At 42.5% G+C, this 72,089-nt stretch overlaps 1 protein-coding gene across 1 annotated transcript; it reads right to left on the bottom strand.

The window, feature by feature from the left end:
- Positions 1-17,766: 17,766 nt before the first annotated feature.
- On the bottom strand, positions 17,767-48,722 carry LOC126263341 (zinc finger protein 865). Its single transcript, XM_049960430.1, has 4 exons — positions 48,714-48,722; positions 20,883-21,274; positions 19,944-20,816; positions 17,767-19,268 (listed from the first exon to the last, which is right to left on the bottom strand). Exons 1-4 carry the CDS (start codon positions 48,720-48,722, stop codon positions 17,813-17,815), a joined length of 2,730 nt encoding a protein of 909 aa, XP_049816387.1. The 3' UTR covers positions 17,767-17,812.
- Between the last annotated feature and the right edge of the window lie 23,367 nt (positions 48,723-72,089).

Genomic DNA, 72,089 nt, shown 5'->3' with positions numbered 1-72,089 from the left:
CTCAGTGCCAGAAAAGACTCACTCCATCCCCTTGTTTCTCCCCCAGTAACAAATTTTTAACAGATATGATAATTTTCTATTGGACCAAAATATACATTGCTTACACACAAATTACATACAATTAAATTACGTAAGGTAACACAATAAATTCATATGGTTTATTATATTTCATTTGTACCAAAACATTAAAGAAATATATGGGTTGAAATTGAATGAACAATTGTAATCTTAGTTATATATTTAGTCAGACATTCAACTAGTGCAATAAGTAGCTTTGTTATCGTGATATACATATCTTCCTGATACCTTATCTGATACCTAATCAGGTATCAGATAGATTATATAATGGTAAGACTGAGATTTAGGATCCAGGTTTTAAATTGTAAGACATTTCCAGGGGCAGATGTAGACTCTGACCACAATCTATTGGTTATGAACTGTAGATTAAAACTGAAGAAACTGCAAAAGGGTGGGAATTTAAAGAGGTGGGACCTGGACAAACTGACTAAATCAGAGGTTGCACAGAGTTTCAGGGAGAGTATAAGGGAACAATTGACAGGAATGGGGGAAAGAAATATAGTAGAAGAAGAATGGGTAGCGTTGAGGGATGAAATAGTGAAGGCAGCAGAGGATCAAGTAGGTAAAAAGACGAGGGCTAGTAGAAATCCTTGAGTAACAGAGGAAATATTGAATTTGGTTGATTAAAGAAGAAAATACAAAAATGCAGTAAATGAAGCAGGCAAAAAGGAATGCAAACGTCTCAAAAATGAGATCGACAGTAAGTGCAAAATGGCTAAGCACGGATGGCTAGAGGACAAATTTAAGGATGTAGAGGCTTATCTCACTAGGGGTAAGGTAGATACTGCTTACAGGAAAATCAAAGAGACCTTTGGAGAAAAGAGAACCATCTGTATGAATATCAAGAGCTCAGATGGAAACCTAGTTCTAAGCAAAGAAGGGAAAGCAGAAAGGTGGAAGGAGTATCGAGAGCGTCTATACAAGGGCGATGTACTTGAGGATAATATTATGGAAATGGAAGAGCATGTAGATGAAGATGAAATGGGAGATATGATACTGCATGAAGAGTTTGACAGAGCACTGAAAGACCTGAGTCGAAACAAGGCCCTGGGAGTAGACAACATTCCATTAGAACTACTGACAGCCTTGGAAGAGCCAGTCCTGACAGAACACTACCATCTGCTGAGCAAGATGTATGAGACAGGCGAAATACCCTCAGACTTCAAGAAGAGTGAAATTATTGCAGTCCCAAAGAAAGCAGGTGTTGACAGATCTGAAAATTACCGAACTATCAGTGTAATAAGTCACAGCTGCAAAATACTAACGCGAATTCTTCACAGACGATTGGAAAAACTGGTAGTACCCGACATTGGGAAGATCAATTTGGATTCCGTAGAAATAATGGAACATGTGAGGTAAGACTGACCCTATGACTTGTCTTAGAAAATAGATTAAGGAAAGGCAAACCTACCTTTCTAGCATTTGTAGACGTACAGAAAGCTTTTGAGAATCTTGACTGTAATACTCTCTTTCAAATTTTGAAAGTGGCAGGGGTCAAATACAGGAAGCGAAAGGCTGTTTACAATTTGTACAGAAACCAGATGGCAGTTATAAGATTCGAAGAGCATAAAGGGGAAGCAGTGGTTGGGAACGGAGTGAGACAGGATTGTAGCCTCTCTGCGATGCTATTCAATCTGTATATTGAGCAAGCTGTAAGGGAAACAGGTAGGAATTAAAATTCATGGAGAAGAAATAAAAACGTTGAGGTTCGCCGATGACATTGTAATTCTGTCAGAGACAACAAAGGTCTTGGAAGAGTAGTTGAACAGAATGGACAGTGTCTTGAAAAGGGGATATAAGATGAACATCAACAAAAGCAAAACGAGGAGAATGGAATGTAGTCGAACTAATTCGGGTGATGCTGCGGGAATTAGATTAGGAAATGAGAGGCTTAAAGTAGTAAATGAGTTTTGCTATTTGGGAAGCACAATAATTGATGTTGGTCAAAGTAGAGAGGATATAAAATGTAGACTGCCAATGGCACGGAAAGCGTTTCTGAAGAAGAGAAATTTGTTAACATCGAGTTTAGATTCAAGTGTCAGGAAGTCGTTTCTGAAAGTATTTGTATGGAGTGTAGCCATGTATGGAAGTGAAGCATTGATGATAAATAGTTTGGACAAGCAGAGAATAGAAGCTTTCGAAATGTGGTGCTACAGAAAAATGCTGAATATTAGATGGGTTGATCACATAACTAATGGGGAGGTATTGAATAGAATTGGGGAGAAGATGAGTTTGTGACACAACTTGACTAGAAGAAGGAATCGGTTGGTAGGACATGTTCTGAGGCATCAAGCGATCAGCAATTTAGTATTGGAGGGCAGCGTGGAGGGTAAAAATCGTAGAGGGAGACCAAGAGATGAGTACACTAAGCAGATTCAGAAGGATGTAGGTTGCAGTAGGTACTGGGAGATGAAGAAGCTTGCACAGGATAGAGTAGCATGGAGAACTGCATCAAACCAGTCTCAGGACTGAAAACCCCAACAACAACATCTCTTCCTGTTCTGGTACCAGTCAAAACAAATTGACACATGTAAGTTTTGGCTACATGCAAAGTTGGCAATTGTCTACATAGTTTCAAATATTATCTAAAACTTGGTGCTATTATATACACAAGAGGCATAGCAGTTACATGAGAGCAGAAAAGGAAGCAGAGATGAGAGTGAAGCTCTGGGAAGACTGAGTTAACAAGAGAAAATTGAAGGATTTTTCAAAACTGCATTACAACTATAAACATTTCAGTTTAGAAGGGAATAGAAGCTTTTGAAATGTGGTACTACAGAATTATGTTGAAGATTAAAAGGATAGATTGGATAATTAATTTGTCAGTTTCGTGGTGGGGGCAAGTCTAGAGGCTAAAAATTTTACAGGGGGATAATGGCATGAGCACAGTGAGCAGCTTCAAACAGAAGAATGTTGCAGTGGTTATTTGGAGACGTATGTGGTTGCACAGGGTAGACTGGCATATAGAGTGCTGCATCAGAACAAAGACCAGTCTTTAGACCTAAAAAACAGCTCTTTCGTCAGGCCAAAGCACTATTTTCATTAATTAAACACTCAATGATGAAAATATGACAAATAAGAGAGTGAATAATACAGTGGTATCTCAAAGGTCTCTGTGTTGTCCACGATTGGAGACAGATCTGAAAAAAAACACACAATGCAAAACAGACCACTTTTTTCCAAAGTGTCTACTACTTCAGATTCACTATTAAACTATGCAGGGCTATAATTATCATGAGATTTATAACATCATGTGTCACATAATGTCTCTCACCTTGTTAGCTCACCTTGAAATGCAACAGAATCAAACTGAGTGCTATGTCCTTCCATTGGAATTGAAGTAACGTACATACGATTCTGCGGAGATCTGGGGTGCAAATTTCTCGAACTCCGCTATCGGGTGGAGAAATGTAGAGTGCCCCTGAATAGGTCAGGCGTGCACTACACGCAGGAAGCGGCTACAAGGGTAGCGGAGTACGTGTGGTGTGCACATGTGGGTTTTTTAGGTTAGAGGATTCCCTCCCTAGGCCCGACAAGACGCCTCCTGAGACGTGGCAAGGTAGGAGTAGGCAAAATGCAACAGGGAAAAACAATATTAATGTGCTAATAGTAAACTGCAGGAGCGTCTATAGAATGGTCCCAGAACTGCTCTCATTAATAAACGGTCACAATGCCCACATAGTACCAGGGACAGAAAGTTGGCTGAAACCAGATGTAAACAGTAATGAAATCCTAAACTCAGATTGGAATGTATACCGCAGAGACAGGCTGGACAGTGAAGGGGGAGGCGTGTTTATAGCGATAAGAAGTTCAATAGTATCGATGGAAATTGACTGAGATCCGAAATGTGAAATGATTTGGGTGAAGGTACCGGTTAAAGCAGGCTCAGACATGGTCATTGGATGTCTCTATAGACCCCCTGGCTCAGCAGCTGTTGTGGCTGAGCACCTGAAGGATAATTTGGAAAATATTTCAAGTAGATTTCCCCACCATGTTATACTTGTGGGTGGAGATTTTAATTTGCCGGATATAGACTGGGAGATTCAAACGTTCATAACGGGTGGCAGGGACAAAGAATCCAGCGAAATTTTTTTAAGTGCTTTATCTGAAAACTACCTTGAGCAGTTAAACAGAGAACCGACTCGTGGCGATAACATATTAGACCTTCTGGTGACAAATAGACCCGAACTATTTGAAACAGTTAACGCAGAACAGGGAATTAGTGATCATAAAGCGGTTACTGCATCGATGATTTCAGCCGTAAATAGAAATATTAAAAAAGGTAGGAAGATTTTTCTGTTCATCAAAAGTGACAAAAAGCAGATTACAGAGTACCTGACGGCTCAACACAAAAATTTTGTCTCAAGTACAGATAGTGTTGAGGATCAGTGGACAAAGTTCAAAACCATCGTACAATATGCGTTAGATGAGTATGTGCCAAGCAAGATTGTAAGAGATGGAAAAGAGCCACCGTGGTACAACAACCGAGCTAGAAAACTGCTGCAGAAGCAAAGGGAACTTCACAGCAAACATAAACATAGCCAAAGCCTTGCAAACAAATAAAAATTACGCGAAGCGAAATGTAGTGTGAGGAGGGCTATGCGAGAGGCGTTCAATGAATTCGACAGTAAAGTTCTATGTACTGACTTGGCAGAAAATCCTAAGAAATTTTGGTCTTATGCCAAGGCGGTAGGTGGATCAAAACAAAATGTCCAGACACTCTATGACCAAAATGGTACTGAAACAGAGGATGACAGACTAAAGGCCGAAATACTAAATGTCTTTTTCCAAAGATGTTTCACAGAGGAACACTGCACTGTAGTTCCTTCTCTGGATTGTCGCACAGATGACAAAATGGTAGATATCGAAATAGACGACAGAGGGATAGAGAAACAATTAAAATCGCTCAAAAGAGGAAAGGCCGCTGGACCTGATGGGATACCAGTTCGATTTTACACAGAGTACGCGAAGGAACTTGCCCCCCTTCTTGCAGCGGTGTACCGTAGGTCTCTAGAAGAGCGTAGCGTTAGAAAAGATTGGAAAAGGGCACAGGTCATCCCCGTTTTCAAGAAGGGACGTCGAACAGATGTGCAGAACTATAGACCTATATCTCTAACGTCGATCAGTTGTAGAATTTTGGAACACGTATTATGTTCGAGTATAATGACTTTTCTGGAGACTAGAAATCTACTCCGTAGGAATCAGCATGGGTTTCGAAAAAGACGGTCGTGTGAAACCCAGCTCGCGCTATTCGTCCACAAGACTCAGTGGGTCATAGACACACGTTCCCAGGTAGATGCCGTGTTTCTTGACTTCTGCAAGGCGTTCGATACAGTTCCCCACAGTCGTTTAATGAACAAAGTAAGAGCATATGGACTATCAGACCAATTGTGTGATTGGATTGAAGACTTCCTAGATAACAGAACGCAGCATGTCATTCTCAATGGAGAGAAGTCTTCCGAAGTAAGACTGATTTCAGGTGTGCCGCAGGGGAGTGTCGTAGGGACCGTTGCTATTCGCAATATACATAAATGACCTTGTGGATGACATCAGAAGTTCACTGAGGCTTTTTGCGGATGATGTTGTGGTATGTCGAGAGGTTTTAACAATGGAAAATTGTACTGAAATGCAGGAGGATCTGCAGCGAATTGATACATGGCGCAGGGAATGGCAATTGAATCTCAATGTAGACAAGTGTAATGTGCTGCGAATACATAGAAAGAAAGGTCCCTTATGATTTAGCTACAATATAGCAGATCAGCAACTGGAAGCAGTTAATGCCATAAATTATCTAGGAGTACGCATTAGGAGTGATTTAAAATGGAATGATCATATAAAGTTGATCGTCGGTAAAGCAGATGCCAGACTGAGATTCATTGGAAGAATCCTAAGGAAATGCAATCCGAAAACAAAGGAAGTAGGTTACAGTACGCTTGTTCACCCGCTGCTTGAATACTACTCAGCAGTGTGGGATCCGTACCAGATAGGGTTGATAGAAGAGATAGAGAAGATCCAACGGAGAGCAGTGCGCTTCGTTACAGGATCATCTAGTAATCGCGAAAGTGTTACGGAGATGATAGATAAACTCCAGTGGAAGACTCTGCAGGAGAGACGCTCAGTAGCTCGGTACGGGCTTTTGTTGACGTTTCGAGAAATTACCTTCACCGAAGAGTCAAGCAGTATATTGGTCCCTCCTACGTATATCTCGCGAAGAGACCATGAGGATAAAATCAGAGAGATTAGAGCCCACACAGAGGCATACCGACAATCCTTCTTTCCATGAACAATACGAGACTGGAATAGAAGGGAGAACCGATAGAGGTACTCAAGGTACCCTCCGCCACACACCGTCAGGTGGCTTGCGGTGTATGGATGTAGATGTAGATGTAGATGTAGATACTGTACTCTCTCTTATGTGAGACTCTATATGCAAGCCAACTTCAGCCTCAACTGCCTTTGGTAAGCATAATATTTCACTGTTTGTTTTTTGTGCAACATGCTTCTGCTTCAACTGTTTCTATGAGCTATGTGTAGTTGCTTAGTCATTTAACATTTGCAGTGCTTTGTCTCAAGTTTTTTTCTGAAATTTAGAAACACATACTATATGTCTTACTGATCAAACGTCTTATATTTCTTCTTTTATTTGAGTGCAAAGCACAGCAATGTGTTTCATGTAAATGTAGCTTTCAATGGTAGCAAAATGTTTCTCATCCAGTTTTTCACTACGTGAGATGGTATTTCCACAAGTTTTTGAAGCTCAGCACAATGTCCATTACTGCCAAAATGTACTTAAGGATGTATTTCTAACATTTGAGACGCTTCCCACTCATATTTATAACTGATTCTTCTTAAGGCAATAACAAAAACTGTAGGAAAGAGAGAGATTGGCATGTAGAAATATTATATTCACTTTGCATTGCCGAATTAAATGAATGGGAGATCTATTCCAGATAACAATGATGCATAAAATGACATCATACTAATTCTACTCACAGTTATACAGTACTTACTTCATTCCACAAATAGCTATTTCTCATTTTATACTGTGATCCTACCACAGATCTTTATATAGTTGTTACAGGTGAACTAGTCTTAAGGCAATTTAAACTATTAACATTTGTTCATTACTTCGTAATTAATAAATAGATTCTCTCCCTTTTATAAATGATGAATAATTCCATGAATTCTCCAACATAACTATGAATGTAGTAATAAGTAGTTCCTAGTTATAAAAGCTATTATGACAAAAAAAATTCCTCACAAAAGTAATTTACATGTCTTGAGCCACTGTTCCAAATGAATGAGAGGAGCACGTTTTCTGTGATTTACAAATATTGTTACAGTATTTTGTTTGGTAATGCTGTTCACTGTGTATACGTATATGAATCTTTATACTTAATAAGCACATTTTTTGATATTATCAAACAGTATCTAGTGATCATGATCCATATATACATGTAACTTACACATGTACGTAAAATAACAAATTTCTAGGATTTTCATTTAACAAATGACATAAAAACGAAGTCTGATCTTCAAATAATAGTTATTAAATGTCAAAGGCAGGCCATTAACAAACACCGTAGCTCAAAAATAATGATTGTTTCTATCTGAGACTGACACCCCAGATTCTTGCAATCATGAACTGACAGTAGTGAACTATGTTTCTATGAATAACCTTATTTATACATATATTAGTTACAATATGGAATAAAGTAAAAAATTGTCAACAAAGATGGCAAGCAGCACTACAGTTCGGTTCAAAATGGCTACTGAGTGAGACACACAAGTATATCTTGTGCTCCAAATGTAGTTATTTAAATTTATGTTGTTGCACACACTTGGTCAGTGTCTATTCCTATAACAAAGTGAAATTTAGTGAACGTACAGTACATTTTTCTTAAAAGAAACTTAAGTTATTTGGAATTAATACACTCTTGACTCAGAAAAAATTTTGCTATTTACAAACATCACAATTTACAAATAAGAAAACTAATAAAGCAGAAGAAGGTAGATCTTATGATGAGTCCATAGAGGTTCCACTACCTAGGATCTAACTAAAATATGTGTAAGTGAGCCATTTCGAAGAATGTGATTACAGTTGCAACCATCTGAAATTACATACTCTAACAATAACACTCCCCATATAAATATTGATGATTAATGTTTTCTTAGCATGTGAGAATGTAATAACTTTGTACTAATTTTAAGCAAGTTATTTTTGTGAGAAAATTTATCTTGCTATGAATAATTTTTGTGTATTAAAGATGATAGAAGAAGTGATGACTGCAGAAAATGTATACACACAAATTGTATGGTGGAAGCTGGATAATCTGTCACTTATACCTCATACATGAAATGAAAAAGTTCTAAATAGTGATGCAAGGTGTAGCTTTGATCCTTGGAAAAATGGTGAAAGTTAGTATAAATAACAATGAAAGTATTCTCCTGAATCATCATTGTGATCAGTCTCTTGTTAGCCAAATGTGGTATGATTGTGGTGTAATTGTGGCGTAATTATGACATATTCAGAGTCAAGTCGTGTAAATGACACTGTCATGGAAATTCTGTTTGAGTGCGTGTCTTATAAGTATTTTAGTTGACACTGCAATTGGAAATTTTCTGACATACACTGCAATTGGAAAATTTCCAATACATGCTGCAATTGGAAGAGATCAGGAAAACTTTGATTTTATACAGACAGTGTGGCCTAGGAAATAATCTGCTATAGTTTAGGCTATGATCATTTGATATAAATCAGGATTATAGTGGATTAATCATTCAGGCTTTGATTAATAGTCATGCAAACGACACATGAAACTTGAAATATGCCCTTGCAATAGGGAATATAACAAATTGAATGAATGTTGGTAAACTGTTTTGTACAAATACAGTCCCTTCTACTTTATATTACTGAGATGCATTGCTGTTCTATTATATAAAACAATAAATGAACTATGTAGGATGGCTATCCAAAACCAATCTAGGATTTCAACTAACTGAATCGGTCATTTTAGAATCTCCACAAATTTATACTATTCAGGAAACATAAGAGTTATTTTTAAAAGAAAGTTTACCATATATCAAAAGTTGTTTCATCTTTTTAAGGAGTGAAGTTAGGTGAGTATTTTATCATGCAATATAATCTCCAGTTCCCAGCAGACCCAGCCAAAACAGTGATCAAAGTGATTGGAGTTATGTTATTTCTACTATTAACTCAAATGCTTTTGAAACATACTATTGCAATCTACTTAAAAATAATACTTTCAAAAGCTATGAAACATATAAAAACTGATTTATACAGAAAACTTACACAGTTTCATGACATTAGTGATATATTGCCTTCAACATTAAAATTAATTTGAAGCATCTAACAATTAAAAAAAATATTCAAAAAATAATCTTATAATTTTATGACTTCTTAATACAAATGCAACACTGAAAACAAGTACTTCAAATTATCAGTGATTGTCCAAAATATCAAGATAAAATTACTGATATTGTTCAGGAACATAATGCAAGATCTTCTTCAGGTCAGCATGTTGAGATTCAGTGACTGACAGCTGTTTGTTGTATGCCCTTCTTTACAATAAACACACATTTCGCTTCCCACTACCTTGCAGGATGAATGTATGTTCCACTATTGTGTTGACGAATAGTGATGCAACTACTGCCCCTGGACGACAAGATAAGTACTTGAAATGCCTAAATATTTATGTCAGGAATAAAGCACACTTGTCTCTTGAAAGATATTCGTTTTTCAGAGAATTTACTATCTTCTTATATGGAGCAAGTCACCAATCCTTGAACTTAATTACAACTTCAATGCCTACGATAGTGACCATGAACATCCCAGAGAGTTTTGACTTTACTAATCTCACATGCTTCTTTTGAAAGATAAATTCGATCATACTTTGACAAAAGCCTCTTCACAACACCAGAATCACAGTCATTTGGGAGAACAGAATGCCTTCCCTGGTGCAAGAAGCACTGTAATTTATCAAAACACTGTTTCTACAAGAGCCATTAAAAACCTTGTTATGGCATGATTTCTGCTCTGACTCCCACAGCTGTCACTAAAGATGTGCAGGTCCTTCACATCCTTTGGTATGCAATTATCCATGTAATGCAGAAGAAAAGAAGATCCTCCATTTGGCCCTTTGTTACCCTGGGTTTCATCATACAGGTAAAAATGACCTTGTCCTGATTTTACATTATGAATTTAAAAAACGTTGAGAGTTAATTGTCGAAGATGAAACAACTCCTGCACTGGAATATTAGGCAGTGAAATATTCTGCATGTAGTCAAATGTTATAACAGTCAGACCCTTCCTTTCTTTGCACAGATTCGTTGAAACGCGAAAATTGCAAATTTTTTTAGCTTTTCTTTTGCAGATCATTAACTCTGCTTCAGCAACCTTCTTTGACTTCTCATTAAGGGATGGGGACTTCAGTTTCTGTTCCAGAACTTTGCATATACAGCTGGTATCTATTGAGACCTCCCAAAACTGAGTTGAAAATGGTCTTTGAAGCATTTAGCATACTATTAATCTGTAATGTCTATGTCGTGGTGTTTTTCCTTAAACATCTGAAACTTGGTTTTCACATTTAATTTTGAACCAAGATAATTTTTCACCTTGAAGGAAAAATGCGTCTATTTCCTTGGAAAAGACTCAATATGTTGATAAATGAGCATCTTAATTCTGGTTGACTTTGAATTTGTTGTAGCTGTTTTTCCTCTTAAATCAACTGCAGACTTACCAGCTGTCAACAATTCTCTTAGATGACTGAGTCTACTGTCAGCCTTAAGACCATGGGAAGCTATAAATGCCTTCTGGCAGCCCTTCTTCCTTTCATCATTGAGTATGATAAATATGTAAAGTACTTAAATCTGTGACTACACTTAATGGAGAGCACAGCTTTAGACGGAGAAGATGTTTGTACATTGTTACTGATGATCAGACCTTTTAAGTATATATCCTGTTCGTCTTTGCTTTTGAAACTGTTAAATCTATCTAACAATGATGTCTGGTCAAATATATCAACATTAGCAAAACATACTTCCTTAGAATTGCATTTCTCACCTGTTTTTTTTTCCAGAGTTGTTTTCCCTGCATAGTTCATGTACTCACTTCCTTGAGCACATGCTCTTTTAGTTAGGTTTCTCTTGCATTCAGCTTCATTCCTCACACCCTCTTTCTTTTTATGTTTCCTATTATCAGAGAACTTTAAAATATAACTGGTATCAACCTGCACCTGGTTATCATATAAGATAACCAACACCAAGAATGTACCATCTAAAAGATAACCAACTCTTAAATAACGACAAATATTATTAGGGTAAACAGGTCAAACAGTGCTGTCAACGGACTCAACCGTGCTGCCACATTAAGATTAGAATCACCAGAACTCCAGAAGTTATTTTATTTCTAAAGCTATCACAAACTCATGTGTGTTGTATGTGTGTTTATTGCTGACAAAGACCTTAATGGCCAAAAGCTACAATTGTGTGAATCTTTTTGTTGTCCCTAAAGCGACTCAGCATCTCTGCTATATGGTGAGTAGCAGCTTTCCTTCTCAGTTATTGTTAGATAGAAATTATTTCATTTCTATAGGGAACACTGTGGCTACCCTGCCATGGACATAAATAATTCATTTTTCATAAAATGTGAAGTTCTGTTGTTTCTAAAATGCCCTACTGAATTATAGATACATACAATACAGAGTAAAAATATATCTTCATATTTTATGATACTGAACATTCTACTTAATTTAGTCTATTATACCTAAATATTCATAACTACCCTGTTATGATCCACATTTGTCTCTCAGCTGAATGGTAAATCTGTATCTTTGTAGATTTTATATCAGTTTATTGCTCTGTACACATCTGAAATTTACACTGGTTTGGAATCACCAATCCTTAAAATTTCATATTTTGTCTGTTAAAATAAAGTCAGTTTCACTTTTAGTTGCTTTTTCTCCTTATTTAGTCCATTTTCTGTTTGTGTTGAAACGAAAAATATTGTTCTTCTGGGTAAATGCCTTACATGAATGCAGTATTTTTTGCTGCCATGGACAAAATTACCAACAGGAAAATTATTTTTTGTTTCATGCCACTTTTCATTGAAATTCACCATAATAGTAATAATTTTAGTGGTGTGTGTTGTGATTTAAAAGTTTTTGCAATGTCCCATAGAGGACGTTTACCTCCTCAACAGAAAATAAATTTGTTGATGTACAGACTATGTTTTCTATGGATTATAATTTGTTTGCCTTGAAAACAAGCCTTACCATTATTATAGTTAATGCAATTCTACTATAATGATTATGGATGATATTTCATCACTAGAGATAAAGAAACAGTAAATTTCAAGAGTGTCTCATACGCATATGTTATAAATCACTAGTTTTGACTCTTAATGATAATCTTCAGATCTACAAATGAAAAACAGATTAGGTAACTAGTTGACATTTGCCTAAAAAGTGTGTGTCAGTTTAATTATATCCCTTTCTTTGAAATAAATAAAATGTAATTTTAATGTGTGTTTGAATTTTGACAGACTTTAAATTCATTTTCATGTCTGAACAACTAGTTAAAAGTGTCTGCACAAAAATAAAGGTTTACACTCTGCACTCTTAACATAATGTAAACTGTTTATTAAAAAATATCAGAAAACAGTACAAATTTTAATAAGTTTTATAAATTCTTAAATACTGGATGCTATCTATCACCTTTCAATAGTACTTTAGTTACCTATCTTCATCACTTGGTCTGACAAGGATTTTATTATACATATGGTATACCAGTTCAAAGCATAATTTTTATTATCACATGCTGCAACTAAATGCAAGATATTCTACATTAACTTCATTACAGTATGGCAGCCATCAAGCATGACATCACGTCATGGCTGGTAGTGACAGAACTCTGATCGAATGACAGTATGTCATGTACATGTTTCATCCTCATGTGTTACCTCTCCTATGGCAATATCTTTCAGCAGGACAATGGTCATCCACATATGGCACATACCTTTGGCCAGTGAGACCCCTAGATGGGTGGGGTACCAACTCAGATGTCAACTCTGTCTCAGTCTCAGTATCAAGGATATCAAAGATCATCTACAACAGTTGTGGACCAACTTGCCTCAGGGGAGACTGTGTGTGTGTGTGTGTGTGTGTGTGTGTGTGTGTGTGTGTGTGTGTGTGTGTGTGTGTGTGTGTAGTGTGTGTGTGCGCGCGCGCTCTCTTACGCATTTGTTGTAGGTCATACCACATTCATGTTCATCTGTATTCAGTTCTGGCTGATTACAGATTTAATAAGTAGAAATTACAAAGAGATTATATATGTACTATTAAATTACAGATGTTGAAAATAATTAAATAATTGAAAGATAATTAACACAAAAAGCTTCTAAATAGGAATTTAAAGTTATATATTTTAGGAAATTTCCAAGGGTATATTCTTGTAAAAATAATGGCAGTTTTTCAGTAAAAAATTCTATAATTTCAGAAGGTCACTGAATCAAATTACAATTTTTACATGAAAATATTTGCACTATTTATCACTTTTATCATACTCTTCATAAGTACAAAATATTTTCTATAACTTCCAGGCATAAATCTTAAAAATGCATAAAATACCACCGGACTGTAAAATAAGAACACCAGTCAAGCAATAAAGAGTGCCATTAAGTCATTGTTTGCTGCACAAATTGTGACATGACACAAAATTATTAGAGAGAATATATGGATGATATGGAGTAATGAAATTACATTATCTAGAAACTGATAATAACAAAGTACATCACTTGTATCATTGTAATTGCTAGGAAACAGACAAGTATTGTCTCTAACTGATATAAATCATGATTTCAGTTTCCAAGTTTCTTTAATTTTATAAGTTCCATAGTATTTATTATAGTTTGCTGGCAATATTAAGTTCAGAATGAATTCCTCTATAGCTAGGATTATTAGTAACATAGTTATGAGAGTTTGAAACTATTTTATTTATACTTTATCAATTTTTAGCACAATAAAACAAAGTGACACAATACTGCATTATGAAATCCATAATGTTTCCAAAGTAAGTTTGTGTAAATAATTAAAAATATATCTTTCATAATAAAAATGGAACAATGGTCTATTTAGAATATACTGAAGTGTGTGGTTTGCTTCTATTACAGTATGATGTATGCACAACCTGCTTTGGATTTGTAAAGAAGTCCTGTGCATCTACGCTGCCTAACACAACTTAAAAATCAGAAAATTAAAAATACAAGTGCAAATCTCAATTATCAATTTTGATGACATTACTAACTATTCTACAGAGAAATTGCAGTTTGAATAGTACAAAGAAGACACTATGAAAAATATGTCAAATTCTGATAAGATTTTGTAGTGATGATCAGTTTTTGCAAAATGGATACTTTTCAAGTACATGATGTATCATTTCTGACAATTAATTATCAAGAGGCAATATTGTAGACAGGTTGGATACATGAATTACTATAAATATTATATAAACTATAACATCTAAATTTTCTGTGATTCACCAAACCAGAAAAACATCAGGTATTCTTTGCAACTGCCATTTGTCTCATTACTGTTACTATTTCCTCCTATTTTTCAGAAAAACTATATTTTAAAATTAAAAATTCCCGTACAGACATGAGTTCTTGAATTTACAGTGAAAAATTACTGGCCATTGTGATATATGTAAATGAAATATTTTCTTGTGTCAGATATTGTACCATCACTTATATCAGATGCAAACAGCTCTGATTACATTGAGAGGCTAAAAACACAGACAAAATAACTGACAACAGCCTATAGCAACTGTAAGATATAGGGCTTTTCTACCTTAGCACAGAGAGTAATCCTTTTGAATTTCTTCTGTTTTTAATGCATTACTGAAATTTTGTGCTCTCCTTAAGATGAAAATTTAAATTATTCCATTTTGTGTATCTCATCATATCTATATAACATGTACTCAAACAAAAAAAGTTATTACTGACTACCTAAATGTGATATTTCATTTCTTTGACACACTGAATCGTTTTACAAGAGAGGAAAAAATTATATTAATAAGTATTGGTGCTGTTTAAAAACCAGTCGAATTTTTAAGGATTACAGTAACTTTTACATTCCCAGTTGGTAATCACTTTCTCCTTATGCACTATCACTAGAGTTTGTTGTTTGGCAGTTACTCTTTTTATAAATCCAGAAAGTAAAACATGATAAACAAAAGGAATTGTTTCTCCATTTCGGTACTCCACTACCTAAAAATAGTTCAACAAAACGATTTTATGTTACATTACTTGCAGATGCACAATGAGCACTTAGAAGCTGTGAGCAGTTTAAGTAAAAGATATCTCCATTTTTTTCTCTATCATGTTAGAACCATAGGTTCTGAAATAGATGAGATTTTGAAAAAATGGCTGCACAATTTTAACAAACAAATATGAAAGACAAGATGATATGCAAATTATTTATTATTTAACATAAGTTTCCTGTTATTCTTCTTTGCCACAATTTATCAGAATATTGAACTATGTGCAGTACTAATATCGACAACAAGCTAGCAGTGTATTTAGAAAAAACTCGACTCCAGTGACACATTTGGTATTAGTGAGTTTGTTAGTTTACATGATATACACACACTTGTTTGAGAATTACAGATAGAATGTGATGAGGAGATACTGTTTGGATTACACATATGTTGTTAGCAGTGAGGCATAGCAGAACTTGTTATGGCCGGTTTACAGGAAGTCCATCCATAACCACAACATTTAAAGCAACTGCTACAGTAAACATCGTTAAATTAGCTCTATATATCCCACAAACTGCATTCTTTTGAGGGAGAATGATCAGTAGGTTCTAGTTGTTTCATTTGGTTTTAAGTATTCTGTTTCCAGATACCATGTAAATAAGAAGTACAAAAATAGGGTCTTCCTGAACTGAAACCCATTACATTTTATAGCCCTCAAATTATATCACACAAGGAAAACTCTTGAAATTTAATAGATTAAACTACATAATGTTACAACAATTTCACAGGTAGCCAAAACTTGGAGTGAATGTAGATTCTGTAAAATATTGCAACCATCAAGTGATGTATTCTTATCACAGAAAACTATTTTTATTTATTTTTTCATCACCAGCTTTATTTGCAATATTGGCACAAACTGCTAGTGTTCTCTAAGTTTAACTTAGTTGCTGATACTATTGTTTCTGTCCCTGTAATTTCTGTTATCACTGACTTTTAAAAAATGATGAAAACATCAGTGCCCTGATTTGACCAGATCTGTGCAAAGTGAGTTTGCTAATGAATATTGCAATTACTGTTGCATAGTCATTAGTGATGTGGAGATAAATCAATATTGTAGCATTTATAGAAATAATGTTTAGATTTTTAACACATTTTAAATTATATCTAAAATTATGATTGACATCATCTATTCACCTTCTTAATGGGTGACATTTCTAGATGTCTGCTAATGGCAAATCTTACATGGAACTCCTGTATAATGTAATACCATTTTAACTGCAACTGAGTATAAGTGATTCAATTCATTCTAATGAAAACTACACTTTTTTAGTTTCTTCTAGTGATTATTAAACTAACTACTTATTGCTATTTAAGTATCTTCCAGTGAGAAACTGTTTTTCTTTCACTTATAACAGAAAATTAAAAACCAACAGAGTAACATAATGAAGCTGACACACAACATAATGAGACAAAGGAAGAGAAAAGATGCAAGGAGATGAAGAAATTAAACATACCAAAAACATATGATTGTGCATTATCATATAGTTCACATTTTTGTGTACATCAGACAGTGATATTTCTCTAATTACAAATTCATATTTGGACATTGAAACAGTGAAAGATAGTGTAGATGACGAGGAAAATTTGCCAGATTTGATTCTAGTGCTGAGTCATGCTGTTAGGAACTTAATATTTAACATAGGGCGTTATGAAAATGATTGCCATTTCTATTTTCTTACAAAGTACTGCATGGATTAGGAATTTTTTATATAGCCTATGATAATAAATAAATTTATCACAATTCCTATATTTATCTAGGTAGTGTGAGGCAGTGTTTAGCTGATCACTTTCATTTTGACTATTATGGTGCAATGTATTGTTTTAGCTTGATGCTTTCATACTTAAATTGTGCTTGCTTGAAGTGTGATTTGTTTACAGGTTTCACTATTAGCTGAGTTCAGAAATTGTTATGAAGTTTAGTGACTACCAAAGCTGTGGTTCAATACAATTCTGTATTTCCAGAAGCTGTGTGAAAACTAAACCTTGATCATTCCACTAAACGATATTTCACTGTGAAAATGTATTCATATCATTTACACTACAGAACTGTCATGGTCATCATTCTGAAACAATACACTTCAGAGAACAAAAATTAAGAAAAACATATTTAAGCAACAGTGGGAAATTTATGACAAAGTTACAATAAAATGGAGATGTTCAGTTATTAGTTGCAATTTTTTTTAATAAATGTTCTCATTTAACTGTATTAATAAGTAAAAATTTATTATATATACAGTCTTAATTAACTATAAAGTTAAAGGTGTCATTGTATTTATCACAGTTACATTGCTGTGACACTTTATTTCATTCACACATAACGAAAAATAGGACGTGGGAAACACGTTTATTGCACTTTAACCCTTGAGTGAAACGATGTAACCTAGTAAGAGAAGTAATATGGTCACAATACCGAAGACGACGTTGCCATAATGGGTGGCGGCAGTGGAATATTTAAAATGGAGTTTTTTGTATAACTTTGGACACTGCGTAGGTTATCTCCATTGCAGAGTTCTTTCGTTATCATTGGCACATTTTCACTCAGAGAATCAGGTACATTCATGCTAGGAAATGTGGGTTCCGCCAGAGGGCAAGCGGGAGTGTTTACAGTCATTCGCTCCTTTCCACCTTGACATCCACTTTCTGGTCCAGACTGCTGTGAAACGTCCTCCACCGGTTTCCCTTCCGGTCCGTTTCCGCTTACTGCGGCGTGTTCCCGGCTGGAATGTATGATCACTTGGTAGCGGTGGCGGAAGGTTTCACTACAGTGCTCGCATTCAAACTTGCGAATGCTATGGCGCCACGAATTGTGCAGAGCCAGTGTGGCCGGCGTGTGGTAGGGGAACAGTGGCGCCTGTTGCGGACACCAGCTGCACCTTATCCTCTTGCGGGAGAGGAGTCCGCTCATATACTTCTCTCGGAGTTGACACAAGGTACGACTGGCGCCGAGAGTTCTCCACTTGGCAGACCGCGGCTTCGGAGACGCCGAGCGTTTCAGGACGCGAATTTCCGACGCGTCTTCTCCTCTCGCCACAACTCGTCTGGGCTGCCTCTGCTTCCGAGAACGTTTCGTGCCAGCTGTAGCTTGGTCAGTTTTTGGAAACGAACAGTTGAGGGAAGTTCCAGTTTTTAGGTCTACACAGCCAGATCCACAGCAGGCAGTGGCAGAGAGTGGTGGGCAGTGGCGAAGCTTTTGGGAAACACTGTCACAGAGATCGCAGGGGGTTTCAGGTAAGTGGTGAAGCGGCCTATGCCGCTGTAGGGATTCGACAGAGTCCAGCGGGTGTTGGCAGTGGGGGCAGCAGACGAGAGTATTGCCGACAGAAGGGGAGTGCATTTTGGAGTGGTCCCTGAGTGCTGACTCTCCGAGCGGGGTGACGAAGGCACAGCCGTGCTCCTTGCAGGCGAGCAGGCGTCCGTTGTGTATGCGCATGTGCTCCAGCATCAGTGCCTGTGACGCGAGGCTGCACTCGCAGACGCTACAGCGGTAGGGCAGCGGTTTGGTGCACGGCTTCTTCGCGGTGGCAGTGTCCGTGGCTGCCTCGGGCGCGCCGCTCTTGGCCGTGTGGTGGACGAGCTGGTGCGTCTGCAGCGAGTTGACGTCTGCGAACTCGCAGCCGCACTGCCGGCAACCGACGGGCGGCGGAGGCCGCTGGGCAGAGCAGCTTACCGGCTCCTCCTCCTCGTCCTGGTCGGAGGTGTCGGACGCTTCCATGTAGTGGAAGAGGCGCGCCGCACCGAAGTGCTGCTGTTTGGGCGCGGACCGCGGCGCGCTGAAGGCGTGGAGCGGCAGACCCAGCTCATACTGCTGCTCGCGCTTTAGCAGGCCAAAGTGGTTGCTCGGGGCAGCGCCCTGGTGCCTGCAACACGCAGGGGGTCTCCGTCAGCCAACAGATGAAACGCCCTCCTCAGCGCACTCCCTCTTCTTCACTCTAGCAACCACACAGTTCCTCTACTAACATCCTTTGTTATAAACACTACTGATCATTTCTTTTCCTGAGATATCAAACATTTTGAGCATTCACCATCAGACTTTTCGTTTCTCAGCCTTTTTAGTTCTCTTTTTTTATACAAGTCCACAATTAATATTGGTCTCAAAGCTACTTGACACTATAGCAAAAGAGCAAGAAATATAACGAGATTTATAAGTGTAAAGTTCCTCAGTGAAGAGATGTAATGTGTGATTCCTCACATGTCAGTCTTTTCAAAATAGCAGCACAAAAAATCGTTACAGCAAAGTGGATATTCAATGTTCCTTTTTTGTTTTCCTTACCCGGAAGCACTCGCTATCGAATGTGGATGGCTTGGGGATAAGCTGTCGGAAGTAAAACCGTTCCCATGTTCCCACGGACTGCAAAAATACCGAGAAAGGAGGGAGAGTTAGGGCGGCAGCGATAACTGAAAGGAGCGAGAGAGAATTTGAAGCGGCAGAGAAGAGAAAGAGAGAGAGAGAGAGAGAGAGAGAGAGAGAGAGAGACAGAGTGAGAGGCAAGCAGGTAGAGACGGCCTCGGAGCGAGGCCCGGGCCGTACTTACTGGTGGTGCTCCTGCCTGTGGATGGCCAGCTGCGCCTGGTCGTCGGCGAGGAAGGAGCACTTGCCGCAGGCGCGCTTGTTGTGCACCTTGAGCACGTGCGTCGCCAGCCGCTCGGCACGCGCGGCCTTGTAGTCGCACAGCGCGCACACGAACGGCTTCAGGTGCGTGTTGAGGTGTCGCTTCAGGCACCAGTTGTCGACGCCGGACCACGAGCAGTAGCAGCACGAGTAGCGCTTGTCGACGTTTTTCTTGTTCTTGCTAGCGTGCGACTTGGCGGCGCAGCCGGCGCGCTTGCCGCCGCAGTCGGGTGGAGGCGGGGGATACGTCGGCGGCCGCAGCACCGGCGGGGGGAAGCCGGCGGGCACGTCGAGCGCGTGCAGCGGCGGGTGGGCGGCGGTGGGCGGCGGCGGCGGAGGCGGCACCGACAGCGGCCGCGCGCCCGGCCGGTCGGCTGCGAAGTAGTGGTGCGGCAGGCCCGGCGTCGCCCCCGGCGTGGGGACGGCCGGCGCGGCGGGGCCCGGCGAGGACGCCGGCGGGCTCTTGTCCGGCTGGCGGCGCACGCGGTTCAGGTCGTACGGGTAGTCGCGGTGCATGCGCAGAAAGTGCTTCTTCACGTGGTCCGCGCGGTTGAACTGCTTCTGGCACACGTAGCACTGAAACGGCTTCTCCTCGCGGTGGATGTTCTCGTGGCGCGTGAACAGGTCGCGCCGGTCCGTCGAATACGGGCAGTAGCCGCAGCAGTACCGCTTGACGCCGCTCGAGTCCTGTTGCTGTTGCTGTTGGGATGCCGACGGCGGAGGCGGTGGCGGCGGTGGCGGCAGTGGCGGTGCGGGAGGGTGGTGCGACGGAGGCGGCGGGGGCGGAGGGTGTCCGCTGGGCGGCGGTGGAGGACACGCCTGCGGCACCAGCAGCGGGGGCGGCGGCGGCGGCCGTACCAGCCCCGCGACGGCCGCAGCGGCGGCCGCCTCGGCGCGCGCCTTGAGCCGGTGCAGGAACTTTGACACCTCCTCGAGCACCGGGTTGTTGGCGAAGAGTGCGGCGTCGGCGTCGGCGGGCGCCACGGCGTGCTGGCGCGTCAGGTGCGTGCGTACGCAGCGCGCCCACGCGCTCGAGTACGGACACTGCGGGCAGTGGAAGACGCGCAGGTTGGCGTGCGAGCCGAGCCAGTGCTCGGCGACGCGCGCCAGGAAGCCGACGCAGCCGCAGTCGGCGCAGCGGAACAGCTTCTGCGCCGGGTTGTAGGTGGCGACGCGCGAGCCGCCCGCCCACGCCGGCGGCGGCTCGTCGCTGGGCAGCCAGCGGTCGGCCGGCCCCTGCAGCGCCTGGTGCTGCTGGTGGTGGTGACTGTGGTGCTGCTGCTGCTGGTGCTGCTGGTGCATCAGCGCGGCGAGTCCGAAGGCGGCGAGGGCGCTACCGTGGCCGTGGCCGTGGCCGTGGTGCGCCTCCTGCTCCTCGTAGTCGGCCACGATGCTGCGCAGCACGGCGCCCACGCCCACGCTCTCGCCCCCTCCAGCGCCGCCCCCGCCGCCGCCCCCGCCCCCGCCTCCGCCGCCCCCGCTCCCGCTCCCGTTGCCGCCCGTCTCCACGTCCGCCTCCTCGCCGTACAGCTTGCGGGTTATCTCCTGCACAAACACACAGCAGTGCTCAGTCTCTACCGGCGCGCTCCGTAGCCACACGGACAAGTTTGCCTCGCACGGCACCGTAAGGAGGGAAGCGAAGGCCGGGTAGGCGAAGTTTAGCGTACTGCGACATCGCTCGTACTACAGGGCAAACGAATGAGTGATCGATCGACTAGACCGCGGTTGCGAACTGTACCTGTCAGGGTAGCCACGAGCGCTACAGGCTCTTTCAGCAGTTCGAATACTTGGTGATTATTTACGTGACAGGCATAGTATCAACCTTCCCTCTAGTCGACCACACTCTTTCGTTTATTTGCCTTCTAGTGCAGGCTGAGACAAGGAGTGTTGTGTCAGTTGGGGAATAATGTGTAAGGCAAGCAGCCACGGCTTCTTTAACAGACAAAGGAAACGGATACAAATTTATTATTATTTATTTATTCGAGTAACGCTTTTGGGAGCTACGATAAATCAACTTTTATTCTGCTTCTTTGTCTTTAATTTTCGTTGGTCCCCGACTTCCTTCGTCCTTCGAGAGTGTCTTTCTTTTTCTTCCTGGGTCTACTTTCTTCCTTCTGCAAGTCTGTTCCTTTCCCGAAATGTTGCCTTTTGTGTTTCTTCCATAAAAAGTATTTTGTTATATATTAGGTCCATTCTAATTCCCGTGTTTTTCACATCTTTGTCAATGTCGGTGAACCATGTGGGTTTGGATTTGTAGCTGTTTAGTAAGCTTACGATCTGCTTACTTAGTCTTCTTATCCATTCGGTATGTCTGGCCATAACTGTAGTCTTCTTTTTCTAATTACATCAGTTAAGTTTTCCATTTTCAACCGGAGCTCTCTGTTTGATTTTAACTTGCATTCAGTTACTGTTAGTTCTAGGCCCAAGTATCTTCCTTAGAATTCCTCTTTCAACTCTTTCCAGTTTGTCAAGATCCCTAAATCTCGTTAACTGTTATTATTATTATTATTATTATTATTATTATTCGACTTGTGGGTTATTTGGTGGTCTATGCAAGAATGGTCTAATGTCTGTATTTGTGTCTTTGTATTCTATATGTGTCAGCTGAAATTTTTCTTCCATATCTGTGTGTCACTTCGTGTTCTATTTGTGCTTCTTCTGGTGGCTGTCTTAAGATTTCGTTTTCCTCTGACTGTTTAATTGATGCGTGTTGTTGTTTGTTTGTTTGTTTGCTCTGGGATGTTTGAGTCCATTACTGTATTTTCTTCTTCTTCTGATTGCACATTATTTTGTTCCAGTATTTGTTGTACTTATTGTTTGATGTTTTCTAATTCTGACTGGGGTATCCTGTTATTTTTGATTATTACAGCTAGTCGTTGGTCTGTTAAAAATTTTAATTCTGGGTATCTGGTGATAAATGTTGTGTATACTTGTGATCTGTATCCAGTTGTGTTGGTTCCTAAGTTTGTTGCTTGGTAATAACAGAACATGAGGTGTCGGTTAACTTCATCTGACCATCTCATCCTCTGTCTTTGTTTTCCTTCTAGAGTTGTTGCAGGAACCATATCCTGCAAAACACCTCTACTTGGATTTAAATCATTTTCCGTGTGGCTAGCAGTGTCGTTACCATTGTGGACGGGCATAGGGTTCAAGCGTCGTCCCCGACCATGACGGCGCTTGTCTGACGCTTCATTAGTTCTGTCCTGAACCAACTAAACACACTGAAAGGGGGGTTAGCCCTATTAGTGGTTTGTTCTTTTCGTCGCCTTTTACGACTGGCAGTACATACCGGTGGCCTGTTCTTTTCCCGGGCCTCCACGGGGACATTATTATTATTATTATTATTATTATTATTTCTTTACTTTCTCAGACGTTAAGTCTGGTTAAGAATGGAAAGTGACGCGGACCTTGATCAAGCGTCACTTCCTATTAACTGTACGGTATGTGTTATATTGCATTTAGGAACTTTCGGGTAATTGAACATGTATCAATAATTACGGATTTCTGTAGTTGTATATATATGTTTGGATGTAGCTGTATTGCATTGATGTACTGGTGGATATTGTGTGGTATGGCTCCTGTAGTTTATAGTATAATTGGTATGATGTCAACTTTATCCTGATGCCACATGTCTTTGACTTCCTCAGCCAGTTGGATGTATTTTTCAATTTTTTCTCCTGTTTTCTTTTGTATATTTGTTGTATTGGGTATGGATATTTCGATTAGTTGTGTTAATTTCTTCTTTTTATTGGTGAGTATGATGTCAGGTTTGTTATGTGGTGTTGTTTTATCTGTTATAATGGTTCTGTTCCAGTATAATTTGTATTCATCATTCTCCAGTACATTTTGTGGTGCATACTTGTATGTAGGAACTTGGTGTTTTAAAAGTTTATGTTGTAAGGCAAGCTGTTGATGTATTACTTTTGCGACATTGTCATGTCTTCTGGGGTATTCTGTATTTGCTAGTATTGTACATCCGCTTGTGATGTGATCTACTGTTTCTATTTGTTGTTTACAAAGTCTGCATTTATCTGTTGTGGTATTGGGATCTTTAATAATATGCTTGCTGTAATACCTGGTGTTTATTGTTTGATCCTGTATTGCAATCATGAATCCTTCTGTCTCACTGTATATACTGCCTTTTCTTAGCCATGTGTTGGATGCGTCTTGATCGATGTGTGGCTGTGTTAGATGATACGGGTGCTTGCCATGAAGTATTTTCTTTTTCCAATTTACTTTCTTCGTATTTGTTGATGTTATGTGATCTAAAGGGTTGTAGAAGTGGTTATGAAATTGCAGTGGTGTAGCCGATGTATTTATATGAGTGATTGCCTTGTGTATTTTGCTAGTTTCTGCTCGTTCTAGAAAGAATTTTCTTAAATTGTCTACCTGTCCATAATGTAGGTTTTTTATGTCGATAAATCCCCTTCCTCCTTCCTTTCTGCTTAATGTGAATCTTTCAGTTGCTGAATGTATGTGATGTATTCTATATTTGTGGCATTGTGATCGTGTAAGTGTATTGAGTGCTTCTAGGTCTGTGTTACTCCATTTCACTACTCCAAATGAGTAGGTCAATATTGGTATGGCATAAGTATTTATAGATTTTGTCTTGTTTCTTGCTGTCAATTCTGTTCTCAGTATTTTTGTTAGTCTTTGTCTATATTTTTCTTTTAGTTCTTCTTTAATATTTGTAGTATCTACTCCTATTTTTTGTCTGTATCCTAGATATTTATAGGCATCCGTTTTTTCCATTATTATTATTATTATTATTATTATTATTATTATTGTAGGATTAATTAATGCGAAGATCAGTCAATAACTTTTTGCTGTATTTTCGTTACCTTCTGCCAAGCCTGTATTCAGACCATATTCTCCTCACATACTCCACGATGCTCCCACATTTCGGTACTATGGCCTTTCATAGATTGACGTGATCTGTCGCTTTTGCGTATTCCAGGTGGTTTCCATTAAAAAATTCTGTTTGACTACCGATTATCTCGCATTCTCAACGAATGCGCACAACACGTCAATGATTTTATTTCAATCTCATCACTGTTTCACTTGCCCTTATTCCAGCCCTAAGGTCATCATTAGCTTTTTTCTTGAGTCTTGATATTCTGGCAGTCCTTCGTAAATTATCCATTTCAACAGCTAACTGCCTTCTTTCGAGGTCACCTTTTAAAATACATAGTTCTGATCCAAAGCGCACGACCGATTCAAACATTAGCGCACCTCTCTTTTCTTATTGTTGTTAGAAATATTCTTGTCCTACCATAAAGAATTCAAATACCACATTACTTTCAACTTTGTTGTAGTCTCTATTAATCAATCCACTTTCGTCAGTATATGCCCATAGATATTGAAATTTTTCTACAGAAAACTGAGGCGTGAAAATGGCAGAAAAATGGAGAAATAATTAGGCTAATCAGCAGATCACGCACCACAGAAGTCACGACAACGTCGGACTGTGAACAGATGCAGTGTGCACGAAATTCATCACATCGCTTCAGTAATAGAAAATTTAGAACAATACAGAAGCAGTTCGGTTCCGGTAAACAACTTGCGTAATCCAATATTTTAGTTGGAAACGGGTCCACGGCCGTGATAAATGGTGTAAGTTTAATGCGCTGGTTGTTGTTTGTAGAATTAAACCATAGTTATATTTTATATTGTTTACTACTAATAAGAGAAACACCCCATCGCACCCCTCTCCCCCCTCCCCCCCCCCCCTCTGCCCCGCCCTCAGATTTAGTGGCAAGATGATCTAGTCGATAGCCCATCAAAAACTGAACACAGATCAAGCATGAAAAAAGGAGAAAGATGTACTAAACCGTGAAAAAACGCAAAATAGAAACAATGAACGGTCCAACAACAAGAAGTGCAATAACGAGCAACCAGAAACAGCAGTAGCGTCCTGGGTCATGGTGTTGGACTACCAAGTGGGCGAGCTGTGTTCAAATCGCCCTTGTGCCGTTTTCTGTTTTCCACAACATTATGAACAGTCCGTCCGGTCATTGAAATGTTTGATCTCTTTCTGTAGTCTTGGCAGTTATCATACTATACGCTGGTTAAAGATGTCAGTCACGTGGTAAGAAAACGTTGCCCTCACAACTGAATGTGATGAATAATGAGAGCAGGCGAGATACCACACAGACGCCTCACAGAAATGAAAACAACAAATAAACGCGTGAGGACTATGTTACATCAAAAGTAATCCAAGAGCTAAGACTTCCAAAACGGCACGCAACTCCAAAAACGTTACAAACATATGTTCTGACAGAACACGGATAAACTGTGTGATTGTGAAACTGTTGCGTTAATTTGTTGCAGCTTATGTGACAAACTATTATGTTTTCATCGTTTCCTTGGGAGTTATCACATTCATATGAACACCTAAATCGGGCAAGGAGGCATGTCTCACTCACCAGGCGTACAAATTAGGTGCGTCGATAACCGATGCCTATCACACGACACACGTGCTGTCGCTAAAGCCGTGTATGACACACCAGACACGTTTTCAGTTGGAGGATTGGGTTGATTTGTCGCCTTGTCATCAAACGTTCGCGGTGACCATTCCAAAGCCACTTCCTTTCGGCTGCTAGTAGAGTAGCTGTGCAGAATCAACTGTCATTATAGGTCCCTACCTTACGCCTCGCTGTTGCAAACGGACGTTACACCACGATACATACACAAATTTGAAAAAGTGAACATCACAAAAAAAATAAAAAAATGGGAGGGTGGTCCAACACCGTAACCACCTAACAACGACGCCATTTATCTACTCGGCTGATCTATACTACATTTCCTAATCTTGGAGCGTTCACTGTTTCTATTTTGCTTTTCTTTTCACAATCCAGTAGACCTCCTTCCTGTTTTCATGCTTGATCTGTTTTCAGTTTCTGACGGGCTGTCCTCTGTGCTCTCCTACCACTAAATCTGAGGGGGGTTGCGATGGGGAGGTTCCCTTTTAAGTAGGTTCGGCTGCCGGTATCTGCAACATATCTATGCTAAGATAAATGTACTCAGGGCCTCCAAATGAACCCAGCACAAGTGTGAGTAGATTACAATAGCACACACACGCAGGCATTGGCCTATAATGAGACAGGAAATAGGTTACCTCATTCTTTATTATCATCATTATTTTAAGGAACCATCCAGATATTCGGCTGAATAGATTTAGAGCACACGCACTGCAACGTTCCGACTGGTGCGGAGCTACAATACTCCTGGCAAAAAAGGATGGGGTTTGGGATTTACTATCCCATGCAAGACGAGGTCATTAGACACAGAGCACAAACTCAGGGTGAGGAATGAAGATGTCAGCGCCCTTTCGAAGAAACCATTCCGGCAGTTATCTTAAACGATTTAGGGAAAATATGCCAAAGTAAGTTTGATTTTCTGAATGAATTTTCACTCTGCAGCAGAGTGTGTGCTGATATGAAAATTCCTAACAGCTTAAAACTATGTTCCGGACCGGGACTCGAGTGCCCTATCTTTAAGGAGTGCTAGACCCGAAAGGTTCGCAGGAGAGCTTCTGTGGAGTTTGGAAAGTACGAAAACAGGCACTATCTGAAGTGAACCTGTGAGGGCGGGTTGTATGTGGTGCCTGGATAGCTCAGTCGGAGGAGCACTTGCCCGCGAAAGGTTTCAGTCCCGTTCCGACACACGGTTCTAATCTGCCAGCAAGTTCCAAATCTGGTATACCAGGCGGTGATCCCCAGTACTCAACAGGCAGTGCCAAACCGTGCAAGCAGTGCTGTTGTGCACATCCTGTCCAATACGCTCCTTCGGTTTCCGCAAAGAAAAAAGGTAGCTCCGAACATAGCGCATGATGATTAAGTGGCGAAAATTTCACCGAGAAACTAAACAGAGTTCTTGCGCAGATGAACTTGTCATCCAATTCTGTTACATTGTCTTTGTGAAAGAAACTAATCATAAGAATTAAGATCAGACAAAATAAATTTTCTCAAGTGCTTCAAAGTATTAAGTTGGGAACTGAAGCGTTTCTTCCTCTGGTATCCTGCACCAACATCGTAAACCATCAAGAATCAATACAGTGAAAAACCACCCAAAGTTGCGAATTTTACTTTTTTTATTTACTTGATGGCTAGTTTCGGGTAGGGACCCATTTTCAAATCACCGTGCCAGATAGTCAAAATGGTATGTCCAAAAATGCAAAACTATGTTAAAAATATACACATATTATGAAGTGAAATAGATGGGTATCTCATGCAACTAATGAGGAGGAACTGAATAGAACTGGGGAGCAGAGGAATTTATGGTACAACTTGAATAGAAGAAGGGATCGGTTAGTAGGACAAGAAGGGATCGGTTAGTAGGACACGTTCTGAGGCTTCAAGGGATCACCAACTTAGTATTGGAGGGAAGAGTGGACGGTAAAAATCATAGAGGGAGACCAGGAGATGAGTACACTAAACAGATTCAGAAGAATGTTGGTCGCAGTAGTTACTCGGAGATGAAGAGGCTTGCACATGATCGAGTAGCATGGAGAGCTGCAACAAACAAGTCTCGGGACTGAAGACCACTAAACAACAACATGGAGTGCAAATGAATAGTTACAGTGCATATAGCAAGATCAAGAATGAAGCCCATGGATCAGATTTCATGGCAGATTGAAGCTGTGTGCTGAACCAGGACTCAAATTCCGAACCTTGCGTTGCTTGGACGTGAGTCGTGCTTGTGTACCTCAAGACAGAGCATTCCCCTCGAAAAGCGAGGGTATACTCGTATTTATATTCCGAAACATAGTTTTGATCCTAGAGGAAGTTTCAAAACTGCATACACTCCGTAGAAAGATTGATTCTACAGTCCACAGATTTCAATACGCAGTGTTTCACTTGCTTGCTTTTCCTCAGTACACACCTATTAGTTTCAGTATTTTCACTGACGGAATATCTACTTTGTGTAACTGTGTCCATCTCGGCCATCACTAAAGTGGCGAGTGTAGTAATGCTTACAAATCGATCCGAATCGAAGATCAGTAACATACAGTAAAGAGCGACTCAGTGATGGTAATCTATGGAGGCAACCACCGCCCTATCAAAGTGTGAGCAGGAATGTCTAATTGTTGCCGGCCGCGGTGGTCTCGCGGTTCTAGGCGCGCAGTCCGGAACCGTGCGACTGCTACGGTCGCAGGTTCGAATCCTGCCTCGGGCATGGGTGTGTGTGATGTCCTTAGGTTAGTTAGGTTTAAGTAGTTCTAAGTTCTAGGGGACTGATGACCACAGCAGTTGAGTCCCATAGTGCTCAGAGCCATTTGAACCATTTGTCTAATTGTTGCCACGTTCGCGCGGACAATACTCGCAAGTGTGTGGAGTGCTGCCAGCGTCACAATAATCGAGGATTACACAGCCCGCGAGGTGGACTTCCGTATCTTGTGTGTGCGGCTGGTCCCGGCGGAGGTTCGAGTCCTCCCTCGGGCATGGGTGTGTGTGCTGTTCTTTGGATTGTTTGGGGGAAGAGACCAAACAGCGAGGTCATCGATCTCATCGGATTAGGGAAGGACGGGGAAGGAAGCCGGCCGTGCCCTTTCAAAGGAACCATCCCGGCATTTGCCTGGAGCGATTTAGGGAAATCACGAAACCTAAATCAGGATGGCCGGACGTGGGATTGAACCGCCGTGCTCCCGAATGCCAAAACCTCCTAAAGCCCCAGCTCGTGCCCGCCGCACGCGATTTTCAATATCCTCTCTATCTCTTACACCCCCCTGTTATTCGGCTATTTCGTTGATATTATTAATTTAAACTTTCCTGTGAAGGTAATAAAAGAAAAAAGACTTTTGTAAACGTCATCAAAAACTAATAACTTTTACATTCAACCTTAACTTTTACAAGACACCCTAGTTTCGTAATAAGAAAACCAGACAAAACTATTTGATTGTCAATTTTATGATGTTAAAATTCACAACATGTTGAAGTCAAATTTACATAAACGTCACTTTTACTTTTGTAAGTGCAAGAAGAGGTTTATAATGTTCAGGACGATTTTCGCTAAGAAAATAGATGAAGTCGCGCAGTGCGCATGCTCAGTAACTCAGATGGTTTTCGTAGGCCAATCTGAGGCTATTTAGCGGTTCGATGGACCACAAGTGTTGTGCATCAATTTGGTCGTCTAGACTTACCTACAGCACTGTGGTACGTTGTAAATAGTTACTGTTTATACCCAGCATACCTGCAGCAGAATAACCAAAGTGACTAACAGTCACAGAAAGGGACCATGTTGGCATTTCGCCGTCACCCGCACAACTAATATATCCGCAGTAGCATCAGCTGTGCAGCTCAGTACTGAATTCTTTCGTAGGTTTTCAGCTAACCTGTAGTACTGAGTTCGGCTTGCAGGGTCGTAATACCCTTACTACACTGCTGCTCACTTTCGCTGCTAGCCGCAGACAATACTTCTGGACATCAGAAAAAAGAATGGCACAAAGAAACGAATCGCATAACAGAAACGTAACAGTTACATTGAATTTTCCGCAGAGCGATATGACAACGGCGAACAAAGCGGTTGTTGCTGAATTCTTTTTCAAACAGCTAGCTGACAATTTGTTGGTTGTTCTGAGATCTGTATAGAATCCAAAATATAGCCAAATATAGAAAAAACTATGAAATAAAAAGTGGAAATATTAGTTGCAATAGTGGAATGAAAACCAGTTTATATTCGTTGATGATGAAAAGTCGAAAAACAGACAAAGGAGGGGGGAGGGGAGGGAGAGGGGGAGGGAGGGAGGGAGGGAGAGAGAGAGAGAGAGAGAGAGAGAGAGAGAGAGAGAGAGACCGATGGAGGGTGAGGCAGAAAAAAAAAAGAAGCATGATGTATAGAAGACAAATTATGAAGATACGGGAAAATAAAGTGGTTGAGATATGAAGGGAGGAGGTAGTCTAACTGGGAGAAGATGGATGATGATGATGTTTGGTTTGTGGGGCGCTCAACAGTGCGTTCATCAGCGCCCGCACGAAGCCCCAATTTTTTTCACACTCCAATTTTTTACATAGTCCAGTCTAGCCACTGTCACGAATGATTATGATGATGAAATGATGAGGACAACACAAACACCCAGTCCCTAGGCAGAGGAGAAGATGGAGCATTTGGTTTACTATTTGTCTGAATGAAACCTACCACGTACTTTAACTTCTTTGGGAGAAAATTTATAGAGCAGCTACAGCTAATTCAGATCTTTTCGTTAATCTTCTTTAAGCTGTAGACAGCAGTTGCTGACATGTGAATATTATCGAAGTTTAATAAGTCACTGTTGCAAAATACTAACACGAAATATTTACAGGAGAAATGGTGAATTTCGGAGAAATGTACGAACACGCGAGGCAATACTGACTAAGACTTATCTTAGAATACAGCCTAAGAAAAAGGAAACCTATGTTTGTAGCATTTGTACACTTAGAGAAAGCTTTTGATAATACTGACTGAAGTACTCTCTTTGAAATGCTGGAGTTAGTAGGGATAAAATACAGGAGCGAAAGGCTATTTACAACTTGTACAGAAAGCAAGCGGCAGTTATAAGAGTCAAGGGGCATGAGAGGGAAATGTAGTTGAGAACGTAAGTAAGGTAAGGCTGTAGCCTATCCCCGATGTTATTCAATCCATACACTGGGCAAGCAGTAAAGGAAACAAAGAAAAATTTGGAGTAGGAACTAAAGTTCAGGGAAAAGAAGCAAAAACTTTGAGGTTTGCCGATGACATTGCTATACTATCAGAGACAACAAAGGACCTGGAAGAACGGTATGGACAGTGTCTTGAAAAGAGAGGGTAAGATGGACATCAACAAAAGGACAAGAATAACGGAGTGTGGTCGATTTCCTCAGGTTATGCTGAGGGAATTAGGTTAGGAAACAAGACAGATAAAGTAGTGGATGAGATTTGCTATTTGAGCAGAAAAATAACTGATGATGGCGAAAGTGGAGAGGATTAAAACGTAGACTGGCAGCAGCAACAAAAGTGAAACTTCCTGGCAGATTAAAACTGTGTTCGAGTCTCGGTCGGGCACACAGTTTTAATCTGCCAGGAAGTTTCATATCAGCGCACACTCCGCTGCAGAGTGAAATTCTAGCAACAAAAGTGTTTCGGAAGACGAGAAATTTCTTGAAATCGAATATAGAATTAAGTGTTGGGAAGTCCTCTCTGAAAGTCTTTGTATGGAGTGTAGCCACGTATGGAAATGAAACATGGACGATAAACAGTTTAGCCAAGAACGGAAGAGAAGATTTTGAAATGTGGTGCTACAGAACAATGCTGAATTTTAGATGATAAATCACATAACTAATGAGGATGTGCTGAATAGGATTGGGGAGGAAAGAAATTTGTGGCAGAACCTGTCTAGAAGAATGGATCGTTGTTAGGACACATTTTGAGACATCAAGGGATCACCGATTTAATACTGGACGGAAGTTGGAAGCATAAAAATCATAGAGGGAGAACACGAAATGAACACAGTAAGCAGATTCAGAAGGATGTAAGCTGCAGTAATTCTTCGGAGACAGAGTAGCACGTAAAACTGCACCACCACCACGAGAACAACAACAACATTCTCTATTGGCCTATTTAACAGCAAGAAAACAAAGAAATAGTGGTTACAGTTGATTTTAATGTGGATTTTCTTAAAATCTGTTCCAGTAGGGATTTATTAGTCAGAAACACTATCATTAAACTCAATTCCTGCAGTAAACTTCTTAACTCTGTTAGCTAATTGCTTACAAACAGCCTTTGATAATATCCTTATAGAAGATCTAATGTAAAAAATTATGTTACGAAACCAGTAGTCAATGGCCCCTCAGAGCATGACATACAGCGGAACAGAATACAGGATCTAATAATCTTAAATCAAGAGGGTAGTTAGTGAGCCAAAAATGTATTATTTTAGGACACTCCTCAAAGATATGAACTAAAGTAATGTATACACTGTTCATGGCATGAAGGAAAAATAAAATACTTTATAAATGAAGTCCTTATTTTATTTTAGTACTACTAGCCCTGGAGCGGGAACTTCTTATTTGAAACGCGCGCAGCACAGCGGCCTTTGCTCATGGTTGCGTGGGATTGAGCGCATTCGAAAGGGCTGGACCTAACGCATTTTTAAAGGTTAATTTAGCAGGTATCACGTAGTGGACGAAGTGGACGAGAGAGGAGTACGCTTTCGCTGTGGCGACTTACTTTTCTAATGGCCGTTTGGTCATCGCAATCCAGTTTACCACAGCGGCTACAGGTTGTGTTACTGATCGAAAATCAATTGTTATTTGGGTGGACAAGTTTATGGATACTGGTAGTGTGCAGAAAAAGCAACCAGGGCCTTCAAGAACCATGACACCAAAAAACGTCGAGAAAGTAAGGCTAGCGACTGTGAATTCACCCGAGCGATCTGCACGTAAAGATGCAGCTGCTCTTGCAATTTCTGACGGCACAGTGAGACGAATTCTTCACTAACAGTTGAAATTTCATCCATACGAACCGGCAGTGGTGCGCATACTTAATACAAGCGATTTTGTTTAAAATAGCACGTGAAGTCTTGTTCGGAACCCTGGCTTGTGTTCTTCAGCGACGATGCACATTTTCATTTATCTGGATGTGTGAATCAACAAAACGTACGATACTGGAGTAGCACGAACCCCTGAGAACTGCATGTGCAGGCCTTGCGTACAGTACATGTACACTACTGGCCATTAAAATTGCTACACCAAGAAGAAATTCAGATGATAAACGGGTATTCATTGGACAAATATATTATACTAGAACTGACATGTGATTACATTTTCACGCAATTTGGGTGCGTAGATACTGAGAAATCAGTACCCAGAACAACCACCTCTGGCCGTAATAACGGCCTTGATACGCCTGGGCAGAGTCAAACAGAGCTTGGATGGCGTGTACAGGTACAGCTGCCCATGCAGCTTCAACTCGATACCACAGTTCATCAAGAGTAGTGACTGGCGTATTGTGACGAGCCAGTTGCTCGGCCACCATTGACCAGACGTTTTCAATTGGTGAGAAATCTGGAGAATGTGCTGGCCAGGGCAGCAGTCGAGCATTTTCTGTATCCAGGAAGGCCCGTACAGGACCTGCAACATGCGGTCGTGCATATCCTGCTGAAATGTAGGGTTTCGCAGGGATCGAATGAAAGGTAGAGCCACGGGACGTAACAAATCTGAAATGTAACGTCGACTGTTCAAATTGCCGTCAATGCGAACAAGAGGTGACCGATACGTGTAACCAATGGCACCCATACCATCACGCCGGGTGATACGCCAGTAAGGCGATGATGGATACACGCTTCCAATGTTTGTTCACCGCAATGTAGCCAAACACGGATGTGACCATCATAATGCTGTAAACAGAACCTGGATTCATCCGAAAAATGACGTTTTACCATTGGCGCACCCAGGTTCGTCGTTGAGTACACCATCGCAGGCGCTCTTGTCTGTGAAGCAGCGTCAAGGGTAACCGCAGCCATGGTCTCCGAGCTGATAGTCCATGCTGCTGCAAACGTCGTCGAACTGTTCGTGCAGATGTTTGTCGTCTTGCAAATGTCCCCATCTGTTGACTCAGGGATTGAGACGTGGCTGCACGATCCGTTACAGCCATGCGGATAAGATGCCTGTCATCTCGAATGCTAGTGATACGAGGCCGTTGAAAACCAGCACGGCGTTCCATATTACCCTCCTGAACCCACCGATTCCATATTCTGCTAACAATCATTGGATCTCGACCAACGCGAGCAGCAATGTCGCGATACGATAAACCGCAATCGCGATAGGCTACAATCCGACCTTTATCATAGTCGGAAACGTGATGGTGCGCATTTCTCCTCCTTACACGAGGCATCACAGCAACGTTTCACCAGGCAACGCCGGTCAACTGCTGTTTGTGTATGAGAAATCGGTTGGAAAATTTCCTCATGTCAGCACGTTGTAGGTGTCGCCACCTGCGCCAACCTTGTGTGAATGCTCTGAAAAGCTAATCATTTGCATATAACAGCATATTCTTCCTGTCGGTTAAATTTCGCGTCTGTAGCACATCATCTTCGTGGCGTAGCAATTTTAATGGCCAGTAGTGTATTATTCAAACATGTCTTATCCAAAATTGGCCTTAGTTGCCCATGGTGTTTGTAAGAGAACGATAGGACAGTTACGGTCACTTCTGAGCGTTACGTACATATAGTTGAAGAATTTTTCTTTACCAAATTCGAAGAAATGGATGCGGGAGATGAGTGCTTGCAACAGGACGTCGCCACGGCTCACACGGTACGAACGTCAATGATACTCTTGGCGAACACTCCCCGACCGTCTCATCTCTTTGAGGGTCTACCCTCAGTGGCCAACACGCTCGCCAGATTTTTCCCACTGCGACTATTTTCTACGGGGCGATCTGAAATCCTTGGTGTATACCAACTGGTCACGGAATCTAGGTAAGCTGCGGAACAATACCCGTACTGCATTTTTTTTTTTATATATATAGAAAGGAAGTTCCCGCGCCGCAACCTGCATTTTCACCCAAAACTAACCCAACCTGATATATTCTATCCACATCCTGGAGGATCACGTCATTCCGAATCTATTGGAAAAAAGTACATCTAATATAATCTGATATCAAGCTAAGTGTCCACGCTGTTCAGTGTAGCAGGGCCATTGTCGCCGAGTTTCTAACTTTGTCACCGACTGCAGGTCAGCAGGTACGGTGAGTGAAACTCATTGAGTCCACGCCTACACTGATAAGACAAAACATTATGACCACGGCCCTCCGCGAAGTTGGATGCCACCTTGTGGAGTTGAGGGCACATGACGCGGCAAAAGAAGTATTTAAGTGGAGCTGACACGTTCAGGGGGTCACCCTATTGAAAATGGGGAAGTCCATCGAGACAAGCAACTTTGACAAAGGGCAGATTATTATTATTATTATTATTATTATTATTATTATTATTATTATTATTATTATTATTATTATTATTTCTTTCTTGTCTCAGACGTTATGTCTGGTTAAAAATGGAAGGTGACGCGGACCTTGATCAAGCGTGACTTCCTTTTAACTGTACGGTATATGTTACATTGGATTTAGGAACTTTCGGGTAATTGAACAAGTGTCAATAATTACAGATTTCTGTAGTTGTATACACTCCTGGAAATTGAAATAAGAACACCGTGAATTCATTGTCCCAGGAAGGGGAAACTTTATTGACACATTCCTGGGGTCAGATACATCACATGATCACACTGATAGAACCACAGGCACATAGACACAGGCAACAGAGCATGCACAATGTCGGCACTAGTACAGTGTATATCCACCTTTCGCAGCAATGCAGGCTGCTATTCTCCCATGGAGACGATCGTAGAGATGCTGGATGTAGTCCTGTGGAACGGCTTGCCATGCCATTTCCACCTGGCGCCTCAGTTGGACCAGCGTTCGTGCTGGACGTGCAGATCGCGTGAGACGACGCTTCATCCAGTCCCAAACATGCTCAATGGGGGACAGATCCGGAGATCTTGCTGGCCAGGGTAGTTGACTTACACCTTCTAGAGCACGTTGGGTGGCACGGGATACATGCGGACGTGCATTGTCCTGTTGGAACAGCAAGTTCCCTTGCCGGTCTAGGAATGGTAGAACGATGGGTTCGATGACGGTTTGGATGTACCGTGCACTATTCAGTGTCCCCTCGACGATCACCAGTGGTGTACGGCCAGTGTAGGAGATCGCTCCCCACACCATGATGCCGGGTGTTGGCCCTGTGTGCCTCGGTCGTATGCAGTCCTGATTGTGGCGCTCACCTGCACGGCGCCAAACACGCATACGACCATCATTGGCACCAAGGCAGAAGCGACTCTCATCGCTGAAGACGACACGTCTCCATTCGTCCCTCCATTCACGCCTGTCGCGACACCACTGGAGGCGGGCTGCACGATGTTGGGGCGTGAGCGGAAGACGGCCTAACGGTGTGCGGGACCGTAGCCCAGCTTCATGGAGACGGTTGCGAATGGTCCTCGCCGATATCCCAGGAGCAACAGTGTCCCTAATTTGCTGGGAAGTGGCGGTGCGGTCCCCTACGGCACTGCGTAGGATCCTACGGTCTTGGCGTGCATCCGTGCGTCGCTGCGGTCCGGTCCCAGGTCGACGGGCACGTGCACCTTCCGCCGACCACTGGCGACAACATCGATGTACTGTGGAGACCTCACGCCCCACGTGTTGAGCAATTCGGCGGTACGTCCACCCGGCCTCCCGCATGCCCACTATACGCCCTCGCTCAAAGTCCGTCAACTGCACATACGGTTCACGTCCACGCTGTCGCGGCATGCTACCAGTGTTAAAGACTGCGATGGAGCTCCGTATGCCACGGCAAACTGGCTGACACTGACGGCGGCGGTGCACAAATGCTGCGCAGCTAGCGCCATTCGACGGCCAACACCGCGGTTCCTGGTGTGTCCGCTGTGCCGTGCGTCTGATCATTGCTTGTACAGCCCTCTCGCAGTGTCCGGAGCAAGTATGGTGGGTCTGACACACCGGTGTCAATGTGTTCTTTTTTCCATTTCCAGGAGTGTATATAAGTTTAGATGTAGCTGTATTCCATTGATGTACTGGTGGATATTGTGTGGTATGACTCCTGTAGTTGATAGTACAATTGGTATAATGTCAACTTTATCCTGATGCCACATGTCCTTGACTTCCTCAGCCAGTTGGATGTATTTTTCAATTTTTTCTCCTGTTTTCTTTTGTATATTTGTTGTATTGGGTATGGATATTTCGAATAGTTGTGTTAATTTCTTCTTTTTATTGGTGAGTATGATGTCAGGTTTGTTATATGGTGTTGTTTTATCTGTTATAATGGTTCTGTTCCAGTATAATTTGTATTCATCGTTCTCCAGTACATTTTGTGGTGCATACTTGTATGTAGGAACTTGTTGTTTTAAAAGTTTATGTTGTAAGGCAAGCTGTTGATGTATTATTTTTGCGACATTGTCATGTCTTCTGGGGTATTCTGTATTTGCTAGTATTGTACATCCGCTTGTGATGTGATCTACTGTTTCTATTTGTTGTTTACAAAGTCTGCATTTATCTGTTGTGGTATTGGGATCTTTAATAATATGCTTTCTGCAATATCTGGTGTTTATTGTTTGATCCTGTATTGCAATCATGAATCCTTCCGTCTCACTGTATATATTGCCTTTTCTTAGCCATGTGTTGGATGCGTCTTGATCGATGTGTGGCTGTGTTAGATGATACGGGTGCTTGCCATGAAGTATTTTCTTTTTCCAATTTACTTTCTTCGTATTTGTTGATGTTATGTGATCTAAAGGGTTGTAGAAGTGGTTATGAAATTGCAGTGGTGTAGCCGATGTATTTATATGAGTGATTGCCTTGTGTATTTTGCAAGTTTCTGCTCGTTCTAGAAAGAATTTTCTTAAATTGTCTACCTGTCCATAATGTAGGTTTTTTATGTCGATAAATCCCCTTCCTCCTTCCTTTCTGCTTAATGTGAATCTTTCAGTTGCTGAATGTATGTGATGTATTCTATATTTGTGGCATTGTGATCGTGTAAGTGTATTGAGTGCTTCTAGGTCTGTGTTACTCCATTTCACTACTCCAAATGAGTAGGTCAATATTGGTATAGCATAAGTATTTATAGATTTTGTCTTGTTTCTTGCTGTCAATTCTGTTTTCAGTATTTTTGTTAGTCTTTGTATTTTTCTTTTAGTTCTTCTTTAATATTTGTATTATCTATTCCTATTTTTTGTCTGTATCCTAGATATTTATAGGCATCTGTTTTTTCCATCGCTTCTATGCAGTCGCTGTGGTTATCCAATATGTAATCTTCTTGTTTAGTGTATTTTCCCTTGACTATGCTATTTTTCTTACATTTGTCTGTTCCAAAAGCCATACTTATATCATTGCTGAATCCTTCTATTATCTTTAGTAATTGGTTGAGTTGTTGATTTGTTGCTGCCAGTAGTTTTAGATCATCCATGTATAGGAAATGTGTGATTTTGTGTGGGTATGTTCCAGTAATATTGTATCCATAATTTGTATTATTTAGCATGTTGGATAGTGGGTTCAGAGCAAGGCAGAACCAGAAAGGACTTAATGAGTCTCCTTGGTATATTCCACGCTTAATCTGTATTGGCTGTGATGTGATATTATTTGAATTTGAAACTTCCTGGCAGATTAAAACTGTGTGCCCGACCGAGACTCGAACTCGGGACCTTTGCCTTTCGCGGGCAAGTGCTCTACCAACTGAGCTACCGAAGCACGACTCACGCCCGGTCCTCACAGCTTTACTTCTGCCAGTACCTCGTCTCCTACCTTCCAAACTTTACAGAAGCTCTCCTGCGAACCTTGCAGAACTAGCACTCCTGAAAGAAAGGATATTGCGGAGACATGGCTTAGCCACAGCCTGTGAGGACCGGGCGTGAGTCGTGCTTCGGTAGCTCAGTTGGTAGAGCACTTGCCCGCGAAAGGCAAAGGTCCCGAGTTCGAGTCTCGGTCGGGCACACAGTTTTAATCTGCCAGGAAGTTTCATATCAGCGCACACTCCGCTGCAGAGTGAAAATCTCATTCTGGAAACACCCCCAGGCTGTGGCTAAGCCATGTCTCCGCAATATCCTTTCTTTCAGGAGTGCTAGTTCTGCAAGGTTCGCAGGAGAGCTTCTGTAAAGTTTGGAAGGTAGGAGACGAGGTACTGGCAGAAGTAAAGCTGTGAGGACCGGGCGTGAGTCGTGCTTCGGTAGCTCAGTTGGTAGAGCACTTGCCCGCGAAAGGCAAAGGTCCCGAGTTCGCGTCTCGGTCGGGCACACAGTTTTAATCTGCCAGGAAGTTTCATATCAGCGCACACTCCGCTGCAGAGTGAAAATCTCATTCTGGAAACAACCCCCAGGCTGTGGCTAAGCCATGTCTCCGCAATATCCTTTCTTTCAGGAGTGCTAGTTCTGCAAGGTTCGCAGGAGAGCTTCTGTAAAGTTTGGAAGGTAGGAGACGAGGTACTGGCAGAAGTAAAGCTGTGAGGACCGGGCGTGAGTCGTGCTTCGGTAGCTCAGTTGGTAGAGCACTTGCCCGCGAAAGGCAAAGGTCCCGAGTTCGAGTCTCGGTCGGGCACACAGTTTTAATCTGCCAGGAAGTTTCATATCAGCGCACACTCCGCTGCAGAGTGAAAATCTCATTCTGGAAATTATTTGAATTTGTTTGGATATTAAGTGTGGTTTTCCAATTTTTCATTACTATGTTTAGGAACTGTATCAATTTAGGATCTACTTTGTATATTTCCAATATTTGTAGTAACCATGAGTGGGGTACACTATCATAAGCTTTTTGGTAATCAATGTATGTGTAGTGTAGCGACCTTTGTTTAGTTTTAGCTTGATATGTCACCTCTGTCTCTATTATCAGTTGCTCTTTACATCCTCGCGCTCCTTTGCAACAGCCTTTTTGTTCTTCATTTATAATTTTGTTCTGTGTTGAATGTGTCATTAATTTCTGTGTAATGACTGAAGTTAATATTTTGTATATTGTTGGTAGGCATGTTATGGGGCGATATTTAGCTGGGTTCGCTGTGTCTGCTTGATCTTTAAGTTTCAGATAAGTTATTCCATGTGTAAGTGCATCAGGGGATGTGTATGGGTCTGCAATGTAACTGTTAAATAATTTAGTTAGATGTGAATGTGTTGAGGTGAACTTCTTTAACCAGAAATTTGCTATTTTATCATTTCCAGGGGCTTTCCAATTGTGAGTAGAATTAATTGCTTGGGTGACTTCATGTTGCAAAATTATCACTTCAGGCATTTGTGGTATCATCTTGTATGTGTGTGTTTCTGCTTGTATCCACCGTGCATGCCTGTTATGTTGTGCCGGGTTTGATCATATGTTGCTCCAGAAGTGTTCCATGTCTGTTATGTTTGGTGGATTGTCTATTTTAATGTGTGTGTTATCTGTTGTCTGGTAAAATTTCTTTTGGTTTGTGTTGAATGTTTGGTTTTGTTTCCTTCTATTTTCACTTTTTTTGTATCTTCTAAGTCGTTTGGCCAATGCTTGTAATTTCTGCTTCTTTTCATCTAATTGCTCTATCACTTCTTGTTGTGAGATTTTACCTAACCTTTTTCGTTTTTTTTCTGACATTTCATTTCTTATAAATTTTGTTAGCTGTCCGATGTCTTTTCTCAGTTTTTCTATTCTGATCTGTAGCCTGTGTTGCCATGCTGGTTTTGTGGGTTTCTTCTGTGTGTTGGTTGGTTCTGATCTCTGCCTAGTGTGTATATTTAGAGTAGTGAGTGCTCCTATATAAACCAGTAGTTGTAACTCTTCCATAGTTGTGTTTTCATTTATTTTGTTGTGTTGATAGTTTTTATTGTTGTTTCGACTTGTGGGTTATTTGGCGGTCTATGCAAGAATGGTCTAATGTCTGTATTTGTGTCTTTGTGTTCTATATATGTCAGCTGAAATTTTTCTTCTATATCTAACATGTGTGTCACTTCGTGTTCTATTTGTGCTTCTTCTGGTGGCTGTCTTAAGATTTCGTTTTCCTCTGACTGTTTAATTGATGCGTGTTGTTGTTTGTTTGCTCTGGAATGTTTGAGTCCATTACTGTATTTTCTTCTTCTTCTGATTGCACATTATTTTGTTCCAGTATTTGTTGAACTTGTTGTTTGATGTTTTCTAATTCTGACTGGGGTATCCTGTTATTTTTTATTATTACACGGATCTGATCAGCTAGTCGTTGTTCTGTTAAAAATTTTAATTCTGGGTATCTGGTGATAAATGTTGTGTATACTTGTGATCTGTATCCAGTTGTGTTGGTTCCTAGATTTGTTGCTTGGTAATAACAGAACATGAGGTGTCGGTTAACTTCATCTGACCATCTCATCCTCTGCCTTTGTTTTCCTTCTAGGGTGGTTGCAGGAATTCCTGCAAAACACCTCTATTTGGATTTGAATCATTTTCCAGTTGGCTAGCAGTGTCGTTACCATTGTGGGCGGGCATAGGGTTCAAGCGTCGTCCCCGACCATGACGGCGCTTGTCCGAGGCTTCTTTAGTTCTGTCCTGAACCAACTAATCACACTAAAAGGGGGGTTAGCCCTATTAGTGGTTTGTTCTTTTCGTCGCCTTTTACGACTGGCAGAACATACCGGAGAGCCTGTCAACGAGTATCTCGAAAACGGCGAAGCTGGTCGAATGCTCACATGCCACTGTTGTGGGCATCTACGGAAAGAGGTTGATAGACAGTGAAACTACCACTAGGAGCTAAATGGATGGACGTGCACGACTCTTCACAGAACGTGAGGTTCGGAGGCTCGTCTGCTCTGTAAAGTAGGATAGAAGGTGATCTGTGGCATCTCTGCATGAGTACAATGGTGGTGCACGCACAAGTGTTTCGGAGCACACCGTTCATTGTATATTCTTGAATATGGAGGTCAGCAGCAAACCACCTCTAAGTCTTCACATGCTGACCCAATGAAATCGTCAATTACGATTGCAGAGGGCACGCGACCACCGAGATTCGATGTTAGACCAATGGAAACATGTCACCTCTTCGGGTGAATCGCATTTTTTGCTGTCATGAGGTGAACGGCGGCTCGAAACGTGCAGCGCGCCCCGGACGCAGGCTGGTGGGAGCAATATTATGCTCTGGGAGACATTCCCCTGCGCGCTTGCATGGGAGCCGTGGTAATAATCGAAGACACGCTGACAGCTGTCTTGAAAGGAGGATATAAGATGAACATCAACAAAAGCAAAACGAGGATAATGGAATGTAGTCAAATTAAATCGGGTGATGCTGAGGGAATTAGATTAGGAAATGAGACACTTAAAGTAGTAAAGGAGTTTTGCTATTTAGGGAGTAAAATAACTGATGATGGTCGAAGTAGAGAGGATATAAAATGTAGACTGGCAATGGCAAGGAAATCGTTTCTGAAGAAGAGAAATTTGTTAAGGGGCTCCGGAACGCCCTATACTTGCAATGTTAAAATAACGCTTATAAATTACATCTTTCCTCACAAAATATTTGAGGTAGGAAATTGAACTTTTTACAGATTGTTTATTGGAATATGGGCTACAACTTAACACAGGGATTTTACAAAATTTTAGTTCAGTTATTAAAGATGATTTTTTTTCAATTATAATGAAAATTCACAACATTTTTTTGCAATTTTTTATTTATATATTCAAAAATATACAGTTTTTTGGAAAAAGGCTGTGTTAAATTATGCAGAAGGTACTGTGTAACATTTACAGAAAGTTTGAAACATATATGTTTGGAAGATCCTTAGAAAACATGTAATTAGTATGAGAAAATAAAAGTTTTGGGAATCGAGCGACAAAGATTGGATTAACTTTTTAGTGCATTCCAGGTCCATAGGATGGATTATCTTCATCCTCTGCAAACTCCTCCTCCAGCTTCCTCTTGTTCCTCCTCCTGTTTACTCTTGCTTGTATTTCTAGACTCTTTACAGCCCTGTCTGCAGCCCGAAGGCGTTCCTTGTCTAAAGCAAGCATCGCTCGTACCATGTTAGAACCTATCTTCATTCCCATATTTCTAAATACCTTGCACCTTACAATGTTGCCATCATTGAAAGTCGCAACAGCATCATACACACCAAAGTGAAGTGTTTCTATTCCAACAAATACAGTCTTGGGGATTCTCGACCATATAACACTATTTACACTTTCATTGGGGTTTTGAGTTTTTCCGTGAATACACTTTTTCAACAGTTCAGGTGCTGCTAAGTCTCTGAAAATAGGTTTTATCACCTCCATTATTGCATGAGGCAGACTATGCTTATGAGTGTACACTTCACCAGTTAGCAATCCTTTGTTATATTTACACCAACTGTCTTCTTCTTTGGGACACAAGCTATGTTGGGGATTTTCATCGGTTGAAGAAGTATGAAAAAAGAGAGCCCCAACAGCCTTCTTCATTTCGTCGACACTTTGTGTATTTTGCCTAATAGCCATTCCATAATAGTTCTGTATTTTGTCAATTACACTGTCAGTTAACCTTCCCTTCCCATCCAACCCTTTACCATCACTGAGTTTTTGTTTTTTGTACGAAGCTTTCAGTCGCCGAAGTCTTGTTCCCATTCGCTTCTGTACGTGTCCAATACACTCAAATTTCTGCACTACAACATCATCACCATAGGGCTTCAGTCCTTGAACATGTTTGAAACTTTTAGAATCACCGTCACCAAGGGAATTAACATATCGCACTTTATCACACGCCTCAGAACGCTGGAATATACTGGAAACACCAGCCACTTCCATTCCTCCACTACTGCCACTATAGTTAGCTTTGCAATTATTTTCATGTGTACCTTTATATTTTTGTGGACATCTACAATACTTTGATATTACTGCTACATCTAAAACTTTCCCTGTATACATGTTGGTGGCAGATACTACACCATGAAGAGATGTGTGTCCCCGTTTATGCCAGGTACCATAGAACGCTGCAGTCAAATCTCTGTTACCATTATTTTCCATTACTGCCTCTTCCACAGCGTTCTTCATAGATTCTATACAGACATCTTCTACTTTAGACCCTATTAATTTATTATAGGTCGTAAACCTGGTTGGGGGATTTGGAAGATTCATGATGCCACAGAAAATTGCACCTGCAGTAGCACCCTTACCAACTGAACGCAAGGAATAAACAAATCTAATGTTGTGTTCGTAGATTTTGCTACCATTTTCTTCAGTTGCAGTTACTGCAACACTGTTCCAAAAGGTGGTCATGTATGAACACTTATCACATTTCAGTTGTATTTCACTAGCAAGTCCTACGTGCTTTATTATGGAGAGTTCCAGACCAACTTCACTACAATGAATACATCTTACACAGTTTGAAAAAATTCCTTTGAGAACCGACATATCAAATATTTCATTCACATCCGATTCGCCCATAAAACATTCATAGTTTTCACTCATTGAACCAAGCTTCTTCTGTGAAGTATTTTCTTTCCCACTTTGACTGCTATGGGCAGGTGTACTTGAGAGGTTAGGTTCACTCACTTGGTTATCGTCTTTATTGTTTACAGTAATAACACATACCTTTGGCTTTCCACCATTTCTCCTTTTCTTAAAAGCCTTCAGAGGATTTCTAATAACTTTACTTTTACTCATTATTATACTTCAACAAAACAGAGACTCAAGAAACAGAATTAATTACGAATATTTTCGAGATAACGACAGAGTAAATAAACATGAAACAATCGACAATCACACCAGCGATATATATTGAACCATTACAGGTTAGCCACAACACATACTTTATCTCACATCACTAAAATGTACCTGATGAACACGGACGTTAATAATAACACCATTTGACAGCAGTTTAACAGCGCCACAGTGGGTCACGCCCATGTAGAACACATTTAAAAAAAAATTTAAAAATAGTTGTAGTCTTCGGAATTGAATAAATTATATATCTATTAAAAGGTAATAGTCTGCAGATTCAGAAAACGCAAAAAAGTAAAAATTGAACTTTTCATGATTTTGAGCCTTTCCGGAGCCCCTTAACATCGGGTATAGATTTAAGTGTCAGGAAGTCGTTCTGGAAGTATTTGTATGGAGTGTAGCCATGTATGGAAGTGAAACATGGACGATAACTAGTTTGGACAAGAAGAGAATAGAAGCTTTCGAAATGTGGTGCTACAGAAGAATGCTGAAGATAAGGTGGGTAGATCACGTAACTAATGAGGAGGTATTGAATAGGATTGGGGAGAAGAGAAGTTTGTGGCACAACTTGAGTAGAAGAAGGGATCGGTTGGTAGGACATGTTTTGAGGCATCAAGGGATCACAAATTTAGCATTGGAGGGCAGTGTGGAGGGTAAAAATCGTAGGAGACCAAGAGATGAATACACCAAGCAGATTCAGAAGGATTAGGCTGCAGTAGGTACTGGGAGATGAAGAAGATTGCACAGGATAGAGTAGCATGGAGAGCTGCATCAAACCAGTCTCAGGACTGAAGACCACAACAACAACAACAACAACAACAACAACAACAACGCTGACAGCTGCGAAGTACCTGCATCCCTTCTTGCTAGATGTCTTCCCCGACGGCGATGCCTTCTTTCAGCGGGATAACTGTTCGTGTCTAGGAGCCAGAATCAGGCTACAGCGGTTTGAGGAGCATCACAGTGAAAAACTGATGTCTCGACGAACAAATCCGCCAAATGTAAATCGTATGGAACCCTTTTGGGTCGCTATCGAGCTCCATCATTGCGTACCCGAATCAGCAGCTCGTTATTTACGCGAATTACTTGACCTGTTCGTAGACATCCAACGCCACATACCTCCACAAACCTAACAACAAACTGTCAGATCCCCGATACTCAGAATCAGTGATTTATTTCGTTCCACCGACTGACAAACAAGCCATTAAGCAGGGGGTCACAATGTTTTGGTTCACCAGTGTATATCGTGCGTATAGATGGCCGAATCATACAAGCATCATGGAGTTACTACTAAGTGATTTTAATACTGTAGAAACATGAGACTCATTTTACCGAAGTGCACTGTAATAATATCTGGTAAGTCATGAACTTCTAGCACACCATAGAAGTCAGGAAAATCGGAAACCTGAAATATATGGAAAAATCTGACAAATACACTACTCATTTTAAAAGAGTTTGGACTAGATGACAACACAACAGATGCAACTAAAGCAACTTCAATCAGAATAACATCAAAAGCAAAATTTATAAGGGAACTGTCAGAAAAGTTTGAAATAAAATTAGCAGTAAGACAAGGACATGCTTTGTCGCCGTAAATATTTAACTGTGCATTAGAAAAGTGGTTACGGAATGCTGGAAGGCCATAAATACTAACAGTGTACAACTACAAAAAGAAAGCCAAACAAGATCACTGCAGATTACATGGCACTTTAAAGTGCACAAGCCCATATCACAAAGCTACATTAAGCCGCATATCATCGCACACTCCGCTGCAGAGTGAAAATCTCATTATGGATTTTACAACATCTTTATCAGCCAAGATTGCATATAGGAAATTCGATAACCACCTTCGACAGTTACCAGTCATCTTCAGATCAAAGCATGCATAGCAGTGTCTGAGATATGAGGACACTTTGTTAATTGGCAGTCAACTCAAAGAAAAGTCATGTTACAAGTATGAGTCCGAAGCTGACATTCCCTTGCGCTGTTAACAGCCAGTCGACAAAGCGTCTTCTTATCTTAGACACTACTGCGTATACTTTGATTTAAAAACGGTCGGCAACAGTAGAAACTAATTATCAGATTTCCTATATGCGTCCGTGGCTAAAAAAGACTTTATAAAAATCTACAGCCACTGGGCTAAATGTTTAAGGGGGGTAGGACGTCAAACGGGACGACTTGGAGCAGGAGACACACCGCAGGACATTTTAATTTCCACTGTCTATACTTTTAAAAATAAATTCATAAAACTTTGTCAGAATGACCATTTACACTTATAGTGGTGGAAGTTCAAAAATATAAGAAAATAATTTATTTTTTGACATTTGTATTTCACCTTTTTTTCTTTTACCATTGGCTGCATTTGTTGCTATAGGTACACTTTTCTTCATAAGTAAGGGAGATTCTTCGATGAATTTTGCACAGCATACAAACCACACTTACAGGTGTATGAAACTCTAGAATTTTCCAAATCTATTAAAAACTGTGGTAAAAATTGAGATAATTAACTATAAAATTTGAGTTTTTTCTAAACATGAAGTTTAAAATATAACAGCACATTCATTTTTTCATAAATTAAATAATATATAGAGTTTCATTCACCTGTAAGTATGGTTTGTATGCTGTGCAAAATTCATCGAAGAATCTCTCTTACTTATGAAGAAACCTGTACCTATAGCAAGAAACGCAGCCAATAGAAGTGAAAAAATGATGAAATTTTACATGTAAAAAAGTTTGTTTTGTTATATTTTTGAACTTCCATTGCTATGATTGTGAATCCTGAATCCTTCCTGGTCATGCTGACAATGTTTTATGAATTTATTCGTAAAAGTATTGACAGTGGAAATTAAAATGTCCTGTGGTGTCTCTCCTGCTCCAAGACTGCCCGTTTGACGTCCTACCCCCCTTAAACCAGGTAACCCTTGTATCAAATCTCGCTGGACCGTCGGTTTCATTTTTTAAAGCCTACTTTCAAAATTATGAAAGTTGATACGGAATGATAATGAAGTCCCATGCTTCTTGACAGAGCCTAGGGGAACGATGCGGGAGACCCGCACCTCCCTACCAGGCAAGGTCCTAATGGAGGTGGTTTGCCGGTGCCTTCCTCCAACCGTAATGGGGATGAATGATGATGAAAACTACGTAACACCCAGTCATCTCGGAGCAGACCCAGGCCCAAGGCGGTAAGGCTGCTTATTGTTCCTCAGGAGCCGAAAATAGAGACGGTAGTGATTTTGGACGTCTGGTTTTTTTTTCCTTTTTTACTGCAGAATTCTACCAGAGGTGTAGGATTATCTCGGTACAGCTCTGATTTAGCCGCACTGTATTCCTGCCAGGACGGTTTACTGTTGTACCAGTAGGTATAGTAAACGGCTAGCCAGCGTTTGTAAGCGGGTTGGGTGCTTATAACCACGTGTTGCAATCATGATGAGACGAGAGCTACTTAATCTCTGATGCTAGGTATTTGGCACTACTCGTTCTGAGGACCAGACATACCGCATGGTAATGGCAAGGAACTAACCTTGAACATGTCTTCGTAGGTGTCCATAGTCGTGGCGGCGAACGCCACGTCCATCATCGGGGACGGCGTGCAGTGTGCCAACAGCCAGTGCCGTCCTTGACGCCCAGCATCGAGCTCCGCCAGACGCTCCTCGCCTGGAAAAGGGCCACAGTGCACTCATTACTATTCTCATCTCTTCACAGACCTGAACTACTACTAATACTGCCGGTGCTGTTGCTGCAGTCTGCAAAGAGCGCTGGTCTTATTCTTACCTACCTACTACTGCTCGAGATCATCATAGAAAAAATTAACGTCCTGGAGACTAGTAGTAAGTCAAAAGAACCCGGAGACCTATTAGTGGACATTAATAACAGGTGCCTCCACCCTACGTCCTTATGGCGGCTTGAATTGTTCTGGGGACGGTGCAAACTGTCGTGAAGCAGCATCTGTGAGGTCCAAACTTCCGGTCTGAATCCAGTGGATCACCTTTCGGGTGAGTTACAACGTCGACTTCGCTCCAGACCCAGGTTGGCTTAATTGGCTCTGGGCACTATGAGACTTAACTTCTGAGGTTGTCAGTCCCCTAGAACTACTTAAACCTAACTAACCGAAGGACATCACACACATCCATGCCCGAGGCAGGATTCGAACCTGCAACCGTAGCGGTCGCGCTGTTCCAGACTGTAGCGCCTAGAACCGCTCGGCCACACCGGCCGGCCTGTGGGCAGTGCAGTCGATTACAGGGATGTTATTGTTCACAAGCCTCACGGATGCTGCTTCTTGACGGGATGCTTTGTGATGCTGAAGTGAACAGTCGTCTCCAGACTGTTCCTCTACTGTACGCAGTACACAATGCTGCAAAATGTGCTCAGATACTTCCGCATTTAACGCTTTTCAATGCGCAATAAAGGGACCACACCATAACCACGAAGAAAGCACCCCATACCTTAACGCCTCCTCTTTCGTACTGTTGGCACAGCACATGATGGCAGGAAATTTTCTCCAGGCACTTGCCAAATGCAAGCCCTTGCATCGGATTTTCATAGGGTATAGCGTCAGTCATCACTCGCAATCACTCGTTTCCGCTCATCCATTGCCCTGGAACTTCGCTGTTTACACCACTTCAAGCGTCGCTTAGCATTCACTGCAGAATTATGTGGCATGTGAGGAACTGCCCCCTTCTCATTAACTCCACAAGCACAGCGATTGTGCTTGCTGGACTTCAGGAAGCACTTGCGACTCTCGAGTGATTCCTTCCACTGATTTCAAGCGATTATTTAAAAACCACCCTCCCAGAGCTCGACGGTCCCCGCCATCAGTACATGAAGTCTGTTCGTGTTAGCTGTGGTGGTTTCTTCGCGTTTACACCTCACAGTCACGTCACCAACAGTCGACACAGGCACATTTAGAGATGTGAAATGTCCCTAATGGATTTGTTGTTACTCAGATGCCATGCCATGACTAGTCCACATTCGAAATCACTGAGGGCTCTGGACTGACGCATTTTACTATTACTGTTTCTCTACTGTAAACATAATACATCCTTCCCGCCTCATTTTATTCTGGCTGGTCGCCTCTCTTAACATCTACAGAAACCTCATTTCGGTATTCTGAGCCGTTAAGGTGATAAAAATGGTGCAATTTTTAAGTTGGGTCCTGGTGTACAGATTGTGCTATTAAATTTCGGGGCACCTGCCTCATGTTTGTAACTAGCAAGGTACAGAAATCCGGCTGTTCTCCCGGAATTTTATAGAACAAGTTTTAAGTCAGTCGACCTGTATCGTAGGAATTACATTATGGTACATAGCTTCAGCTGCCGGCTTAATTTGATCCATTATTGGTTTCAACCTATATGCCCACCTCCAGCTACAAAAATTTAAATATGTATATGTGAAGGAGTAGCAAATCGGTGGCACAGTCTGGTTACAATGCTTTAAGAAACATTACATGTATTGATCCCTATTATAGTAGTTGTGCTGTACACATCCACAGAGTGTTATTTCAACCGTTCTATGCCTGCAACATACTGACTGTACCTGGTCGTTCACCTACGTATTACGCGCAAATCACTGGAAACAATGCACACGTCTGTAAAGTCATTGCACATAACTTCTACTTAAAAACATGAAAATATACCTATTTTTTGCTTAAACTCAATTGTTAGGATATGTTCAACTTCGTGTTGAGGAAAAAAGGGGAAGGAAATCGGCCTTGCTTTCTTCAAAGGAATCATCCAAGGATTTACCTTGATCGATTATGGAAATCACGGATCATCTGAACCTATCTGGGCACACGGGGGTTTGAACCGCCAACATCTTGAACGCGAGTCCAATGACCATACTACGCCACCTCGCTCGGGCTAAAGATATGCTCATCATGTTCCTCGACTATCGCGGCATCATCCACGGAAAATTAATATTCCAGAGCAGCCGTAGCCTTGCTAAGATATGATGTGCCATCTCATCAAACGAGACAGATCTGTATGAACCGACCTTTAAGAGAAGTAAGGTAGGTGGTTTATGCTGTGGGACGTTGCTCCAGAGATTGAGTCGACGATCGTTTTCTGTCAAAAACGTAACAATCTCGAACACTCTGTGCTCCTTCGCTTTCGCACTAGTGGACTTTCTTTTTACAAAATTGAAGGAAACTCAGTACGTATCTATTACACCGATCCAAAAGCCAGTGAGCGACTGTCTCTTAAGTAGTCTTCTCAAACGCATTTTAAGTGTTGAGGAAGGAAGAGTAGGTGACAACGTCCTATCGAGCTCATATCGACGAAGCACAGGCTCGGACTGGACAAGAATAGGGACGTGAGGCGTGATCTATTGTTGAAGGATACGCTGCCCAGAATCGGCTGAAGTGACTAATTCGTCTGATTTTTCAAGTTCTGCGAGTAATAAAGGGATGCATTAATGTGGCAGAACAGCTCTTCATACGAACTATACTACGTACTGCATAATGTGGACGACTTTGTGATGAAACCTCCTGCAACAAGGAGGAGTCCATTAGGGAAAGGTGAAGAAAACCCACCCAGTTAGCCGAGTGCGCTAACGCACCGCTTCTGGGAAACTGGGAGGCGAGCCAACCCCGAGTTGAATTCGCATTGCCAATTAATGACGAGGGGTGGCTAGCCGACCAGCCTGAATGTGGTGATTAGGCAATTTTCCACGTCGAGCTAGGTAAATGCCGGTCTGGGACCTAGTTTCCGCTTCATTTACATGCTCTACAAACACTTGAGGAAACGTTGCCACACTCGAATATAAGATGTACACCAGACGCAGGCGGATGGGGTACGCAGATTTCTTCCTGAGAGGAGGGGTGGCGTCCGACCACCAACTTCCACTAACATTCCAGAATGAGATTTTCACTCTGCAGCGGAGTGTGTGCTGGTATGAAACTTCCTGACAGATTAAAACTGTGTGCCGTACCGAGACTCGAACTCGAGACCTTTGCCTTTCGCGGGCAAGTGCTCTACCAGCTGAGCTACCAAGCACGACTCACGCCCACTAACATTGCCAAAACTGAAAGAGCAATGCCGACGGTAAAACGGCTAAGAAAAACGAGGAAAGGCAGAAGAAAAGAAGTAGCATTCGCGTTTTAGCACTCGTTTTGACACCTCACCCACCGTTGTGAAGCCGACGTCCAGATGACACCCGAGCACACAAATGTTACGGTAGATGGACCTGTACGCATGTATACCGTTAGTGAGTCGTGTACCTGCATATGTGCAGGCCTGCTGGTTGTTGAACTGCAAGGGTGGTGCAGAGCATAGGGAGTCAGGGGCCGGGGGCCTGGGGAGGGGAGGGGACGCCCGCCTCCCACCACCCACTCCACCACCCCTTCCGCCGCCCCTACCCTGCTCTCCCCTCCCCTCGCCCCCCACCAACCCCGTCCCACTCGCACCAACACATGCGTCACGAGAATGGGAACTAAAAAACGGCCCCGTCCCCCTCCTCCACCCCCGCCATGGGGAGACCGAGGGTGTGTGGTGGCTGTTGCTAGGCGACACTGGAAAAAAAACCCACACCACTTCCTCGGTGCCTCATCGCCGCCGCCGTCTTTGCCGGATGAAATGCTCTGCCGTGTCTAGTGCAGCGGATCAATATGCCTCCGAACCTGCTACGTCTCCGTCGAAACAGTGTTTGCTTATACGATGGAACAGAGGGTCGGGATGAACGGCGTAGTGAGTATTGTCGGGAGTACGTAACGAGCTTTCACTTAACTGTAATCAACGCCATACCACACCACGACAAGATTGACTCTCGAAGACGGAGTACTATGTGACGAAAGGAACTTTCTCGATGGATTCCATCCGTCAGACGATATAGTTATAAAATTCGCGTTCCCTGTTTTCATTCTGACGCGTCCACCAGTTACACTTGCAAGAAATGCCTGTTGATTTTCCTCTGTGAAGTCTGTTTTTCGGTTTAGCTACCGCAAACAAGCAAAATCTCTCTCTCTCTCTCTCTCTCTGTGTGTGTGTGTCTGTGTGTGTGTGTGTGTGTGTGTGTGTGTGTGTGTGTGTATGTGTGTGTGTGTGTGTGTGTGGGAGGGGACGTGGATTTGACCAAATTTGCCAGTTTCTTGTGGATCACAAGTATAGCATATTTTCGAGTGAAAGACAGGTATGACAAATTAAAAATTACACCTTGAAAACTTTGAGGGTTTACAGCATTTGTGTACTACGTGGTGTATATACTTAGGGTGGTTTTAGCGTTAACGGTGGCCACGCAGCGTCGGTTATATCCTTTTGTGGTGTTCGTACTGAAATAAAATTCTGACTGGGCAAAATGTTAAATTTCTTTCAGGATTTCTGTATGGAAGCGCCTTAAACACCAGAATACAGACGAACTACCCTTTCCTCATTATCAACGCTTTACGCACCAGCCAATATTGAAGTTTTCGGAAGCGTGGATACTGAAAAGGCAATATCATCATCTTCCGGAGAAGGAAGAGCCACATTACGTCTCGTTTCCTCAGCGAGGTTAAAAAATTGTGACTCGTTACCTAGAGACTTGGTAATTACGTGTTTAGACCATGACGACCAGACACAAAGCTGACCGAACGCCTAGGGACAACGGAAAATATAAAATGAAATGATCGTATGGCATTTATTGGCCGGGATACGCCCTTCGGGATTCGACTACTGTATTGCAAGTCTATTTTGCTGACGCCATTTCGGCGACTTGCATGTCAATGATAATGAAGGACACACAACACCCAGTCTGCCGGAAATCTAACCCGGGGCCCCCTTGCGTGGTAGGCGGCACGCTACAGAGGACTACGAAAATTATTTCAGGCGACACCAACAACGCCTCTGCAGTGCCTATGCAATGATTCAGTTCTTTGTACGAGACCCAAAATCACTCTTTCTGGAGTGGAAACAACAACTTAGTCTCCGACATCGGTGATGTTATCGACCAACTACTCTGAACCGTAAATTCCACAGTTTTTGACGATGTTCTTGTTAAACTGAGCAAAAGCAGTCAGTAAAAAACATTGAATGGGATGTGTGGCTGAATTTCACCAGTCGTTTTTTCCCCCTGCAGACAATGCTTGCTCCTGCTACCTTTAAGGACGTTGAAAACATACGTTTTTTGTTATTGAATGCTCGCTGCATGCCATCACAGTTGCAGAGAACGTTGTTTCGGATACCATGCCGCGGTTAGTAATTCATAACAAACTTACAATGAGAGGCTCGTCATGCACTCCATGAAGTGCACTAAAAGCCCAGCTATTGGCATAAGACCATAACAACATTAACTTCATTCGACAATGAGATTTAGAGCACAAAGATTACCTGCACTCAACACCGATTAATGAAATTGGTTTCTCAGATCAGATGACGTCATGAGACATGAAGTGGGCGAGCGCGAAGATGTCCTTTGAAATTCCGATTCGCAAAAGGGGAACTTCGCCCTCCGTATTGCAATCACATACCTGGTTTAATCATCAGTTGCTACACCAGTCGACCGCGCGACACACCTGGACGTCTAAAACGACACGTAATTACCTCAGTTTTCCTTCTTTGCAACTGCCCCACACATTTTTTCAAACGTATCGGCGTGATTTCCCTCTACGGTGAACAATAATATCAGTGACCTTATTGGCAATACAGGTTATTTGCTGACTCATCTAAACCTCTTGCTGCAGTCAAACGTATACTCTGCGAATAACCGGGTAGTGAGTGGCAGAGGGTGCCTTTAATTTTATCTTATGCCACTTTCCTTTCACTTGCGTTTACGAACGGTGCGCTGTAAGAATTTTATTTTTGAGGTCACTGGAAGTTTGGAGGTTGTGTAGTGACACCAGGAAGATACATTTACCGTACATCCATTTTCCGATGTATCATCAGACGACGGTTTTTTTTTTATGACAGCTTTTGTTGTATTTATAGGTCTTATTTTATTTGCAGTCGATTTCGGCGTTCAATTGCACCATATTTAGACCCCTGCTGAGAAGCATGACCTTTAAATACAGCTGAAGGCGTCATCCCTGGTACAAAAAGATGAAATTAAGATAATGGATGTTTTTACGTTACTGTCACACGGCCTGTTCTTGGACGTTCCATCATAGGTTTTTGCCACATACTCCTTCACGACACTTTACTAGAAGTATCACTCGTGCTGCTCTTCTTTTTTATAAGCTCTATGCCCGCTGCTTATTCAAACATACGGTCTCCAGATACTTAAATCGTTTTCCAACACGCCTACTACTAACTTTCTATAAGAGGACTTAGACTAATTGCCGTTTTCCAGAAATCTACTGCGAAAAAAACCTACCAATTCTATTACCCGATTCTGAAACTGTGTAGTGTTCCATTTAATAGGTCGAGAGACTTTCATTTCTGTCGTACTCGCCAGCGAGTTGAGCAATCCTTGGCGTCCGCATCTGAGGTTACTTTAAGTGCTTTCAAACTTAACTCGACACATCCAATACCTGATCAAGAATATCCGGACACCCCTATTCCTTCTAAAGGAGCCCAAGTTGACCGTATGTGATGTGATTGTGATGATTGATGGAAGGAACAGAGAGATGTCATGTACTGACTGATAAGGACTATCGAGCATTGTGGAAATTGGTTGCAAAAAATCGCATGAAATCAGCGGAAAGGACCACTGAAGAATCCCACAGCGTTACCAGCAGTCCCGCACAATGACAGCACTTAGCGAGATGAAAAGAATAAAGTACAATGATCGAGCAGCTCCTCAAAAGTTACAAATTTCTGTAGTCAATGTTAATCAACGCTTGAGGTGGTGTATGAATAACGCGATGCCCTGTGGTAATCCGTCCGCCTCCACATGCGCCAATAAATATAAAAATGGGTGACTAGCTCGCTGGCTGCCATTCTGTGGGTCGCCAGTTCAAATCCGAACACCCACAGTTATATATAAGAAAACTGACTGCCATGCACAAGATCCGAGTTCGATTCCCAGTACAGCCAGGAAATTTTCCTTGGCAGCCTCGCAAGGCCAACTGAGGAGCTACTTGACCGAGTAGTCGAGTAGCAGCGGTTCCAAAGTCACTAAACCCGCCAGCTACCGGGAGAGCAGCGTGCTGACCACTTATCCCTTTATACCGCATTGTCAGAGGATGACACGGCGGACGGTCGCGCCTTTTTTTTACTGTGGTAATCCGATGGAAGGATTTCGGTTTGGCGAAAGCCTGGAGAACGTTACCAACCATTGTGTGCATTGTCAAGTTAAGGTCTCCTTATTCCACTTAAGAGAACGCTAAATGAAGGATATGTACACCTCTTACAACACTGTGTGCTGCATACAGTAAAGGAACAGTTCGGGGAGAACTACTGTTTGTACTGGCAATGCAATGCACTCTGTCAAAGAGCAGCATCTGTGAGGCGATCGTTTGTGGACAGTAACAGTCCTGTCATCGACTACGCTGCCGAGAGTTCAGACCTGAAATCAGTGGAACACCTTTGGGACGAGACAGAACGTAGAATTCGCTCAAGACCCTAGCGTCCATCAGTACCTCCTCTGGTTTTGATTCTTGAGGAAGAATGGGGAGCGTTCCCTGCACAAGCACGATTCCCTGCACAAGCACTCAGTCACCTGTGAAAGTGTCCACAGCAGAGTTTAAGCTGTCGCAAATGCGAATGGTGGACCCATTCCACACTAATGAACACTAATAGCTGTCCGGATACTATGGAGCAGATAGTGTACTTCATATGCATGAGCAAGTCTGGGTCACGCAATTCGGAAAACATCAATTTCACAGTGCCCTCCCCACAATGAATTCAAGACTGTCATTAGCTTTCTCATATTTTGTTTACACAACTGTACGAGAGAATTTGGAAATCCATTTTAATGACACACAAGCCGCCAGTGTCGATGGGTGCAGTTGATGCTCTGCCTGTTGTGCAAACAGACCTCCGCAAGTGGCTTGGCACAAAGAAACGTGTAGGCTGGCCGACGGGATCCAAGGTCGACCCTATCGCTCACTCAGCCACCCCGCCTACTCCCCCCACCCTCACCTGTCTACCTGAGCTCCTCTTACAGCACCCGCTCCCCCAACCTCCATCAGCCGCTTCGAGTAACAATTGTCTGTAACGGTTCCCACAGACTCGGCAACGGCCTATACTTTCACGTTCCAGTGGAACTGTTTTAATAATTTTTAGGTGTTTATTATTGAATTTTGAAAGTTACAAGGATTTCAGTTATTTTCTAAAATGAATAGTACACTACTGGCCATTAAAATTGCTACACCACGAAGATAGCGTGCTACAGACGCGAAATTTAACCGACAGGAAGAAGATGCTGTTATATGCAAATGATTAGCTTTTCAGGGCATTCATACAAGGTTGGCGCCGGTGGCGACACCTACAACGTGCTGACACGAGGAACGTTTCCAACCGATTTCTCATACACAAACAGCAGTTGACCGGCGTTGCCTGGTGAAACTTTGTTGTGATGCCTCGTGTAAGGAGGAGAAATGCGTACCGTCGCGTTTCCGACTATGATAAAGGTCGGATTGTAGCCTATCGCGACTGCAGTTTATCGTATCGCGACATTGCTGCTCGCGTTGGTCGAGATCCAATGACTGTTAGCAGAATATGGAATCGGTGGGTTCAGGAGGGTAATACGGAACGCCGTGCTGGTTCTCAACGGCCTCATATCACTAGCATTCGAGATGACAGGCATCTTATCCGTATGGCTGTAACGGATCGTGCAGCCACGTCTCGATCCCTGAGTCAACAGATGGGGACGCTTGCAAGACAACAAACATCTGCACGAACAGTTCGGCGACGTTTGCAGCAGCACGGACTATCAGCTCGGAGACCATGGCTGCGCCTACGATGGTGTACTCAACGATGAACCTGGGTGCACGAATGGCAAAACGTCATTTTTTCGGATGAATCCAGATTCTGTTTACAGCATCATGATGGTCGCATCCGTGTTTGGCGACATCGTGGTGAGCGCACATTGGAAGCGTGTATTCGTCATCGCCATGCTGGCGCATCACCCGGCGTGATGGTATGGGGTGCCACTGGTTACACGTCTCGGTCACCTCTTGTTCGCACTGTCAGCACTTTGGACAGTGGACGTTACATTTCAGATGTGTTACGACCCGTGGCTCTACCCTTCATTCGATCCCTGCGAGACCCTATATTTCAGCAGGATAATGCACGATCACATGTTGCAGGTCCTGTACGGGCCTTTCGGGATACAGAAAATGTTCGACTGCTGCCCTGGCCAGCATATTCTCCAGATTTCTCACCAATTGAAAACGTCTGGTCAATGGTGGCCGAACGACTGGCTCGTCACAATACGCCAGTCACTACTCTTGATGAAGTGTGGTACCGTGTTGAAGCCGCGTGGGCAGCTGTACCTGTACACGCCATACAAGCTCTGTTTGACTCAATGCCCAGGCGTATCGAGGCCGTTATTACGGTGTTGTTCTGGGTACTGATTTCTCAGGATCTATGCACCCAAATTGCGTGAAAATGTTATCACATGTCAGTTCTCGTATAATATATTTGTCCAATGAATACCCGTTTATCATCTGCTTTTCTTCTTGGTGTAGCAATTTTAATGGCCAATTGTGTGTTCACTTTTAAAAAGTTCTAGTTGGGGAATGGCACAAATTTTGGGAATTTATTATTTTAAACTTATTTTGTTCCAGAACAGTGCATTGACTTATACTTTTCTTTGATTAACAGCTAAGGAATGAATAGATTAGGGAGTATTAAGAACCAGGAAAGACAAAAAAAGCAGCATTGGTGACACAGAAACAGTTACTTCCCACCGCTTGAAATGTGAATGAAAAAAAGAATGGGGAGACCACAATAACGGAAAGAATTATCCACACTGGATGTGGTATCACGTTGTTGATTTAAAAGTCAAAACCCATCGAAGACAAACAGAAAAATGTGCTGATTATCCGTGTGTCTCGAAATGTAACGATCGTTGCTAGTTGGCCTGACAGTGAATTAGAAGTCTGGCCCTATTTTCCTGCCTTGTTGTGACAGTGGTGACGACTCTGGAAGCATTTACGCCGTCAGTTATTTCTGGAGCGCCCCCTGCTCCTCCTGCCGCCGAGGCATTTGTAATTTCGCTGCCGCTCTAGGCGGCACCACGAGGGACGGCCACGTGAAAAAAAGCACAGCACGGGGCCGAAAAATACACTCACCATTACTCAAGGGATATCACGTGACTTATTGGCACGCTTTGCAGCGCGAACATTGTGAATTTTCGTTTACATTAAAATGCATCACTCAGGAGACAATGCTGAAATACTATACCGTTCTTCGGTGAAATTATTCTTCAGCAAGATGTTTTGTTTGTTTTTCTTAATAAAGCTTGTATTTCCACAGATACTCAACTCCAAGTGCATGATATTTCTGGACAAAGTATTCATTTACTGAGTCATCAGTCTTCTGACTGGTTTGGTGCACCTCTCCTGAACCAACCTTTTCATCTCAGAGTAGCCCTTGCATATCTATGTCCTCAATTATTTGCTGGATGTATTCCAGTCTCTGTCTTCCACTACAGTTTTACCCTCTACAGCTCCCTCTAGTACAACGAAAGTTATTCCCTGATGCCTTAACACAGGTCCTAACGTCCTGTCCCTTCTTCTAGTCAGTGTTTGCCATATATTCCTTTCCTCGCCGACTGTGCGCAGACCCTCCTCAGTCCTTACCTTATCAGACCACCTAATTTTCAACATTCTTCTGTAGCACCGCATCTCAGATGCTACGATTGTCTTCCTCTCCAGTTTTCCCACAGTTCACGTTTCACTACCATACAATGTTGTGCTCCAAATGTGCATTCTCAAACTTCTTCCTCAAATTAAGGCCTACGTTTCACACTAGTAGACTTCTATTCGGCAGGAATCCCCTTTTTCAGTGCTAGTCTGCTTTTTATGTCCTGCTTGCTCCATCCATCATAGATTACTTTGTTGTCTAGATAGCAGAATTCCTTAGCTTCATCTACTTCGTGGTCACCAATTCTGATGTTAAGATTCTCGCTGCTTTCATTTCTGTCACTCATCATTACTTTCGTCTTTCTCCGATTTACTCTAAATCCATGTTCTGTACTGGATCGACTGTTCGTTTCATTCAACACATCTTGTAATTATTCTTCCCTTTCATTTAGGATAGGAATGCCATCAGTGAATCTTAATGTTGATATCCTTTCACCCTGAATTTTGATCCCACTCTTGAACCTTACTTTTATTTTCGTCATTCCTTCTTCGATGTTTAGATTGAACGGTAAGGACGAAAGACTACATCCCTGTCTTATATCCTTTGTAATCTGAGTATTAGTCACCCCTTCAAATAGTACAGTGGTCATTTTGTAGCGCTGTAGATGATGGAAGACCTGGCACCAGGTGGTCATGTGACTCGTACCACTGTGTAGGTCATAACAATGATACGTCGTTTGTAAGTGCCAGTCGGTTGTATCGAATTAGCGCGCTAACATGGGCCGACGTGTTGTCGGGACAGAAGGATCTGTCGTGTACGAATGTGTCCATGAAGAGAGACTGAATTTGTTTATGTATCAACGCGAACTGTCCATCGTTTACGGTAGTGATTTGTAAACTGTCTTAGACCATTACCTCTGAGTACAAATTAAACAGTAGCTAGTTTCCCGACTCCTCCCCCGCGCATTCTGTTGCCCCCGTCCCATCCCGCACATTATCACCAACTTTAGAACCTAAATATACTGTGGAATGAAACACTTTCCTCGGAACACTTTTATTTTTAAAATGATGAAAGATATGAAAGACGAATGATATTTTGTGTGTGTGTGTGTGTGTGTGTGTGTGTGTGTGTGTGTGTGTGTGTGTGTGTGTGTTAGAATAAATGAAACAATTTGTGGTGCATCGCAAGTGCTATACGCAACTCCTTCTCAGATAAGAATGCTAACTATCCACAGTGAGAGTAGACACTTGCTACAAAACAGACTTCCCCTGCATTACTCTTCTCCATTACGGCACTTGCTTGACCTGCACACTGCAATCCTACTTAAAAAAAAAGGAAGTTCAGATGTGGGCACTATACTTACTGTTTGTGAATCACTTGATTGCTGGACTCCTTACTTCTATACTGGCACAAATTGGACGAATTCAGGCTGTTAATGCTTAGCTTCTAGCCAGTGTAACAATAAATAATAATAATAATAATAATAATAATAATAATAATAATACTGAACAGAGCCTTATATATACTGAAGCGCCAAAGAAACTGATACTCTTGCCTAATAGCGTGTAGATACCCTGCGAGCACGCAGATGTGCCGTAACACGAAGTAGTGCTGGAGGGAACTGACACCATGGACCCTGCAGGGCTGTCCATTAATCCGTAGGAGTACCAGGGGGGTGGGGAGGGGGGTGGGGTGGTGGTGGAGAACTCTTCTGAAGAACACCTTACTAGGCATCCCAGATACGCTCGATAATGTTCATATGCGGGGGGTTTGGTGGGCAGCGAAAGTGTTCAAACTCAATAGAGTGTTCCTCGAGCCATTGTGTAGCAATTCTGGACGTGTGGGTGTCGCATTGTCCTGCTGGAATTGCCCAAGTCCGTCGGAATGCACAATGAACATGAACGGATGCAGGTGATCAGACAGGATGCTGACGTACGTGTCACCTGTCAGAGTCGAATCGAGACGTATGAGGGGTCCCATATCACTCCAACTGCACACGCCCCACACCATAACTGAGCCTTCACCAACTTGAACAGTCCTCTGCTGACATAAAGGGTCCATGGATTCATAAGATTGTCTCCATACCCGTACACGTCCATCCGCTCGATGCAATTCAAAATGAGACTCGTCCGACCAGGCGACATATTTCCAGTCATCAAGTCCAACGTCGGTGTTGATGGTCACAGGCGAAGCGTAAAGCTTTGTGTCGTGCTGTCATCAAGGATTCACGAGTGGGCCTTCGGCTCCGAAAGCCCATATCGATGATGTTTCGTTGAATGGTTCGCGCGCTGATACTTGTTGATGGCCTAACTCAGAAATCTGTAGCAGTTTGGGGAAGGGTTGCACTTCTGTCTCATTGAACGATTCTCTTTAGTCGTTGTTGGTCCCGTTTTTACAGAATCTTTTTCTGGCCGTAGCGATGTCGGACGGGAAATTCCCCACTTCATCACTATCTCGGAGATGCTGTGTCCCATCGCTTGTGCGCCGACTATAACACGTTCAAACTCACTGAAGTCTTGATAAAATACCATTGCAGCAGCAGTAATCGATCAACAACTGCGCCAGACGCTCGTTGACTCAGGCGTTACCGACCGCACCGCCATATTCTGCCTGTTTACATATTTCTGTATTTGAATACGCATGACTGTACCAGTTTCCTTGGCGATTCAGTGTAGTTTCTGCTGTGCCGTGCTGTCAATTCATTTATCTGTTTCGAAGCGGCTAATGATGCAATTTCTGGACGTTTGCAGGTACTGTCTACACCTTGGAGAAGACATTTTTTTGAGATATTTAGCATTTGTTACTTATATGTGTCACTTTTATCACCAGAAATGTGCGGGACAAAGCACAACATGTGTGCAGTGGGTGGACTGTGTGAGGAACCTATAACCTCCACCGGATTAATGCTAATAACTGAAGAAACTTAACTGTTGATAACTCATCACCATCACCACCACTTAAGAATGATTATGCCTTTCAGCGTTCAGTCTGGAGCATAGCCCCCTTATAAAATTCCTCCACGATCCCCTATTCAGTGCTAACATTGGTGCCTCTTCTGATGTTAAACCTATTACTTCAAAATCATTCTTAACCGAATCCAGGTACCTTGTCCTTGGTCTGCCCAGACTCCTTCTACCCTCTACTGCTGAACCCATGAGTCTCTTGGGTAACCTTGCTTCTCCCATGCGTGTAACATGACCCCACCATCTAAGCCTGTTCGCCCTGACTGCTACATCTATAGAGTTCATTCCCAGTTTTTCTTTGATTTCCTCATTGTGGACACCCTCCTGCCATTGTTCCCATCTACTAGTACCTGCAATCATCCTAGCTACTTTCATATCCGTAACCTCAACCTTGTTGATAAGATAACCTGAATCCACCCAGCTTTCGCTCCCATACAACAAAGTTGGTCGAAAGATAGAACGGTGCATAGATAACTTAGTCTTGGTACTGACTTCCTTATTGCAGAAGAGAGTAGATCGTAGCTGAGCGCTCACTGCATTAGCTTTGCTACACCTCGCTTCCAGTTCTTTCACTATGTTGCCATCCTGTGAGAATATGCATACTAAGTACTTGAAACCGTCCACCTGTTCTAACTTTGTTCCTCCTATTTGACACTCAATCCGTTTATATTTCTTTCCCACTGACATTACTTTCGTTTTGGAGATGCTAATCTTCATACCATAGTCCTTACATTTCTGATCTAGCTCTGAAATATTACTTTGCAAACTTTCAATCGAATCTGCCATCACAACTAAGTCATCCGCATATGCAAGACTGCTTATTTTGTGTTCATATATCTTAATCTCACCCAGTCAGTCTATTGTTTTCAACATATGATCCATAAATAATATGAACAACAGTGGAGACAGGTTGCAGCCTTGTCTTACCCCTGAAACTACTCTGAACCATGAGCTCAATTTACTGTCAACTCTAACTGCTGCCTGACTATCCATGTAAAGACCTTTAATTGCTTGCAAAAGTTTGCCTCATATTCCATAATCTCGTAGAACAGACAATAACTTCCTCCTAGGAACTCGGTCGTATGCCTTTTCTAGATCTATAAAGCATAGATACAATTCCCTGTTCCACTCATAACATTTCTCCATTATTTGCCGTAAGCTAAAGATCTGGTCCTGACAACCTCTAAGAGGCCTAAACCCACACTGATTTTCATCCAATTGGTCCTCAACTAATACTCGCACTTTCCTTTCAACAATACCTGAGAAGATTTTACCCACAACGCTGATTAAAGAGATACCTCTGTAGTTGTTACAATCTTTTCTGTTTCCATGTTTAAAGATTGGTGTGATTACTGCTTTTGTCCAGTCTGATGAAACCTGTCCCGACTCCCAGGCCATTTCAATTATCCTGTGTAGCCATTTAAGACTTGACATTCCACTGTATTTGACGAGTTCCGACTTTATTTCATCCACCCCAGCTGCTTTATTGCACTGCAATCTATTGACCATTTTCTCCACTTCCTCAAATGTGATCCTATTTCCATCATCATTCCTATCCCATTCTACCTCGAAATCTGAAACATTACTGATCGTATTTTCACCTACAATGAACAACTCTTCAAAATATTCCCTCCATCTGCCCAAGACATCCACAGGATTCACCAGCAGTTTTCCTGACCTGTCCATAATACTTGTCATTTCCTTCTTACCTCCCTTTCGAAGACTGCTAATTACACTCCAGAATGGTTTTCCAGCAGCTTGACCCATAGTCTCCAACCTGTTTCCAAAGTCTTCCCAAGATTTCTTCTTGGATGCTACAATTATCTGTTTGGCTTTGTTTCTTTCTTCAACATAACTTTCTGTGTCTACCTGAGTTCTAGTATGTAGCCATTTTTGATACGTCGTCTTTTTCCTTTTACAGGCTGCCTTGACTGTGTCATTCCACCAAGCTGTTTGCTTCATCCTACTTTTACACACTACTGTTCCAAGACATTGATAACGTAGATAACTTATGTATTCAATATAGAGACTTACAAAATTGTGAGAACAGAAATGATCTTTTGAAAATAATTTAATTTCGTGACTGAAACAGAATCGAATCTAATAGTTTTTTACCCCTCAGAAAATTTCAGTTTACCTCTCAGAGGGTAATTACCCCCAGGTTGGGAACCACTGTGTACCGTGTACCACTCGCTCGCTTGTAACGTAGTGTAAGAGCTGTGATCGTAAATCGAACATAATGGAACTTGTCGTAGGACAGTACGTTTCAAACCCAACAACTCAACCAGTTTTCGAGTGAATATTGCGAAGGTAACTGCATTAATTGGACATCAGCAGGATGTTCATTTCGTAATCTCAGTGACCAAATGTTGCTCGCTCTTGTGCCTCTTGATGACGAGTGTGCTGTGGACATGTATTAACAGCCGTGTTCTCAGAGCTGCGCGCTTACCTCATTGGTTTAACAAACTCTCGGGCACTCTGTAGAACCTAGACTGGTCCGCTAAATCACCCGATCTTAATGGTATACCAGGTGTCAGACTACTCAAAACAGAGGGTGAAACGTGCCTATCAGCATTCTGCAACCAGCAGCTCCGCAGAATGTAACCACTAATGATCGGCTTCAGATGGATGTGGCGGACTTGAAGAAACTTGGGGATTCCCTTCCTCGCCGAGCTGAAGCCGTTATCAAGTCCAGAGGCGGTATTACACGTTATTAGAGTGATTTCTCCTGTTGGTCATTAATTTTTATTCAATGTGTTTACTAATGTACAATGCATGCCGGCGGGAGAGGTGTACGTTGCCTGACACAGAAGAAACGCGACTGAAGCTACTTATCTGTGTGCTAACCGAGTATGTTCAGTCAGTTGCCCTCGCCTTCGGAGTAGGACTCACCTGATCAAACTCATTTCTGAATCCGTACCATACACTGATCACAACATTTCTGCTTGCCTGTGGCTGAGAGGCTGTGCTGCAACTTAGCCATAAGTCTGTACGCTTTCGTGGCCCTTTTCGTTGAAGGTAACAGTTTACAGTTTGTCAGGCCGTGCCATGTGCGTCTTCAGTTCCTTCTACACTATCGCAGTTTCGACCCCACTACTCGTATCTTCTTCAGGTTCTTTTGGTGTTCACGGTTAGCTAATGTGCGCACGAGTTATTCCACTCAAACAGAGAGACAAGCATGCTACTCCAGTGATCACGATGTCCGCTTTGCTAGCAGCAGCTGCCACTGACAACGGCGAGCGCTCTGGCCACTAATGAAATGCGCTGCTATTAGTTCAATTCCGATACTGTGCTCCCACTTTTTGCATGACGGATGGTAACTGATAACTCACTTTCACCGTTCTGTACTAGGCTAAGCGAATTGGCGAGGTGGGACGTGAATTGGCGGCCAATGAGAACTGGCCTTAAATGTGACGCGAGCGGACGGCAAGAATGCGGTGCCGCAGGCTGAAGGGCAGCGATCTTGGCGGCGCGACACGGCGCGGGACTCGCTGCCAGCTGACGGGCGGCGCCGGCATGAATGGAGCCGCCAGGCAGGCAGCAGCGGTTCACCTTGGGACGCCCCGCCGCCTGGCCCGGTCAGCCACGCCGCCGCCGCCGCCTACAGCCCTACACCCACGCCCGCCTACACCGCGGACACTCCGCCGCAATCACTGGCCGCTCTGTCCGTCGCTACTGGGCGTGCAGCAGGACGCCGTCACCGCATTAGTGATATTGCACTTAATTTATAAGAAAATTAAGCTGTAGTAGTAGTAGTAGTAGTAGTAGTAGTACGTGGTGCATTCAAGTTCTAAGGCCTCCGATTTTTTTTTCTAATTAACTACTCACCCGAAATCGATGAAACTTGCGTTACTTCTCGACGTAATCGCCCTGCAGACGTACACATTTTTCACAACGCTGACGCCATGATTCCATGGCAGCGGCGAAGGCTTCTTTAGGAGTCTGTTTTGACCACTGGAAAATCGCTGAGGCAATAGCAGCACGGCTGGTGAATGTGCGGCCACGGAGAGTGTCTTTCATTGTTGGAAAAAGCCAAAAGTCACTAGGAGCCAGGTCAGGTGAGTAGGGAGCATGAGGAATCACTTCAAAGTTGTTATCATGAAGAAACTGTTGCGTAACGTTAGCTCGATGTGCGGGTGCGCTGTCTTGGTGAAACAGCACACGCGCAGCCCTTCCCGGACGTTTTTGTTGCAGTGCAGGAAGGTATTTGTTCTTCAAAACGTTTTCGTAGGATGCACCTGTTACCGTAGTGCCCTTTGGAACGCAATGGGTAAGGATTACTCCCTCGCTGTCCCAGAACATGGACACCATTTTTTCAGCACTGGCGGTTAATCGAAATTTTTTTGGTGGCGGTGAATCTGTGTGTTTCCATTGAGCTGACTGGCGCTTTGTTTCTGGATTGAAAAATGGCATCCACATCTCATCCATTGTCACAACCGACGAAAAGAAAGTCCCATTCATGCTGTCGTTGCGCGTCAACATTGCTTGGCAACATGCCTCACGGGCAGCCATGTGGTCGTCCGTCAGCATTCGTGGCACCCACCTGGATGACACTTTTCGCATTTTCAGGTCGTCATGCAGGATTGTGTGCACAGAACCCACAGAAATGCCAACTCTGGAGGTGATCTGTTCAACAGACATTCGGCGATCCCCCAAAACAATGTCGTCAGACCGGCTCGTGCGAGCCCGAGGTTGTTTCAGTTGTTGTCACACGATGTTCTGCCTTCATTAAACTGTCGCACCCACGAACGCACTTTCGACACATCCATAACTCCATCACCACATGTCTCCTTCAACTGTCGATGAATTTCAATTGGTTTCACACCACGCAAATTCAGAAAACGAATGATTGCACGCTGTTCAAGTAAGGAAAACGTCGCCATTTCAAGTATTTAAAACAGTTCTCATTCTCGCCGCTGGCGGTAAAATTCCATCTGTCGTACGGTGCTGCCATCTCTGGGACGTATTGACAATGAACGCGGCCTCATTTTAAAACAATGCGCGTATTTCTATCTCTTTCCAGTCCGGAGAAAAAAAAATCGGAGGCCTTAGAACTTGAATGCACCTTGTAGTAGTAGTAGTAGTAGTAGTACACTGAAGGAAACTGGTACAGGCATGCGTATTCAAATACAGAGATATGTGAACAGCAGAATGCGGCGCTGCCCGCCTGTATGAGAAAAGTGTCTGGTGCAGTTGTTAGATCGGTTGCTGCTGCTACAATGGTGGTTATCAAGATTTAAGTGAGTTTGAACGTGGTGTTATAGACGACGCACAAGCGATGGGACACAGCATCTCCAATATAGCGATGAAGTGGGCAATTTTCAGGGTGTACCGTGAATATCAGGAATCCGGTAACAAATCAAATCTCCGACATCGCTGCGACCGGAGAAAGATCCTACAAGAACGGGACCTACGACGACTGAAGAGAATCGTTCAACGAGACAGAAGTGCAACCCTTCTGCAAACTGCTGCAGATTTCTGAGCTAGGCCAACAACAAGTGGCAGCGTACGAAACATTATCGACATGGGATTTCGGAGCCGTAAGCCCACTCGTGTATCCTTGATGACTGCACGACACAAAGCTTTACTCCTCGCCTGTGACCATCAACACCGACATTGGACTTTTGATGACTGGAAACATGTTGCCTGGTCGGACGAGTCTCGTTTCAAGTTGTATCGAGCGGATGGACGTATACAGGTATGGAGACAACTTCATGAATCCGTGGAACCTGCTTGTCAGCAGGGGACTGTTCAAATTGGTGAAGGCTCAGTTATGGTGTGGGGTGTGTGCAGTTGGAGTGATATGGGACCCTTGATACGTCTAGATACGACTGACAGGTGACACGTACGTAAGCATCCTGTCTAATCATCTGCTTCCATTCATGTCCATTGTGCATTCCGACGGACTTGGGCAATTCCAGCAGGACAATGCGACACCCCACACGTCCAGAATTGCTACAGAGTGGCTCCAGGAACACCCTTCTGAGTTTAAACACTTCCGCTGGCCACCAAACCCCTCGCATATGAACATTATTGAGCATATCTGGGTTGCCTTGCAAGGTGCTGTTCAGAAGAGTTCTCCACCCCCTCGTACGCTTGTGGATTTATGGACAGCCCTGCAGGGTTCATGGTGTCAGTTCCCTCCAGCACTACTTCAGACATTAGGCGAGTTCGTGCCACGTCGTGATGCAGCACTTCTGCGTGCTCGCGGGGTCCCTACACGATATTAGGCAGGTGTATCAGTTTCTTTGGCTCTTCAGTGTAGTAGTAATAGCAATAGTAGTAGTAGCGGTCTTCAGTTCGAAGACCAGTAACCAACTCTTCAAGCCATATATACTGAGATGACAAAAGTTGTGATATACCTCATACACGCGCGCCGACTACGAGGGTGCGCAGGGGTTCGAGCACCCATACACACGATGTTGTTCCATGAAAACAAAATAAAATAATTATTTCTCACTTGCCTTTATCAAAAAGTAATAAACTGTTAAAACACTGAGATGGAAGTTAAAATTTCTGACCTCTAAAACGTATCTGTCTGCGATGTCTTTGTGCAAAGGCAACCAAGTAATACACTTTTCCGTTCCTTGCCTTTCTCCGACCAAGTCAAACGCACTCCCCAGAATAACAGTCGCCACTATACTGTGAATAGAATCCCGTCTTTTCGGCTTGCATTCATGTTTGCTTACAAGTGAAACGCTACAATGCGCCCACTCCTTTCGTCAACAATTGTTTTAAAATATATGCTTGCCAACATTGAACAGTATTAGAGAATAATCCGAGGTTCAAGGAAGACGACTGTTGCAGAATATCTCAATAGACACAGCGGTGTGGTTTAAGATTTCAGTGTAATTTTTTTCACGTAATCTGGTCTGTTATCGTCTTGTTTGATGAGAAAATGGCTTTGAAGGACGCTGGAACTTTTATTACGGACTGAAGGGGTGTTACCGCATTAATAGGTAAATCGAAGAAGTGGGGCTACTGACGAGGTGCGTGGAACAAAAGCTCGTCGCTGGGCGAAAATGTTCGTAGATGGGCCCATATCGCGTCTGGGTCTGTGGAGTCGTCCGTCTAAAGCCGAGTTTGATCCCATTTCTATTGCTTTTAAGTCAGCTGTCTTACCGACTGAGCTAGGGCAGTCTCAACGTATGGTTACATTACCAGTACATTTTACTTATCACAGCGCAGATCTTATTACATAGGCAGTGTTAATAAAAGATTATAAATAAAAGGTAATCATTTTAAAAAATATCGAGACTCCCCAGAAAACATGTACTACATTCCGCCATCGATATGCACCCACAGATATTTTGCAAAGTCGGCGTCCTTGCCTTCTAATATCGTGTTGAACACCCTTTTGCCGGCGTGGCACGGACTCAAGTCGTCGCTAGAAACCCTCTGCAGAAATATTGAGCCATGTTGTCTCTGTAGTCGTCTATAAGTGCAAAAATGTTGCCGGTGCAGGATTTTGTGCACGAACTGACCTCTCGATTATGTCCCATAAATGTTTGATGGGATTCATGTCGGGCGATCTGGGTGGCCAAATCATTCACTCCAATTGTCCAGAATGTTCGTCAAACCAATCACGAACATCGGTGGCCCAGTGACACGGCGAATTGTCATCCACAAAAATTCCTTCGTTGTTTGGGAACATGAAGTCCATGAATGGCTGCAAACGGTCTCCGAGCAGTCGACCAAAACCATTTCCAGTCAGTGACCCGCGTAAACACAGCCAACACTATTATGGAGCCGCCAACAGCGTGCACAGTGCCTTGTTGACAACTTGGGTCCGTGGCTTTGTGGTGCCTGCGCCACACTCGAAACCTACCATCACTCTTGCCAAATGAAGTCGGGGCTCAGCTGACCAGATCACAGTTTTTCGGTCGTCTAGTGTCCAACCTAAGTGGTCACGAGCCTAGGAGAGGCACTGTAGGCGATGTCGGTCGTCTGCTGCCCTAGGCCCATTAACGACAAATTTCGCCTCACTGTCCTGAGTGATACGTTCCCCCTACGTCCAACATTGATTTCTGTGGTTATTTCACGCAGTGTTCCTTGTCTGTTAGCACTGACAATTTTACGTCGACGCTGCTGCTCTCGGTCGTTAAGTGATGGCCGTCGGCCCCTGCGTCGTCCGTGGTGAGAGGTAGTGTCTGAAATCTGGTATTCTCGACACACTCCTGACAGCGTGAGTCTCCGAATACTGAAATCCCTAACCAATTCCTATATGGAATGTCCCATGCGTCTAGCTTTTACCACCATTTCGCGACCAAAGTCTGTTAATTCCTGTCGTCCGGTCAGAATGGCGTCGGAAACCTTTTCACATGAACTGCCCTTTTATACCTTGTGTAGCGAGACCACAGTCATCTGCGTATGTGCATATCGTGTATGCATATCGCTGTCCTATGTATTCTGTCGCCTAATGTAGTTCCCTCAGCTTACCTGATTTAATTCCACAACGTTCTGTTATCCTTATTTTGCTTTCATTTATGTTCATCTTATAATCTCTCTTCAAAACACCATAATTGCGTTTAACTGCTCTTCGAAGTCCCTTCTGCCTTTGAAAGAATTACAATGTCATTTGTAAACCTCAGAGTTTTCATTTCGTCTCCCTGAACTTAATTTCTCTTTCCAAGTTTCTCCTTGGTTTCCTTTACTGATTGCTGAATGTACAGACTGATTAACATCTGGTATAGGGTACAACCCTGCCTCACTCCCGTCTGAGTTATGGCTTTTTTTTTCATATCCTTCGACTCTTAACTACAATCTTGTTTCTGTATGAAATGTAAATAAGCTTTTGGTCCCTTTATTTCATCCCTCCCACCATCAAAATTTCAAATAGTGTAATGTAGTTCGGTCCATATGCCAAAAGCTTCTTTAAAAAAAATAAAAAAGTAAAAAAACCCGGATAAAATGGCTCTGAGCACTATGGGACTTAACTACTTCTGAGGTCATCAGTCGCCTAGAACTTAGAACTACTTAAACCTAACTAACTTAAGGACATCATACACATCCATTCCCGAGGCAGGATTCGAACCTGCGACCGTAGCGGTTGCGCGGTTTCAGACTGTAGCGCCTAGAACCGTTCGGCCACCCCCGCCGGCGCTTCCTCTAAATCTACAAATACTTTAAATACAGGTCTGCCCTTTTTTCTGCCTATTTTCTAGGATAAGTCGTACGATCGGTACTGCCTCGCATGGTCCTACATTTCAAACTAAAATAGAAGAAAACCTAGCCTCCTCGTGTGTGTGTGTGCGTGTGCGTGTGTACCGGAGA

Source organism: Schistocerca nitens, chromosome 6 (genome assembly GCF_023898315.1).
Source record: "Schistocerca nitens isolate TAMUIC-IGC-003100 chromosome 6, iqSchNite1.1, whole genome shotgun sequence".
In the NCBI taxonomy this organism is placed as follows: domain Eukaryota; kingdom Metazoa; phylum Arthropoda; class Insecta; order Orthoptera; family Acrididae; genus Schistocerca; species Schistocerca nitens.
This window is presented reverse-complemented; position numbering and strand designations above follow the sequence as displayed.

Coding starts and splice junctions, on each gene's coding strand:
- LOC126263341 (XM_049960430.1), bottom strand. Junction 20,817..20,882: donor GCCGCTGCGGCCGTCGCGGG/GCTGGTACGGCC, acceptor ACCGCCGCCCAG/CGGACACCCTCCGCCCCCGC. Junction 19,269..19,943: donor CACAGGCAGGAGCACCACCA/GTAAGTACGGCC, acceptor TGCGTGTTGCAG/GCACCAGGGCGCTGCCCCGA.